This window comes from Molothrus aeneus, chromosome 6 (assembly GCF_037042795.1).
Source record: "Molothrus aeneus isolate 106 chromosome 6, BPBGC_Maene_1.0, whole genome shotgun sequence".
In the NCBI taxonomy this organism is placed as follows: Eukaryota; Metazoa; Chordata; class Aves; order Passeriformes; family Icteridae; genus Molothrus; species Molothrus aeneus.
The window spans coordinates 40733150-40805238 of record NC_089651.1 but is presented as its reverse complement, the minus strand read 5'-3'; the positions used below and the strand labels follow the sequence as shown (position 1 = coordinate 40805238).

Genomic DNA, 72089 nt, shown 5'->3' with positions numbered 1-72089 from the left:
GGAGAACAAAGGTAATTACATTCAGAGGACAAGGATAGTATATTCAATGGGAATAATAATAGAAATTACTATTGCCAGTGTTTAAGAATATAGAAAGTTTAGACTTCTTACCTGAGAAAATAGGAAACCTGTATTATGTGCCAGAAAGAACTGGCACTTGAAATTGCAACTCCACTAGCAAGGATTTTTAATTAATCTTTCAGTTCTAGGGTGGTACAATGGGATTGGCATATATCAAAATCTGTTTGTTTTTAAAAAGAGAGGAAAAAGCTACAGGATTGTTGTTTTAACCTTCATGGTGTGCAAGGTCTTAGAAAATGTTTTAAAGGAAGGAGCAATCAAGATCATGGAAGTAGAGGTAAATAGAGAATGGGATAAAATATGAGGTGGTTTTAGCAAAAGTAGATCATGTCAGACAAACCTCATCTTTCTCTGACAGGATAAGAGTTTTCTTCAAAAACTGCAGTGTAGTAAAGCCCAATATATTTGGCTTTAAGCAAAACATTTGAAACTGTGTTAATGGAAATCTTTATTTAAGCAGAAGAGGACACAATTTGGAATAAAAAAAACTATCTGAATATTTACAGTGAAGTTTTTTGAAAGAGAGGTTGCAAAAATACAGAGGACTGATTTATCGTATTTTTCAAAATTCATCTTGTTGCTGATTCTCTTTACTAATTTCACATTAATTAATGACCCTAATTTAAAACCCAGTTTGTGCTCATGAAATTTGCAGATAATGGGAAGTTAGAAGGTGTTAATAATATTGAGGAGGATCTGCCTATGAGATAGGAAAAATGACATGACAGTCAGCAGGAATCATCACAATGAGAAAAAAAAATTAATACTGCAAAGTCATGCATTTTGGACCTTCTGCTGTGAGCTGGAGGCTCATTGGTCAGCAGGCATGTAAGAAGTTAAACCTCTGTGTTTAATAAGATAAATGCTGGTAGCATTCTTCAGCCATGAAGAAGACCTTGTAAATGTCAAGCCTAGATTTCTCCTTGGATATTGGAAAATAGTGATACAATTAAGACAAAATACTGTTACATCTCATATGGATTACTGGTATCAGACTGATTTTCTGTACTGGAAAAAAAAGTGAATTTTAACTGGAACGAACCCAGGAAAGGTCTTTCAGGACCTTTAATGGAATGGTAAAAAAAGTCTGTTGAGAGGAGATTACAAGAACATGGCTTGGTTTGGCTGACCAAGAGGAAGATTCAAAGAAGATATGATTGCTTTCTAGAAATACATTTGGGGGTAAATAGCAAGTAGGGAGAAGAACAATTAAAGTTAAAATATAATATCAGATGGATATGGATTAATCAATAATGCATTTAGATAGGAAGTTGAAAGAAGTTCTCAAGCCATCAGAAAAATGAACTTCTGGAACTGTCTCCCAGACACAGTAATGGGTGCAAGGAGTCTTAATGGCTTACAAGGTGAAGCTTTTGTAAATTTAGAGCAGTCTAGAGATGGTCATGAAGTTCAAAAGCAAAGCTTATGAAATGAGGCTTTGTGCATTTGGTTTTCTGTCATTCTTTTGAGAGCACTAAAGGGAGGTTTGCTCTCCGTGTACAGCTGTGTCAGGAAGTGTTTAGTGCCACAAGCTTTGCTGTAAAATTATTAAGTAAAAGAGAATAAAGCCAGAAAAGCTGGCAATGAGATACAAAGGCAGAGGCAAAAGGAAAAGCTAAGTACTGGCATGGTTTCTGTCCTGTGGATATCAGGCACATCCAGGAAAGCAGAGCAACTGTCTGTTCAAGCCCAGGTTTCAATATGGGCTCCAAGGGCTTCTATGGCTCATATGTGCAAGGACAGAGGATTGAGCCCACCCATACCCACTTATTAGATAAGGTTCTTCATCTCTTGCTGGATCATGAGCTTTCAGTAGTAATTGTATTTAATTGTTGTATTTAATTAGTGTGTCATATGCTTCTGAGTTTCCACTCATTGCCTGAGGAAGAGGAGAAAAATGTATTGTTTTCTTCACTTCTTTCTGGTAGTGTAATTTCATTTTTGAAATACTTTTCACTCTCCCAACTTTCTCTGATGAGATTGGCCATGAAATGAGCTTTGATGGGATTCTAGTTTTGCTGCACTGATTTCAAGTCAGAATAAAACTTGTTCTAGTGGTCAAGCTGGCAAGGATCTTCTTGAGGGAGCAGAATGGGGTGGAGGGTGCCTTTCCTTGTATGAAGAGTGTTTCACTTTAGTGTCATTTGAGTTCAACCTAACAAAACTCCTGTCATTATAGGGGCCTCAGAAGTGACTTCTGGAAGATGGAGACTGTGCACGTTCTTGTGCCTGTAGTGTACTTCTCCATTCGGTGTTCCAGGATTGAACTGACACCTGATATTGATATGATTCAGAAATACTGTTTTATTGATGAAGTATAAAACCAAGTTCTTGTTTGATTTTATTACAGTTTGGTAGAATCTTTCTCAAGAATTGAATTTCTAACTACAGCTTTTTGATGAGTTACCAGCTGACTGACTGCATTCCCTCTAAAGTTTGAACTAGGCATGATATACTTCATCACTCCCTGAACTGCTGTTTAGTACTGCTGGATGCTTTTCTGCATTTGAGAGTTTGGATGCATTTAAATTATGGGACAGATAAATTTATAATCCTTATCATGCTGTCTTGCTGAGAGCAGTTTCTAAGACACATTGTGCTGAGACATTAACATTTATCATCTTAGATTTTTATTAAATTATTATGACTTTGCTATTAAATATGATATCAAGTATAAAAACATATCCTGCCTTAGAAGGGATTGTAATGATTAAAATCCAAACCAGACAAATAGTAAAGAAAAACATTAAGGGAAGTAGTTCACGTGGTAATTTAAGACAGATGAGTATTTTTATCTCCAGAAAAGAAAAATGCAGCCCAAGTACCAGGTGTAAGGATGACTTTAAAGGATAGATGAGCAATTCTAATGGGACAAAAATATTACCTTCTACCACTTTCTAGCTTTTACAGAGTTCTTGAAGTAACTGAGCTACTAATAAGATATTCAGTCTATTTTTAAAAGTCTGAAATAAGTTACCACAATATTCCAAACATTTGCATAGAGGTAAGTATTGTACCTATTTATAAATGCTGCTGTGAAGGATACAGAATTTACAATCTAGATGCAATTAAACCAATTTATTTATCAGAGACTTTATTTTCAGATAGCCAAACTAGACATTGGTATTCAGAAGAAACCTTTCTTATGGAAGAAAGAAATTTGTGAAATTAAAAGTTATTTTAAAAAAATTCTTGAGGGTAGGTTCCTGACATTCTGACCTTTCTCAGGTGGCAGATGCATTCCTGGTGTTTGTTGTTCCAGGACACAGATATTGCCTTCATGCCATTAAAAACTGTTAATTGGATATGGTGTTGAAAACCTTTCCCTAAGGGATCCAGAATATGTTGTATTCAGGGATACAGTTCTTAGCTTAAGAACTTTGTCTTTCAAGCCTCTCCACTTAAACCTAAAAAGATAGGATTCTAAAAAAGATAGGATGTAGGTTTGTCCGATACAGTGTTTTTCATGGGATCTTTCAAAGGAGGAATTCTCTTATAAAGTAAGACTAGAACAAGCCATAGGGAGGCCATGGCCACCTCCTTGGCTTATAGGTTTCATTTTTAGTTTCTTGCTCCCTTCCCTGAGAGGAATGTACTCCTTCTGCCCTCTACCCCTGATTTGCTATTTTATAGACTCTCCTACTAAGAAGAGAAAGAGCTCTTCCTTCTAGTAGTCTAACAAGTCACAGCTGTTAGTTCAAGCAGCATGAAGGAGCTACTTTCCTGTTCTCACACAGTGGGGGAAATTAAATGCAAAGTGAACGAGGAAGGGGTTTATGTGTGTTATCCCTGACACTGAACTGTTAAGGGGTTTCCAGTGGCAGAAGTTTTGACTTTGTCAGAAGAAATGAAGGAAAGTAACTCCTGTAATAGGAGCAAAGAAAGGAAGAGAAGGTGCTCCAACAGTCTATTGGATCTGTTGATCTGTTTAGTCAACAATCTCAGGGACAAAAGCTTCTTGCATCTAGACTGACTGGATCATTCATCTATAGCAATGTGCCACTTAACCTGGCCTGGCCAAGATACCATCAGCTGGTGTCTCTTGAGGTACTTATGAAGGAAAAGCCAAATAATCAGTTACTGCTACCTTATCACCTCTAGGAAGCATTTTCTTTGGACTAAATGAGAGTCCAGGAAAATTATTGCTTTGAGTAAGGGAAGTCAAAGTTCAAAGACAACTTTAGGTCACCAAGTTTCTGAAATGGATAGATCCCATCTTGCTGTCATAAACCCCTCAGAGTTGAGGACCAAGAGGAAACCTTTGAAGCCATTGTGGATCGTTCAGGTAGCTCTGGAGTTCACCTTCTGACTTCAATTTTCTTCCAGGCATTCTGTAGCATGGGCTATTTGTGCTAAGATTCTACTCATCTATCACCCATTCCTCTGGCAGGAAACCTTGTCAGTACCTACCTGTCAGTGCATAGAAATCCTTGCAAGTATATTTATAGTCAGGTATACGTCACAGCAAGTGATCAATTAAAACCTTTTCATTTTTCCTTAGATACAGAAAATGGGGGAAAGAGTTTTGACATGGGGAAAAAAAGAACCAAAGCAAGGTCTTTATGTTGTCCACCAGGTGTGTACTGTTAAGTTTAATCATTCTGTTTGAAGCTTTAAAAGTGGTATTAAGTTTGCGCTCTAGAAAACAAAAAAGTGGACAAGTAGAAAGAATTATATAGGTGGAATTGATGTGCTGGCATCAGATGCCTTGTTTTGGTTTGTTCATTGGTTTACTTTATCAATTAAAAAAATGTGGATCCGTGGGAAAAAAATAACATGGAGGGTGAGTGTGACTTTCATTTGTGTCACAGCACACAGAGTAATTTTTGGGAAATGGCAGGTTCAGCATTCTTCTTAGACAGACTTTTCCTAGTTTTGATTTGTTTAAGGCACCACTTTCTGGTCACGGGTTCATGGAGCATTGTGCAAATTAAGGATTGTTGTGGCTGCCTGCATCAAACCTTCTTTAGACAGAAAGCAAAACATAAGGAAGATAGGAAAGACCAGAAAAGAATTTGTGAGAGAGCAAGGCACACTACTTTGGGGAAGAAAATATTAACAGGAATCTTAGTTCATATTCTAAACAAAGAATCATTGAAAATCTCGTTCATTAAAGATTCATCTAAATGTGGTGGCACAGATATCCAGTACTGTCTCTTCACTCAACCATTTGTGTAGCTTTTTCAAAGACAAATTTTAAAAAGCTTTAAAGGAGAGATAATAGATATTAAACTGGGTGGGAGGAGATGGGCAGGAATGCATAGCAATTCCAATGATGAAATTTGTTCCTTTCCCTGTCTCCTGAGTTGTTCAGTCTAACAACCTTCCGGTCCACAAACCTAAAAATGTTACCAAATAGCTGCAGAAAAATGATTTCCAGAGAAGGGTGGCATCTGATTTATTTCCTGAATCCTATCCTGTCTTGTTGTGGTTTTGGTAAGATTGCAAGTCTAAAACTGAGTGAAGTGTCATCAGCCCCTAGAGACAGTGTCCAAACAATTGAACATGTTTGGAGGAATGGTTTATTCTTTGGCTCTCTCATACTTGTAGCTGCCAATTATTGAGTAGTTATGGTCAGACAGACTCACTATGGTTCATGGCTGGCTCTCGGGTTCAGAAGTATCTGGAATTTTTCAATGAAATCCAGGGAAGTGTCCAAACATTTCCTCAATGTTCCTTTGATATTTTGTGCTGCTGATGGCCTTTAGACATGATGGTTTCTTTCAGAAGACATTTCTGACTCATATCTCAGAGACTGGGCTAGTATAAGAACTTAAATAGAGAAATGAGAATTTCTTTTCTGTTCATGTGAGAGACTGGATTCACTGAGATCTCTTCAGCCCAAGGCAGGCAACTTTTAGGAAGAGCTGAAAGCCATTGAGTTCACAGCCTGTTTTCAGGGCTTGAATGAGACTTGGCTGTTGCAGGAAATCTTTCCAGTTGTGGGATTAACAGTAGTTAGCAGTCCTCTTTTAGAAACTGGCTACTTTCAAAAACAGCAAGAATCTGTCAGACCAAATCAAGAGAGAATGCAAAATACAAACCCCTCTTGCCATTCTCTCTCTTCTTGCCCCTTCTAAAATAAATCAAAATTGCTCCTGATATCCAAAGTTAAAGAAAAAGTTGAATTTAGATATATTTGTATTTATGATTATGAGTGAGAGATCTAAAGCCAGAGAGGAGATGGTTTTATTTCTCTCCTGATGATTCCTTTTCTTGCCTTTTCTTTAAGTCATTTGTTTTGAAAGGTTCAAAAGAGTAAGGGTTCTGACTAGAAACAGAACCAAAGTCTTGTCCCCTTCTGCTTCTGGTATCTTTTTCATGAAACCCTTGAGATTAGCTCAGTTCATTAGAACATGGTACTAATAATGCCAGGGTAGTGGGTTTGATCCCTGTATGGGCCTTTCATGTAAAAGTTGCATTCAATTATCCTCATCCTATCCAATTCAGAATATTCTGTGATGATGCCTTAATCTGTGAAAAAAACCCATGAAGAGTTATACATGACCATTGTGAAAATGCCAATTGTAGAAGACATTGCCAGGAGAAGGAGTTTCAATAATTCCTGTATTCGTGCACACACACTATAAATACAGTGTGTATACATATATATATATATATATATATATATATGTATACACGCTGGATTTAAATTTCTGCAATTAGGACAAATACCTCAGTAGAGGGAAATTCTGCATGTTTTACTAGAGAACAGTAATGCATTCTTTCAGTACTGAGGATGAATTTGGGTCTCTAGGCTTCTGAATCATCTCCACCTATTTCTCAGTAAGATGAGAAAGTACATCATGTTCTCAGTGGGCTGTGACCATTGCCTTTGAGTTGCAATCCTTCAGGTCTTCATTAGTCCTTAGACTATCATTAAATGCTTGGCAATGGTTCTATCTTATCTTTGTTGTTAATGTCTGCAGGTAGAAATCTAGAGGACTTGCTTATTAGAAATCATTTTTACAGTAGGGCAGTTCATGCCTTCTGGGAAACATTACTTTCAGAATCTCTGTCAAAAAAAGGCTTTCTTTTGCCCCCTTTCAGATTCTTTCTTTGAGAGAGGCCACTTGGAGTCTCAAAAGGGCTCTAGTTTACATGTGCTTAGACAGCTTCTAAAATTTAGTGTAGACAGAAGATCAAGCTATGTCCACAACAGAATACACAGGTTACATTATTTTGTTAATTTTATACTGAAGAGTCATATGCACTTTGGATATGATCTATATGAGAGAAAGAGAGTTTGAAGTACAGAATAAGCAATTGAAGTTTAGACTTGATGCATTTTCCATCAACACATCAAAGACTGGATCCAGTACTGACCAAATATACTTTGATGAATGTGTTCTTCTTTTAGCCTGTTCCAAAAGTCATGATTGGTTTCCAATCAAAAAAACCCAAGCAACTCTTAAATAATAGAATCATAGAATACCAAGTTGGAAGGGCACCTTGAGGATCATCTGGCCCAACCTTTTTTGGCAAAAGGACAGTCTAGACAAAATGGCCTATAATAAAGCCTCGATCTTGGCCTTGTTATCGAGTGATGCAAGGATGGTCCAGGAGCCCCATCCCTCTGGGAGAAGAGAGCCCAAATGCCCAGGCAGCTTGCAGCCGTGGCTACCCTTAGCAAGCTCAGTGATTGTCAGCTCTTTAGCGATTATCAGCTCTCTTAGGATGTCAGCTCTTGGCTTGCTTGCTAGGGTGCCCTTGGCTGAGGCTTGAAGCAGACGCGAGAGAGGAGAAGGAGAAGTTCTGGGGGTTCCACAGCGATGGTTTATTGGGAGGTCTGTGAAGAGTCCCAGCAACAGCTCTTCTTCTGCCGAATGGGCTAAAACAGCCCCTTTTTATAGGGTAAAGGGGGATCCAAACTTGTCCAATAGTAGGGGTTAGGGAAAAGTGACCTATGGGGTTACAGAGATAAGCTTTGGGGCAGGGGGTCAGAGACAGGGACTTATTTTGCTGTCTCATCATGACTCAGCAGTTCCTACTGTTAAGCCTCAATCCTCCATGGAGCTTTCCCAAGCTCTATGGGGTTTGCTACAACAGCCCAGCACTCTGTTTAGCTAAATCTTAAACTGTCCAACACTGGCAAGTCCACAACTTCCCTGGGGAGACTATTCCAATGGTTGACTATTCAATTGTGAAAACTTTCCTCTTGTATTGTACAGAAATCTCCCCAGGATTAACTTGTACCCATTAACCCTCATCTTTTCCATGGAACCCCTTGAAAAAAAAGGAGTCTCCGTCTTCTTTGCCCTGTAAATACTGGCACATGATGATAAAGTCTCCTTTCAGCCTTCTTTTCTCGTGCTGAACAAACCCAGCTCTTTTAGAGTTTCCTCACACAGAAGGCTTCCCAGCCTTTGTTCATCTTTGTGGCCCTTCTCTGGACCCTCTCCAGCCTGTCCGCATCTTTATTTTGAATAGCAGGGTCCAAAACTAAACAGTGTTCCAGGTGTGTCCTGACAAACACTGAGTGGAGTGGGATAATGAATGACTTCTTTATCTCTGCTGCTGATGCCCTTTTTGATGCAACCCAGCATCCTGTTGGCTTTCTTTGCTGTAGCAGCACACTCTTCTTTCAGATTGAGCTTCTTTCCGCCAGGACTCCCAGACCCCTTTAACAGAGCTGCTCCCCAGCCCAGTAGATACCAGCCTGTGCTGCACTCCTGGATTATGTTTTCCAAGTGCAAGACCTTGCACTTGTCCTTGCTGAACTTTCTAAGGTTCTTGTTAACCCACTTTTCCAGCCCATCCAGATCTTCCTGCAGGGTTGGCTCTCCACTTCCCCGATCAGTTTGGTATCATTGGCAAACTTTGGCAGAGTACTCTTGATCCCATCTTTCAGATGTCTTATGGAGATATTAAACAGTGTTTGGTCTAATATCAATCCCAGGGGAACCCACTTGTGACAGATTGCTGGTTTGAAAAGGAGCTAATCACCACTAATACCCAGCCTCTGGGTATTGCCTGTTGGCCAGTTCCCCACCCACCACACAGGATCACACCAGTTTCTCTAGGAGGAGGCTGTGGGAAACCATTTCAAAAGCCTTGGAAAAATCCAAGTAGACAATGTCCACTGCTCACCCCACAACAGCCAAACAGGTTACTTTGTCATTGAAGGTGATCAGGGTTGTCAAGTATGACTTGCCCTTGGTGAATCCGTGCTGGCTTTTCCCAATCACATGTTTCATCTGACTTGTGATATCCCCCATGATAATTTCTTTCATAACTTTCCCAGGGACTGAAGTAAGACTGATGGGCCTATAACTTCCTGGATCCTCCTTTAAGCCCTTCCTGTAGATGAGGGTGACATTAGCCTTCTTCCAGTCTTCTGGGATGTCTCATGGTCTCCATGACTTCTCAAAGATTTGGAGAACAGCCTTGCAATGATATCAACCAGCTCTCTTACTCTGGGGTGATTATTGGCAGGGTCTATCAATTTGTGGGGATCAAGCACCTGTATTAGCTGACATACCAACTCTTTCTTTACTGATGGTAGGTTTGTGTTTGCATCAACCTGGATTTTTGTTCCCAAGACATGCACCCCAATGGTGCTGGTAAAGACAGATGTGAATAAAGCATTGAGGAACCTCTTCCTTTTCAGTGTTGTTGCTGACAGATTCACCTCTCCTGTTTAACAATGGGCCAATATCTTCCATCTATTTCTGCTTATTGTTTACATACCTGAAGAACACTGTCTTGTGTTTTTTGACATTTCTGGGCAATTTCAATTTGAGCTAAGGTTTTGCTTTTCTAACAGCACCTCTGCACACGCTGGAAATGCTTTTGTAGTTCTCAATGGGTGTTTTTTTTTCCATCTCTTTATATGCTTCTCTTTTGGTTTTGAGCAGACCGAGAAGCTCTCAGATAAGCCAAGGGGGGTATTGCTCTCCCTACTTCCCCTACTTTAAAGAGTAATGAGCTGTTTTTAAACTTCCATGTTTCTTAGGAGAAAAATGCCAATGTAGAGAAAACTTTGCAATCAGTACTCTATGGCTACCATTTACATTAACCAGCTCCCATTTCTGTCAGCCAGGCTACAGTGCTCCTTTGTGCACCAGAAAGATCTTACAGCATCAGTTTCATGGTAAAATGTGTTCATTCTCACAGAGTTTTTCTCTTTAAAGAAAAAAAAATTGAGGACATCCAATCCTGAGCTTTAGGAATCAAACATCATCAGAACAGGCTTATCCAGATGGTATCTCTCATTCCAGGGCTGTTCACTTACCAGATTTGTGCCCAGAAGAGCCCCTAGAAATTGTGACATCCACAGCATCTTTCCACTGCAAAGGTGGGAGGATGTTTCTGCCATAGCTCTGGTTTGCCAACAGCTCATCAAATGAGATTTATGTCTTCTGGATGTGTGGTAAACATGCACATTAATAGAGCTCTTCCACATTTATTGCTGGAAGGAAAAAAATGTCATCTTCTTTTACTTCAAGAGAATACTTGAACCCCAAGCTGCTTCTGCTTGCAAAATAGAGAAGCTAGAGCTTATTTTCCAGGTTCAAGAGACAGACACAACAGAAACAAAATGTAAATAACCAAAATCTCTCACTCCTTCTAAGATTCTGAACAAGGAAGCAAACTCAGTCTTCCATAACCAAGCTATGAGAAGAACCAGGATTTGACAACAGTGCCTTACCTCTCCCTGGTTTCATTCTCCACTCAGCTCAACAATCAGCTTTAACTTTGCTTAGTCTGAGCTTCTTTGCACAGAAGTTGCACAGGAAACTCCTGGCTGCCTGATGTTTTCAGTCTTCCCATTGGATGTCTGCTGGTTTAGAGTGGGAATGGATACTATAGAGCAAAGGAGTTATACCTTCACTAATCATGAATCTCACAGGCAAAGCTTCAGACTAAGTTATTAAGGCTATTAAAATCCCAGATATCAGGTAATACTTTTATGAATTAGATGCAGATTAAAATGCAGAACTGTTAGATTTCCCACATGACAAAAGGTTAATAGTGGGGGGCCACAAGGTATGATACTAACTACTCCTATTGCATGTATTATATTGAACAGTTACTTATAAAAGGGGGAGTGAACAATGAGATGGCAGATACTGCAGATTAAATGAAAGCATATCAGTATCTGGAATTCATACCCAGCTCTCCTAAGAAATGTCCCTGATCCATTGCATTTTTTATCACAGCAGATTCTTTTAGTCCTTTTCACTGTATTCATGAATGTAACTTGCACAATACAACATCCCAGCAACCTTATGCTTCCCATTCTGCTGAGTGGGGTTTATAGCTTTTCATTTTCATTTTCAGCCTTGGGCTGACTTGTAAGACTGAATCCATGTCCCAGCCTGCAGACTGGAAGCATTTCATTAGTATGCAGGGCAGGTACTGAGGGAGGCTGTCTCTATGTGACAGCTCTCAATCCACTCCTCTGATTATTATAGCTCATAGAAAAGAGAATGCAAGTGAAATGGAAAAAAAATGTGGAAGAAAAAAACCACTGCATTTTCAGATATTAAAAAATGGTATAAAGTATCTGGTAATATCGAGTAAGAGAATGTATCTGGTTCTATATTAGCTGCCAGTCATTCCTCTGCTTAATTTAAAAGCAAGTGTCTGTTAAAAATGGTCACAAGGGAAGAAGCCAAACTTCCAACATAAATTACCTGTTGAGTTTATTATGGACTCTTCTAAGGGAGAGCTTATGACTTTAATATGAAAAGCATTGTAACACCAAGTAAAAATCCACTCTTGATAATTTTTGTGTTTTCTTGTTGGGGAGATGGCTTCCTGTCAAGATAGCAAAGCTAAGCCCATTGTAAATGTCTGCATTTGCTCATAGGGGAAAGAACAAAGAAGTTATGGAAAGGTATTATGACTTACCTGGGTTTTTTTAGGCAGCATAGGAAACTATGGGAAAAAAATACTACCTTTGGCTGTTGTCATTCATCCTGGTGATAGAAAAATATTTCATAAATAATCAGATCTTCTCCCCTTTTTCCAGTTACCTATATCCCAGGTGGCTGCTTATTCATGACTGAAATACTGCCACTTCTGGGTAGGAATATTGCAGCTGTTTAACAATGAATTTTTATACTATACAATAGTTTCAGGACTGAAAACTACAAAAGGCATCATAATTAATTTCTTCTTCGAATGAGATTGTATGGTGTAATCACCTTTTTTATGGTAGTTATCTTACCTTGTGCTAGAGCTCTTGTCTTACCCTCTAAGCCAGTGGTTTGCTTAAGAAAGTTCAATTATGCCGTCTTCTTCCTCCCTGAGAACCTACCCTAACAGTTAACTAACTGGTTGAGGTAGGGACAGTGCTTTTCTTCCTGTTGGCCCTAAGCCTCTGTGCTGAAAGGAGCACAAGATTTATGGTTCCAGGAAAATGGCAGAAAAGAAAGGGCAGGACTCACTAACCTGGTACTCTGAGTTCTCACCTTTAAGATGCAAGCCCTGGGTTCAAGAGCATTTCACATTTCACTCCCCTTATGCATTGTTGTGCTGTTCACCACTAATCCTTTTTGAGATACTGATTGGGGCATTTAATTTTCTGCTGGCACAGTACAGAAAGCTAAGGTACTTAATCCTTAAGGGTCAGGCAAATAAAATGAGTTGTGTCAATATGTACCTCTTTATGTTGTTGGAAGACAGTGGATTATTTCAAAGAGTATTTTATTAGAAGAAGAACCCAGGTTTTGATTTTGGAAAATTTACTGTGATAATCTGAATAGCTAGTCTGTTCAATAGTAAGATGAAAACAACATCAAAGAAATTATAATCAAACTTTGGTGTGCAGTTCTGAAGGGTCAGGATACTGAACCTTCTGCAAATAAGTGTAAGATTTTTTTAGCATTGACAAAACAATATCATTGTCTGTAAGTTATTAATCAGAAAAGACAGAGATATCTATGCTGACATTGTAAAATGTATCAGCCTGAGGTGCAATGGCACAGAAAATTTAAGTTCAAATGACTAGTTTGACAGTTACAAGCAACTAAACCAAGGCCTCATAACATCAAGTGTTAGGTAACTAACACTCTGTTTAACCAGATCTTGACAAATGCAAAACTTTCCTAGTAAGATGTGAGACTGTAATAGGGAGGATGCATATGCATCAATACATGGGACTCAGAAAGCACAACTGATTAAAAGCAACCCTGACAGAGATCAGCTTTGTTTCACTGCCAGTATTCAGGGAAATCAATAAACAAACTAAGCAGACTAATTGCTGCAAAATAATATTTTAACAGGGTTTTGGATTCAGTATAATAGAATTTGTTAGCAAGGGAGTTCAAAATAGAAAAATTTATCTTGATCATCTCCTTTCAGCATTTTTAGTCACTATAAACTGTGACATTTCTGAAGACCTTTGTATGAAGCATAGTCTCATAACAAAACAATTTACTTATTTTGGTAGTTGGCTGGAAACAAACCCACATATGGCAAGTGTAAAATGGAATCATTTTATCTTGCTATTTCTATCAGTTTCTGTCTTCTGTAGTTCACTAGCATTTATGTAGTGCTGTTGATCATTAAGTGTTTTATTGTCAATTTATTCAGAGACATTAAAATAACTGAATTTTAAAAATAGATATAGTGGCAGCTCCTTTTTTATATTAAAAGCTAATTGGAATCTCTGTTGCAGTATACAGTATTATTATCCATATTAGGTGAGATTTTCAAAAGTTCTAAATTTTGAACAAAATTCTAACTTATGTTCTGTCTTAGATCAGAAGTTCTAATTTAATACAGTTACCATATATCCCCTAATTAGAAGTATAATTACTTTTCTAGCTGTATCAACACTGGACTACTACATCAGAAATGGATGATCTGCCAGTTAATGTGATAGTTGTTTGAAAAGAAGATCTGGACATTTAATGGTATTTTTGAAAAGTACTAGGCTTAACCTGGGACATTATAGTTTACCTGACCCAGGCAAGAACATAGTTTACGAGACCGTGCTAAAGTTAGAGATGCCCTATTCTATTTTGTGTGTATCTGTACACCATCAACCCCTGTTTCATGCTGACCTCATCCCTCACCCATCTTTACAAATTACAAGCTTAATTTATGCCAAGGTTTTCTACTAAAGGGGAAGCTAATAGATCTTGGGGCAGGAAAAAATTGCTTTGATTTATAGGCAAACAGTAAAATTTCAACCTGTGCTAGACATTATCAAGTTTCAGGTCTCCAGAGATATCCTGACAAGCATCCTGGCCTTGCAAGTCCAGATGATTCCTTGCAAAGCTTGGTGTCTTGCTGGTGGGCAATGAGAAGCAGGAATTGATGGGAGGAGAGGTAGCAAAATGTAAAGGTATTTCTGTCCCTTTTTGTCATGTTAATAAGTCTCTACATAACTTCCTCCCAAACCTTCTGCTATATTCTTATTAGTGTCCAAATCCTCAATTTTTTGTTTGCTGAGGATAAATAGTTTATTGCTCTCTTTGGGCTTTTTGCAGAGTAATGCGATAATTGTAAAATGAATACTGCCCTACAGTAATGTGACCTCTTATGTTTTTCAGAATTTTTAGGTGCTGTCATTTTCTTTATGGTATGTTCTCCTCATCTTCCTGGGCTTTGTGTTTGTGCCAAAATAGGCATCTTGTGTAGAGGGAGTGCCAGAGACACACTGCATTGACAGGAGAAAATATTTTCTAGCATAGTAGGAAGGAGCCCCCACCAAATGGCCATACACAGTGACTGGAAAATCACACTAATTAGCTTTTGGCTTCCTTTTAGGGGCTGGAGCCCATGGACATTCCTGGGGAATAAGACATCACTCATGAGAGGCTGAAGGGCTGGGTCATGAGAGAAATCACGGAGTGAAAATAGTGGCTACAAGAAATGGGGAAGAGAAATGACCACTGGTGGTGGCCATTTACTCACATATTTGCGCTTTCTGAGCATGCTATGAGTTCTGTTGCAAAATTAATTCTGACTTGTCTCCCCATTAGGAAGCTAGACTCACTGCCTGCTCTGGTGCTTTTAAGATGTTGCTAGGTAGGACTCTATTTGCAGCATCCATTCTGAATGGAAAGGCTCTCATGGGCCCCAGTGTAGAAGTTTTGGAGGACATGGTAACCTTGATGAGTTGATCGAAAGCTCATTTATTCTCTACCCATCAGGAGTCTGGTGCTTGATGAAATACTCATGTTTGCCTCCCTGTCTGGTAGGACAGCATGACCAGGAGAGCACAAGATAGATAGCACTGATCAAACTGTAATCAATATCCTAATGCAGAAAATACAGGAATCTCATGTTCAGTGCTTACATTGTGTCATGATGTCCTTGTATTCTTCCTTGTACTCAGCAAGGTTCTATGGGTCAGGAAGTGAAGTCTTTTCTGAATAACTTTGTGGAAGGCCCTCTGCACCAGGTACAATTAGCTAATCCCTTGGCCCCTTTCCCTCTGAGCATACTTTCTGGGTAACTGTCTTATGGTCTTGTGTTGGTTTTGCACTGCCTGGTTTTTGGTAGCGGGGGGTGGGCCACAGAGGTGGCTTCTGTGTGAAGCTGCTAGAAGCTTCCACCTTGTCTGGTAGAGCCAATCCTGATGGACATACTGCTGGCCAAGGCTGGGTCACTTAGAGATGATGGTAATGCTTTTGTGATTATATATTTAAGAAGAAATCAAAACAAAAGTAGTGTCACAGTTTTAATTCCATCCAGACAAGAGGTGGAGGTGAGAATATGTGAGGGAAACAGCATGGAGACTCCAAGGTCAGTAAAGGAGGGGGAGGAGGTGCTCCAGGCTCAGGAGCAAAGATTCCCCCTGCAGGCTGTGATGCAGACCATGGTGAAGCAGCTGTGCCCCTGCAGCCCATGAATCCACAGGGGATGCAGAGATCCACCCACAGCCCATGGGGGAGGTGCCCAGGCTGGAGCAGGTGGATGCCTGGAGGCTGTGATCCAGTGGGAGACCCAGGGGAGAGAGAGGGTCCTTGCTTCCAGGCTGGAGCAGCCTGTCCTTGGAAGACTGAACCCCATGGAGGAGTAACCCATGCCACAGCTGTTTTGGGAGGACGTCTGGCCATGGGAGGGACTCAGGTGGCAGCAGTTTTGGGAGAACAGCTGCTCATGAGATTGGGCCCATGTCTGAAAAGTTCACAGAGAACTGTCTCCCGTGGGAGGGACCCCACACTCTCACAGGAGAAGGACTTCCTGGGTGTTGGAAGCAAACCTTGGGTGACAAAGTGACCATGACCTCCACCCCCTGTGTCCCTGCACTGTCGGTGGGAAGCAGGGAGGAATTGCAGGAAGAAAAGGTGTTTTTAAGGGCTTGTTTTACTTCTCATTATCCTCCTCTGGTTTTGTTAGTAATAAATTCCCTTTGTATCTCTAGGTTTAGCCTGTTTTGCCCTTGGAGTGTTTTGTTCTGGTCCTTATCTCCACTCATGAACCCTTTGTTAAATTCTTCTCTGTCCAGCTGTGACAGGGGAGGGTGAGTGAGCAGCTTTCATGGTTGCCTGGCGTTTGGCCAGTGTCAAACCACGACAGATCTCAGGGCAGCACCATTTGGGTATGGGGGACCTGAGCACATTTGAGCTGACCAGCTGACAATTTTTCTGCCGCTGCAAAGCTGGTTGCAGGAATCAGGAATGTCCAGGCTTTGTGAACAGATCTCTGTGCTTATGGAGATGAGGATGAAGCCCATCATCGTGCTGGGCAGGCTCCAATTGTTTGCACAAAGTGACTCATCTAAAGTGGTGGAGTCAGTGTCCATCCTCTCTCTGTAGAATGTGAAGCAGTCCTCCACTGCATGCTTACCTTCTCCCATCCTCCATTTGCTGAAGAGATGTGCATTTGATAGGCTCTGCTATAGGAGTAAGCTAGATGATAAGTAGCAGAGGTGTTCTGTTCTGAACAGAACCATTTCTCTTTGTCCAGCATGAGGGAGAGTCCTGCAGCCCCAGACTCTAGTCATTGAGAACCCTTGTGTCCCATCCTACTGTGTCCAAGTTAGTTCCTCAAAGTCTGATCCCATCCAAACTGATAGCAGCAGGAGCAGAAGATGCAGCAAGAGGCACCATGTGTATATATCAAAGTTGCAAAGCAGAAGGTGATGGACAGTGCTGGCTGAAGTCCTGTTTGCATACACACAGGCTGTGTGACACAAATGAGTGAGAGTGGAGCACGTACTGCAGGGACTGGTGAAACTGGGAGGCACAGCCAGAGCACAGCTCTTGTGCTGTTGCTCTTATCTGCTTATTCAGTGTATGCTCAGAAAGTGTGGGCACGTCTTGCCTTCTCAAAAGGACCTCAGATTGGAATAGTGTGTGCAGCCCATGTCACATGCCCAGGTAAATAAAATTACATGTCTAACAAAGGTGCAATAAGAATATGCGTTTCCCAGTGTACCCATTGTTATGATAAAGGCTCATAATTGCAAGTGGTGAGAATATATTACTGCATCTATATGTCTCTGTGTGTTTGCTTGTGAGAGACAAACTGTGTGGTATTCAGGGTCTACATTATTCAAAATATTTAAAGCCATAATAAGGTATAGCAGTAGGAATTTGTGTGAATTGGGAAAAAAGAATACATGCAAAGGTTTTAGAATGTTATCTTGGCTGAATATACAGAATAGGTGACATTCATTTTTCTCCCCTGTCGTGTGCTAGAGATTTTCTGTCTGTAAAGTGAGGTCTTTTAAAGGAAGTCCTCCTTTATCATAGCCAAAACTGATCATCCTGAATGCATAACATTGAAAACCACATATGTTTGTATGGCAAAAAAATAAAAAAGCAAAAATTACAGCAAACTCTAAAGTAAAAGCACATATTTCACAAGTCTTAAATACTCTACATTTAAATAGGAAAAAGAAGGAATTGGTATAGAATGTTGTTGAAGCTATTAGAAAAATGTCACTAGTTCTTATTTTTTTAAGATATGCACATAGTTTCCCAAACCATAATTTTATGAATCTTTTCATCTTTGAATACATCTTACTTAGGCCCGTATTCAGCAAAACATTTAAATACAGACATGAAGTTATTTACGGGCAGTCTAACTGCCCATGATTCGATTGAGTCATAGAGGAGCAAAATGATCACCAAAGACACTATTTATGGAAAAGACTTGGGAAACCATAACTTCCTGCATTACATAAACTTCTTGAGTCAAAAAACTACAAATGGAGATAGGTTTGGCTCATGTTCTTCAGTATACAAGGTCTGCACAGCAATTGGCACAGAAAGGCTGACTCAAATGAAGGCACCGCAAGGGGCCATCATAGCTGTATCTCATGTAAGTGCAGGAGCTGGAGTGATGATGGAGTAGCCCTGGAAATAGGACCTGCACTGCTAAGACTCCTGGCTGGTTGCAGCACAGAGACAGCCTGGGACTGACTGGCTGTCATTATCTGAACAGCAAGTGTTGCTTTGGCTGGAAAAAGAGCTATCCATTTTCTGGAAAGTTCCCTTCCTACTGTTCTGTGAGCTCTGTGGAGTTTTGCCAGCAGGAACTGTGCTGTGCAGACTGAGAAGTTCCTCCTCTTTTTCTTTTGTTTAAATGGAGTAGGAATTAAAGCAGATTCAAAGTGGATCAAACTGCAAAACTGTCAAATCCATGTGAAACCGACAACCTGGCAGTCAACTGGCCATAGCTGTAGCTGCAGTAGATCCCATGGTGTGCTAATAGAAGTCAGGTTATTAATTCTTACTGTCTGGGACAAAATCCAACATGCTTTATTTTCTGCTTCCTTTAAGCTCTTTCCTGAACTTCCAGTAACAAGCTGAAGTAGCTTTCTTTATGTCTTGAGCACTGTTGCTTGCATGATGCCCCAGGAGATGACCAACTCATAGGAAGCCATGTGATTCAAATGTACATACCTGTGGGTAAGACCCCTCTGAGATCTTGCACAGTGCTAAAATACAACTGCTGTAGTTTTGCTCAAGAAGAGCAGAAGGAGCTGAAGAAGGTAAAAGCTGAAATTATATTAGCAAGTCTTCATAGAGTGGATAGAAAAGGATACTATGCAAGCAGAATTTTTTTCTGACTCAGCCTACAGAGTTGATCTAGCTCACAAAAAAACCATGCATTACAACATTTTAAGAAGTACAGCAAAGCCTGTTTCTACATTCTTGGGTGCTTCTGCTAAGTCCAAAGGGCAAAGTTGCTTCAGCATAGTCCATTGTTTGTTTTGGAATCTCAAAGATTAAAGATGTCTATAAGTGTTGTTAATTCTCATGGTTATTGTTAAATATTTCCTTTTATTATCTCTATCATAGCAGCTTCAACTTACCAAAAAAAAGAAAAAAAAAAGGTGAGTTCTCAAGTGCACCCTCACTGTTTCCTGTCTCTGAGCACAGGAATGTTCTGTGCGTGAGGAGACTCCAGCTCACATGTCCCAGGAGAGCAGTCTGACCACCAGATTGCAGGCTGTTTTGGAGGCAGGCAGTCTCCACCCTTCCTATTGAAACTGTGCCATGCTGCAGAAAATAATTTAAGTTCATTGGTCCAGAGAAAGAGAAGGGGGGTCACAAGGAGTAGAGAAAGCGTAAGAGAAAGCATGACTGTTCTGGTTAAGGCACCCGTCTGACAGATAAAGCCTTAGATTCTCTTCCTGGCCTGCTTCTTAAATATTTCATATAAATAGTCCCTGGCTAAAATGCAGAAACAGATGTGTTGAATACCGTACTCAGAGGTGCCTAATTTTTCCCATGCTCTATATAGGAAACCTAGACACGGAACAAGAGGTTCTGAACTCCCCTCTGGGAACCCAGTACCTTTCTCTTTGGCACTGTGGGGTTGAAGTTCTGTGTAACTAATTCCCATATTGGACCTGATCCTCAGGGTATCACCTCAGAAGTCTGCTTCAGAGATTCACAGTTTCCATGATATTTCCCTTCCCAGTGTATTTGGCACTGATGGTTCTTTTGTATCCCTTCTTACAAGTGCTCCATTATTCCTTTGGCTCTTCTGGATAGCTTTAAAATGAAAAGTGTCAAAAATCAGGTCAGACTTTATCTTTGACTAGGGTACATTTTTGTTTTGACCTGTTGCAGAATGCAGCCATTTTCCCACTACAGAAGCTTGACTATGCCCGTTTTCAGATAACAAGCAAGATTGGAGTTGTTTTTCTAATCAAAAATGTTTGTGATACAGTTTGGTTTTATGCATTTCCCCCAAACACTGCCTGGATTGGAATAAATACACACCCTTACAGATTAAATTTTGGATTATATTTGGAGAAAAACTGACTTTCAAAAATGTCTGAGGAAAATCACAGGAATCTTTTCCTGGTCCACCCATTCCCCACCCCCCTTTTTTTAACCAAAACATTCATGTAAGCAATGTGAGCAATATGATTGGCTTTTTGGGGGTTCAGTTTCTGAGCTAAACTTCTACAGTTTTGCAGTGATTTCCTTAAACCTGACTGGTTCAGCATTCTGAAAGGGAGCACTAGGAAGGGATATATGTGCAGTTCTTCATGACCAGAGGTGTCTCACTGGCATGAAGAACATTTGGAAATGAGCTATAGTGGTGACATATGACTTGCAGGACAGCAGTGAGGACAAGAAATGGCAGACTGATTTTCAAATACACTTACTTAAGAAATGAGGTTTTATTTCTGATGAATCAAGGAATGGGTGAATTTTTTAAAAAGTATTTATAATTTGTATTTTGAGTCAATAGCATTGCATTGTAGGTGTAGAGGTCAACCTCTCTCAGGTCTCTAAATACCTTAACAGTCCTGTTTTTAACAGTGGAAAAACAGTGTGGGCTAGTTCTGTGAGTTACCCAATTTGTTGGTTTCATCTGCTTTCTGGTGGACAGATGTGTGTGTCTGGCATGCTTGTAGGCAAGAAGGGTTCTAGGTGAGATTAATAAATGGGAACAGACAACAAGACCAAACTTTTCAACTTACAGGGATGTTTAATAGGAATTTCAATATAACACCAAAACTTTTGGACTTGGTTTTCTCAGGAAGCTTTGGCAAAGAGCATTCAATGCCCTTCAGAATCCCCATGCCTTGATAAAGCAGCCTGAATGTGTGCTGCCAGCCTTGAGCAGGGTTATTCTTTGCTGGCCAGTGCTGTGAGGTGCCTCATCACACTTTGAATGTTTCTAATGGTGGTGACAGATGTTTATTGAGTTGCAGAAAGTGAGCTTGGGCTGGTGCTTCAGGAAGCATTTTTGAGGTGGTGAGAAGAGCTACTAGCACAGGAAAAATTTGCTGTAGAAGAGTTTTCTGTAGTGCCAGGGCATTCTCTCTTTTGGCCAGGCCACGGCATCTCATCTGATCACTGGACTTGCCAAGACACAGAGGAAAGAATTTGACTTCAGTGGTTCACAAATTACACAGGTGCCAGTATGTCCTTTCCAGTCCCTGCTCTGGAAGCAACTCCTCCATCTCCAGTTACATATGAGCACTCTAACATGCTTTATTACTTTCTCAAGCTGCAGCATATTTCCCAGGTTCGTTTGTATCATTTTCCTGGGTTGAACCTGGTTCCAAACATAATAGTATGCTGGCTTTATCCCCATTCAGCATTCAGCTTGAGAAGAAATTATAGGAATGGGCAGTGGAGGAAGACAGGCTGGGGCCTTGTTTTGGTTACAAGATCTAGGCAAACAACTGAGCATTTTTTTTAACATTTGTACAATAAAAAGCATGATTGGGGAAAGGTAACTCACAACAGATGTGATTCCAGAGGTCTGAAATCCTGTCAGACGGAAGGACAGAAGGAGGAAAAAAAGAGAGATATATTTCCAGGTGCATTTCAAAGCCTCCATTGTCACACATGGATGGTGAAACTCTAATTGGAGATTTAAAGATACCTGAGCTCAGGAAGAAATGGCACCCAGAATATTTTTATTTTCCACTATATACAGGGATGCAAGAGAAGCACTATTTGCAGCTGTACCAGGTAGACAGAGTTTTGTGTTGTTTCATCCTAAAATATAAAAACAAATAATGATCTGATGAAACACAGCCACTCTGGAGGAGGAGACAATAGCTGTTTCACTGCACAAGACATTACCTCTATAAAACAAGACAGACACCAAAACCCTCCCCTTATCCTGCTTAAACACAAACACTCTAAGAATGTAATATAGTCAACTAGCTTTGAATTTTAGAGATATACTAAATTCAATACTTCCAGATTTGTGGGAAATGTCCTGGGAACATTAAAAAGATCACATGTCCAATTGGTAATTTTATTTCTCATTTGAAGGGTTCCTTGTCCAACAGCATGGGCACAACTTTACGATGAAGTGATGAATTTTAACAAGCCTTTCTGGATTCCAAGTTTGCCTTGGTCTTTTATCAAAGGGCTCAGCAGAGTTTATGCTGCTTAACTGGGAACTGTAATAGTAGCAAATGAGGAAGATAGTGAAGATTTATACAGCTTTATATTTAATATGGGGAGTTTCTAGAAAGAGTTTGTAAGTAGGGACTGTTGCCCAGGCTCCAAGCTTTGGCCAAGCAGTTCTTGGCAGGCTTCAGAGAGGGTGGTGAAAATGCAGCTTTAAGCCATCCTTACATCATCCCAGGGCTGTCTCCCTGCCAGCGTGGTCCCTTGTGTAAACTGTAACACCAACAGAGCTACTGAATTTTGCAGGAGCTACCACTGTACCAAATAAACTACTCTGGTAACTGGGAATCCATGAGAAATAGGCTTGGCCCAGCCATTTCTAAACTGTACGCGTTTCAAGGGACTCAGGGAAGGGAGAGCCATTGCAGTCTCTGCAGTGGCTGCAAACCAGCTGAGGCTTTGTCATTTCTGCACTGGCTGATGTGCAAGTAGCTGGCTGAGCTGCCTCAGAGACTCCATTGCAGTGATAATGTGGCAAAAAAAACCAGCTTTCAGTGTCTGGAGGATCTGGCCCTGCGTATGCCTGTGTGTGCATATGCAGATGCATGTGATGTCACTGAATGTCCCCTGCTCCCTGCAAAGGTCACTTTGTCTGAGACTTTTCATTTGCTTCAGAATAAAGCAGCCTCGAGAATGTAATGAAGGAAATTAGGTCTGAAATTTGTTGCCTAACATCCATGAATTGCAGCACCAAGCTAGGGGGAAAGCATTCAAATCCCTCTTTGCCCTCTTGGATAGAGTTCTGTTTGTAGCTCTGTAATAATCAGCAGACATCAGTGTCTGCTACAACTGAGTATTTTGGTACCTAATTGGTACTTAGATACTAATGTGATAGGAGCCTTAGAAATAGCTAAAGCAGATAAATATTGCTTCTTTCCCTGTGTGTATGTCTGTATCGTCTGTGTGAAGCTGTGTATTAATGTGAAAAATTCCCTGTTGATTTTAATGGAATGCATTTCTCTGCAGAGAATTTGCTTCTTTCAAAGCTGCAGTAACGTATAGAAGGGATAATTTTTTTGTGTGTGCTGTGAACATCTAGAACAAATTTCTGAGGTATTATTTGTGCAGAAACTGTGAATGCTCCCAGCTTGCAAATGAAGTCAAACCCTTGTTAATGTTTACAGTAAAACAGCTGTTCTCAGCATTTCTCCCTGAGCCTCAGCTACTTTATCTTTACCCTACTCAGCCTTACATCATAGCAGCTGCAATAATAAGAGGCTGAAAGAGGTCAGAAGCAGCCAGTCCTGCTAAACCACACCTTTCTTTAAAAGAGATTTTGGATTGTAAAATATCTCAATTGCTAAATTTTTCAGCCTGACTGGACTCCATGCATGGGCTGGGTTTTCAAAGACCTAGCTCACCAAAAGCACATAGGCACTGCAGAGTAAAGCAGAACACAGGCTCTTTATACATTTTCCTGGGAAACTTTCTGTAGATCCAGACTGGGAAATGTTCCAAGGCTTCACAGAACTAAAGATAACAGTAATAAAAAATTGGACTGGAGCACACTGACTTTTAAATGAAATAGCTTAGCCTAGTACACTTGCATGACAAAGCCTTCATAATTTGTGCAGCAAGACTACAAAAATAGTAGTCTTTATTTATACAAATAAAAGTAAGACAACTACAGATTACTGAATTTTAACAACTAGCAGGTATGAAAACAAACAACCTTCTAGGAAAAGAAAAAAGGCATCATCATGTAGGTTGCTTTCAAGACTTTATTTTCTTTGTAAATATTTGTGATTGCTCAAATAATAAATGCTACTGGATATGTTTCATAAAAATAATTAGGTGTTAGCAGAATGTAAAATAGACCATTGACCTGCTCAATCTTCTTTTCAGAAATAAAGAGCCACAAGTTTTGTGGTAAGTATGAAGTGTATGGTCTATTGAGTTTCTGCAGTGTCTACATTGTGGAAATACATGAATAAATAGGAATTTAAAGTGAATTTAAGAACATTTTAATATTAGATGCCCTCCATGTGATATACTGAAACCTTTTCTGCTCAGGAGCAGAGATAAGCAGTTTTTAGCATGTAAAAGAAAATATGTTCATTGCTGCTTTATCGCATTACGTAGGAATTGGATAAAATAGGTAATTTTTATTTTACTGACAATAAAAATTTGAAAATCAAAGTAAGAAGAAGATAGAATTTTTACAGTTGAAAAATTCCAAATAAATTTATAGGTACAAGGGGTTATTTTAACAGCATTTTCACAGTTAAAATCGAGTGTGAACATTGCACTCACATGACAAATACCACCTGTGACACCAGCAGCAACCTTTACTAGTCTTGTGATTCACAGACTGATGTCACAGACTGTGAGATGATGTCACTGATGTCATAGATTATGGCAATAGGTTGGGATAAAGGGGCTGTCACAGCTGGACTGCTGAGTTTAGCAGATTTTGCAGCATGTTGCCATCAAAAGGACTTAAATCCCAAATGTGCTTTACAGTACAAGAAAGAGAAGAAGGAAGCAAAGGCAGCCACACAGAAGAATTTGTATCTTTCATTGATACAGGTACTTTTAGTTGATACTAGATACTTTTAATTCAGAGGGACAGCAAATTCCATTGATACATTGTAAAGACAGTGTAAAGTGGAAATGACTGTATCAAAATTGTAATAAATTGGGCCATAGATTCAATAGTGACTAATAATGATGGTGAATTACTTGTCTTGAAATAATTCTTTGAGATTCTTAGGATTTCAGGTTGTAGTTGTATAAGGTACTGACCAGCAAAATAAAATACATACTCTTTCTTGAAGAGTGTAGAGGCTAAATGTACAAGGGCTATGAAAGGTAATAACATGAGATGTAAGGTTCAAGCAAATTATTCAGAGTAACCATAGGTACAAATGGTAGTCCATGCTTTTATCATAAAATCCTTTACTGCCTGGGGAAGAACCCCAGCCCCCAAAAAACCAATTTTATGTACCTTCATACATATATATTATGTATACATCTATAATATGTACATATATATTTTGTATACATAATTTAGTGCCAAGTGCTTTTAAAATATGCACATATCAATGACATAAACCTTTTGTAAGTACACACCTGAGCTAAATATTACTTAGCAGTGTGCATTTTTCTTTGAGTTTCACTGGTGCATTCAGAACATGATCAGTTTGTTTCTTTTGGCATAAATGGTCACCTGAACCCCTGAATAAAAATATTGCTTCTACTCTGTCGTATAGAGAGAATATATTCTGACTCTTGCTCTAGGTACAAATGTGTTTGTCACATTTGAAAAGGCAACAGTTAAATACTTGTTTCTGCTGTCAGAAATGCAGCAGTTAAACCCTAAATAATATCTATAGGATTAAGATCCAAGTACTCTACAAGAAATCTATATGCAGTAATCTTTCCACATTTCCTCCCTATCCTCTATCATAGACTATGGAAGATAATTTAAGAAGAGCTCTAGTATGTATGCTCATTATTTCCATTTTTGGGTAAGTGCAGCAAACAACTTTGCCCTAGCAGATTAGTAGCAAAATAGTACTCATTTCTGTATGCTAAATGAATGAAAAAAGCAGGACTGAGTCAGAATGGGGGCAGAGGGAGAGAGACAGGAGGATTTTTTAAAAGAGTTTTCTGAATAATCAGGAAATCCAGTGAGACAAACAGAATGTGTAGAGAACAAGCCAGAATTATCAAATTACCATGACAACCATAGGCAAGAACCCAGAGAGAATCAGGTAAAGCTATTACAGTAGAATTACAATTAACTTCACATTTATTAATTTTTTTTTAATAATAAGCCCAAGCAATCAGGAAGAAATATTTCCTTTGGCCTAGCTCATTGTGGTGAAAAGACTTGTGAAATACAGCCTTGTTTGTAATTTTGAAATTGCTTTGTAAATGTATACAAGCAACTTTTATCTTGATTTGAATGTACTGATTGTTTTAATCATCAGAATCTAATGTCAGATACAAAACTCAAAATTACATATGCTTTTATTTGCTTGAAAATATAAGCTAAAAGAGAATTCAGAAAAGGTAGAGGGGGTGTGTGGGTATGTGTGTGTACACACACTTATAGTGTGTATTTTTCTGTTATTCCTTAAAAATTCTCTCTTGTATGTTTTTCAAATTACTACTTTCTTCATTCAAATCTTTGATTAACACACAACCAAAAAGCTTTAAAACTGAATACAGTAAAAAAATAAGTAAAACCAAAGTGGAGTGAAAGTCAAATAAGTAAGAGTGGTGATGTTTATTTAAAAATGCTACAGGTTAACCAGCAGGTAGTTAACCGGGTTATCTGTTATATATGGCTTGGCATTCTGTTTTAATATTTCATTTCATGTAACACTGTTCACATATATTGGAAAGATAGAAGTATGCAGTTCTGAAAGGCAGAAATCCATGTTTAGAGACAGAAGGGAGGATTTGTTCACATGGGGGTGGTTGACTTTTTTCCCCAGGTTTGAACAAAGCTCTCAGACTGTTAACACTTGAGTATACAAACAAAATTCCCCAAGTGCTTTTTCTTTCCTAGTGTTTTGTGCCACTAACTGAATGCACATTGCATTTTACATGTGCCTGTGAACATAGATGCATGCCCATATTGATCTTTTTAAATGCTGCCCTGAAGTTTGCTGCGTGGTCAGGGGGAGCAGTGATGCACTCCATTGTTCCCTGCTATGATGTCATGCTCAGACTTCGCCTTGGTTAAACAGAATTCAGTTTACTGCTCTGCAGCAAAATGTCTTTAGGGAAGACAGATCTATTGCTGTAGCAGAGATGGAAAGAAACAATGTGAAAAACAACAAAAAAAAGACAACATAGGGGAATGAGTATAAATTCTGACTAAAATATTTGCTGCCTATATTTTTCTCTACACCTTTACAGAAGTAGATATGCACACTCATCTATACGCACACTCATACTGTGCATAGCTCAAAGATGTGTTTATTTTAATCTTGGAAACTAGGACAAGCTGAGATTCACTCTTAGGACTTGCATCATCACTAAGATTGCTCTTAAACATGCAGTCTTATATCATACTGCTCATTCTTTTTATTCACACTAACCACACGTGGAGTGCACATAATGGGTCTAATCCTGCTAGCTGTCCACTGATGTTAATGAGAGCTATAGACATCGGGCATGCTACAACATCCAGTGGTAAATTAATTCTTTTCCACAGCATCTGAAAACTCTGTGTGGGGATAGTGAGGGGAAGAAAGAGGATGGCTTTTTAATTATGTTGGGAGATCCTGAGCTAGAAGAGAAATCTAAAGGGACTGAGTGGGGAGAAGGAGGTTTTTCCTTCTCAATTCCTCCCTCCCACCCTCCCGGCCTTCAAAAAAAAACCGCAAAAAAAAGCAAAAAAAAACCCTCAAAAAACCCAGGGGTCAATCCTTCCCGAATAAGGACAGTTGGCAGGTATGTGTTAATCTTGTTCCCAGCACTTCGGAGGAGCCACGCACAGAGGCTCACCCTGTCCTTTCAAATCAGTGCTTCCTGTCCTTCAAGAGTTAACCTTCTCTAGAACATTTATTTCACGATCTCAGAGAGAAGAAAAAAAAAAACCAAAAAAAACCAAAAAAACGCACACACAAGAAAAAAAGAAACCAACCCAACAGAAAAAGCCCCAAAACCCAAAAAACCCCCAAACCCAAACCTGCAGAGCTGAGAGGCTGCAGATCACAAGGCCATTCTGATAGCCTCCTGTCCCCATGGCAACAGCAACGGCATTTATCAGTTCCTTATGAGAGCAGGCACAGCAAATCTGCATTGCACATGGCAGCCTTCCAGCCTTTCAAATGAAAGAGCACTTTGAACTGCTGCCAAGTGTGGAAGGAGCAGAGCTGTCAGGACTGCTTAATGCTGGCAGTTTGTACTTGGGAGCCTTTCAGTTCCCAGAATCCTTCAGCATGGCAGCCTGCCAGGTACTTAGCGGAAGCTAAAAACTAACCCCCAGACCATTCACTGCAGTGCACTCAAAATTTTCCACATGTACCATGTCACAAGTGCAGACTGTACAATGAAAGCAAACGCCTTCTGCTTGGGATTCTAATTTTATTAATAATCTAGGAAAAAGCAATCAGAGATTAACTGCCTGACAGCACTATGGTATAGCCACTGTTTATAATTCGGGGGGTGTCTGTCAAATGTGTATTTCATCCCTTAGAAATAGAATGAGCTCAGACACCAGGGGCTGCACATCCCTAAATCTCCATGCACTACCTGAATATGGGAAGATTGGTGTTAGCAGAAAGGAGAGGGTGGTTATTTACAGTGGAGTGATTTTTAGTAGTCATTATCAAATGCATAGCAGTGAAATGTGAAACAGTAAAATAAGACACTATTGCTGGCTGGTAACTATTTTTTGCCCTTACCTTCTGCATTTTGATGACATTGTGAGAATCTCAGAAATCGGCTGATGAGTGTAGCAGAGATACATGCCTTTTGGTGGGTTTCCTTTCAGTGGAGAGTTTTCATGTGAACTTTTTATTGTTTTGCATTACCCAAAGCACAAGGGCTTCTACTGGCAGAGGAAACAAATTGGCACAGTTCTGCTTTTTTTTTTTTTGCTTTTTTTTTTTTTTTTAATCTGCACTGAGATCAAGGGCAAGGGCTTCATTTTCCAGCACTAGTCATAAGCCTTTAGCACAAATAGAATGAAAATTGTCTGTCGCTCAGGCAGTTGGACAGGGTTCAGGAAAACTATGTCTGGCACTAATTCCAAAGGGAGGAAGGTTTGGTTCAATCCAGCATCATTAATTTCAGTAAACTGTTTTCACTAGTCTCTATCCCACTGTTCAAGAGCTGTTTATTATCTTTTACTAAATAATGTTTTTTGGAGAACAGAGTAATGAAAAATACCTGATATTACTTACATACATATTACTTACATACACATGTATACTCTCACATGTATGTATACACATAAATAGATATGGTATATAAGGCTGTATTCTCTCTTTTTTTTTTACTTGTCTTTTTTTCTAAACAATTGCTTGTTTCTTACCTTGCCTTCCCATTACAAAACACATTTATAATGCCAAATATAAAATAGTAAAAATAGCCCAGAAGGCAAAAGAGAGAGAGAGAGAGAGAGAGAGATATGAAAAACCTCGGAGCAAAGACAATCTCCACAAATTTGTGAGTTTCACCAAAAAACCCAAGGAAATGTAGAGCCTCTTTTTCACCTTGCAGCTATCTTTGGCTGCTGCTTGAAGATTTGACTTAATTCACCCAGGCAGTAGTGTCTAAAAGTAATACACCAAGACAGTTAATTTTGGCACTTAGTCTCCCTTAGGAATTTTACCAACAGTCTTTGTAAAGAAAGTAAATGATCTTTTTTTTCCTCTTGGTTTCTCCCCATGGCTCATCTTGATATGTGCTAATAAAAGAAACTGCCCTCAACCCCCCTTTCTGTTCTCACCATTATCCTCTGTCCATATCATCCTTCTTTCAATAACAATATTAATCAGCATTTGTAACATGGTCTTGGAGAAAAAGTGGGTTTGGTCTTTTCAGATGGCCTAGTTAGAGAGGAAAAGGAGGTTATGCCAAGTGAAATAACTTTAAAAAGTGTCAGAGTTTTTCTTTTCTTTTCTTTTCTTTTCTTTTCTTTTCTTTTCTTTTCTTTTCTTTTCTTTTCTTTTCTTTTCTTTTCTTTTCTTTTCTTTTCTTTTCTTTTCTTTTCTTTTCTTTTCTTTTCTTTTCTTTTCTTTTCTTTTTCTTTTCTTCCCCCCTTTCCCACCTCCCTCATTTTTTGGAAAACACAGTAAAGTTCTGTTCAGTTCTCAAGTGTTATTAATCACTGGTGGAGGCCAAAAGCAGGGATATTTTTCTTGGCAGCACGTTTTGATAAACAATCTGTGTATGGGGTGAAGGGAGGGAGGAGCCTGTCTTGCTGGTAACTAAGTTAATGTTTGGCAGATTCTTAACTGTCACGAAAGTGCAAGTGGCTCTCAGTGGGAATAGCCTTAAAAATGTACTGATTCAGTTGATTCATTGTTGTTGATTGTTTACTACGTCCACAGGATGTAAGATGAAAACAGTCCAGGAAAAAGTAAAAATAACAACAGCAGAGGCCCCAGCTCTGCATATCCCAGCCTAAAACACACTGCCCGATCGCTAGTCCCTTGCAGAGTGAGCAGAATTAATTATAGGTGTCTTATTTTGCACTGTAAGATTTGGCAAAGGTTAATGTGTGGAAATCTAGGCTCCCAGGCAGGTTTTCAAACCTTAAAGACAGCTGTAGGAAAATCGGTGTAGGGTGGGTCTCAAAGAGGGGACCCTCTTGCTCCCCCCCAGTGCTTCCCGGGGCAGAAGCGAGAGGCTGTGTCGGGGGACTGCGGCTGCACGGGGGGCTGCGGCCCGGCTGCGGGCAGGGCAGCCCCCGCCCCGCTGTGCCCTCGGCTCCCTGCTCCAGCACCGAAGTGGAAATGGCACCGGGAAAAGCAGAGGAAACAAGAGGCAACCTCCGTTAAGAAATATGTCTTAAGAGTTCCTAGGTGGGAACGCAATAAACTCTGTATGTCACTACCTGAAAAATGGTAGGAAAAAACCAGAATTATAATGAGATGAGAACTGAAATGATAAACAGAAACATGTAACTACTCCTATTCTTTGTAACTGAGTGTTTTGACACTTCCTGGCAGCTTCTAGTAGAAGACAATGTTGTTTAACTTTTAATTTGACAAAATTATGCAACTTCTTCCTGAAGTGTTTGTGTTTTGATTTGCTGAACACACTCTCTTTACCACCAAGTGCTCTGTTCACTGCTAATCTCTGCATTGTTTTGAAGCCAGTCATTTGATTGTGACGGATTTTATTTGCTATTCTGAGGTAAATCCATGTAAATTACACTTTCTGGAGTGCACTACCCTTCTCGTTCTTGTATTTTTTTCCAGCTGTAGCTGCTGTTTGGATCAGTAAAGAAAGAGCCATTTCTATGAGTGCCTGCAGAAGAGCCAGCTGCTCTGACGGCTGCAGTGATCAGTGCCAAAACTTTGTAAAGCGAACAGGAAAGAGTTAAACATATTCCCAGGCTGAGAGCATTTAGAGCCAGACCAGACTGTTCATTCCCAAACTGCTGAGATCATGGGCTCCTAATTATTGTCGCTTGCAAACTTTGGGGCTGTCCTATATTCTGCATAATTAACAGTGCACAGCTGATCGATAATCCACAGTACTCCTCTCTCATCCAGATCCACAGTAACCGCCGTGTTTTGGGAGCTCATGTCTGGGAGTGGCACAGCGTAGTGCCTGGGGTGCAGCCAGGCCACCTGGGTTTTGTCACTTTGTCCTTCATGGTGTGTTGCACCCTCTGCTTTCCATACCTGCTGGCGGATCTAGGAAAGGTAGTGGCCAGCTCCTGCCCACTGTATTTTGTATGATCATTTTGATTCCTTCATTTAAATCAATGCTTCATGTGCTGTTTTATTGTTACACAGACCCATATGTGCATGTGTGTACTTTCAAATAAAGATGGTAATAGGAATAAAGGAAAAGGGATTATCAGATGGCAGTATTTATCTAGGACTGAAAGGAAGGAATTAGTAGATTTCACTTCTGATTGTGAAAATTATAGTCCTTGTCCCTTGGGACTACTGGCAGGTCATAAACTTTGGGCGATCTCTGCAGAATCCCTAATGCTACATCCACAGTGCTGACTTGTGTTCCTGCACAGACAACAGTAGCTGGGTAGCAATTGTTCTCAGCCACAGGTCCATTCCTCCTTGCACTCCCCTTCATCTCCCTAAACAATCTACTGTTTGGGGTTCTTACGCTATTTTTTGTTTGCTCACTTCTTTATTTCAGTTAGCCAGATTAGACACCTGAATGGATTAATTGTTTGGGCTTCCTCTTCGCTTCCTCCAAAAGTAATATTAATTCCTGGATTATTTCAGAGCTAAATAAACACCAGGCATATTTAGTATAAATCCAGAAAGACCAATCTGGATTGCTCCTGTCCCGTCACTCGCATGGCAAAGAGAAAAGGCAGGAGGTGAGGGGGAAAGCTTGCTGCTACCCTTGCAAGGACAGTGCTGCCATAGATGGGAAGCTTGTTACATTGCTACCGTTCAATCTATTTTTCCCTACCCAGATTAGATTGATACTGACAAGTCGTTCCCTGTGAAGGTGCCACAGCGTGGCATTTATTTGCATTTACATTGCAGTTCTCTTCATCAATCAGCTTTGCAGAGATCACTGCTGCTGCTGGCCATATTGTTGCTATGCTGACACTTCATCCTTAAGTGCTGCTTGCGTAATGGTACAGTGCGTGCCCATGACCAAAGTTTAAATCAAAGTTTAATCATTATGGAAAGACAAACATATTTCTGCAACTGTGTATCCTGCAAGTAAGAGTAAAGGCAGTTTGGTCGGGTCACAGATGCTAATCTCTCTCTTTTTCTATTCACAAACTATAAAGGGAGTTGACAGCACCTGTTTTCTAAGGCTAGATCATATCTAAGGTGATTATTATTAACACCCACTATAAAGACTGCTCTTGTGAGCCAAGAAGTCTGTTCCTGTGAGGTGAGTTTACCAAAAAAGGGGTTTCTTGCAGGAGGATTCAGTGGATCGAGGATCCAGGGTGAGGGGTAGTTCAAGCACATGGAGTGCCTTGTCATGGTTGGATTTGTGTAACCCAGGGACTGAAATACAGTCAGGATATGTTGCAGTTCTGCATTCTTAGACATGCGGGATGAAGGGAAAGCTTTTAAAGCAGAGGCTGACCTTTTATCACAGCCCAGTTCTGGTCCTCTTATGAAGATCAACGTGAGGCAGTAAAAGGATAGGAAAGGAACTGACATTCCAGTATGAATCAGAGGGAACACATGCTTATTTAGTGAAGTAAAGACATATTAATGTAGAAATCCTGTAGCCATCACTAAATCACTGTGGCTGGAAGCAAAGACTTTTACTTTGACCAGCTTTCATCTGCCATACTTCTTCGAAGCTTTTGTAATGTCCACAGTTTAGGTGTGAAATTTTTAAGTGTGAAATCTACTCCCCTTTAGCGCATCTTCTTCAGCCAATTTGCATACATGAGACTCACATAATTCAAAGACTTTTCTATCTCTACTTACTACTTCTACAAGCTTCCCCTGAAAAAGAGTCACTTTGTCACAATTGATTTTCTAACTGTATTTTATCTGGTCCTACCATTTCTGTAACTTCAATGTGTGCATTTCATTAAGCCTTCCCTATAAAATAATTGCACAGACATATAATCAAATTCATTTGCCAGCTTTATAGACTAGAACCGGACATATATAAAAGGATTTAGACCACTAAAAATGAAAATTACACATATTGGTGATATGAAATGAAATATTTAAAGGAACGGTTTTTTGTCATGTGAGTTCCAAAACGTTATTAATCAAATAGAAGGTATCTTTCCCCGTCGGTGCTGCGTGGCTGCTGAGCGTGCCGGTGTAAGGGAGCCGTGGCACCCCGCCATAGAAACACTAAGTTCTTTTAAAACACAGAGAGAAACCCGCAATGGACGGGAATTTCGGCGTTTGTAGCAACAAAGGAATCAGGAAGAGGTACTGAAAGAAAGAAATCCACCCAACACAGCCCAGCTGGGAGAGGTTCCGCGTTCGCCGAGCGTGCGACCGCTTCCCCCCCGCCCTCCGCCCTCCCCCGCTGCGCGCTGTCTCCGCGGGCACCGTGCGCCCGGCTGCGCGCCAGTGACGCGATGCCGGTGGCCGCCCGCGCCGGGTCCCGGCCGAACCGCGTCCCCGCAGTGACAGTTTATTATTCTTTGGACGCAGGCAGCGATGTCGATGTTTGCAAAAACAGCCGCCGACTGCAACGAGAGCAAAAGCCGGTTCTGCAGAGCCCCTCCTGGCCAGCACGGGCACCGGCGTGGCCGCGGGGCCGGGCGGGGAGCGGGCAACTTTGGGGATCGCGGGCGGGAGAAGGAAAGCTTCGGGGGGGTTTATTTTGTTTTCCTCCCAGCGAAATGAATTCTTGGCTTATTTGCATGAACCGAGGTTGTTTTAAGTAATTTGCCTGTTAACAGTGTTATGCAAATGTTAGCTAGCTATTTAAAGGGGGAAATAGAAGAAAAAAAAAAAAAGCTGTGTGTTCTCACAACACCGGGGAAATCCTATGTCCCTTTGCATTAGCGAGATGAGATCATAGCGATTACTCACCTGCCTGGCCTCTCCTACACCCTTGAGCAATGCACAGCACTATCTTTCCCAGCCCAACCTTAAACACTTGGCAAACATGGCTGTTTTAAACAAATCAAAAGTGGAAGAGCTTCTGATGCAGTCACAGGCTTACAAAAACTGTGTCATTCTGTCACTGGGATCACTGAAAGAGAAACACGAAATCGGATATTAAGGCGGGATCCCCCATTTGCCTCAGCAGCCGGAGCGCACGGGAATCCCACCGACAGTCGCGGCGGCGGAAAGCCGCGCAGCCGTCACGAAAGCAAAGCGGGGCGAACCGCGGGTTTACAAAATCCCGAAAGCGAGACATCTGAACTTAGAAAGCGCAGTCAGGGAAAAAAACCAACCAAGCAAACAAAAAAAAAAGCCCCGCCACCCACCACCACGACGACCACGACGACGACGACTGTGCATGCGCGCCCTGGCCGCGGTGCCGCGGCGGGGGGCCGGCAGCGCGGCCGGGAGGAGGGTGAGGGCGCGATCTGGCGTTCAAGTTTCCAAACATAGCCGGCAGTGCAGGCTGCCCGCGCCCCGCCGCGCTCCAGCTGCGGCCGCGCCGGGGAGGGCGCGGGCAGCGCGCCGGGCATGCGCGCCCCGCGCAACAAGTGGGCTCCGCGCCGGCGGCCGGGGGGAGGGGAGCGGGGCGCGGGCGCTCGGCGGTGACGCGGTGCCCCGCCCGGGTGCAGCCGAGCCGGGAGCACGGCGCGGAGAAGGGGAGGGGCGTCGCGGCGCGGGGGGAGCGCGGCGCGGCGGAGGGGGCGCGCAGCCACACGCGGCGGCGCGCAGCACCCCGCGCTCGGACTGCGAGTAGCGGCGAGGATGTGAGTGAGGAGCAGGCGGCGCCGCTCGCCACGCTGCTGCCGCCGCCGCTGCTGCTCCCGGACTGCCACAGCTCCGCCAGCGCTCAGGGAAGCTGCCGCTACCGGGACCAAACAGCTCCGTGCGGGTGCCCCTGTCTTGCTCACGGCGGTGGATCAGCACGTACCGAACTGCAAGCTCACGAGGCAGCCGTGGCGGGTGGAAGGTGACCCCCCCCCCCCCCATCTTCCTCCGTGCACCTCCGCCTCCTCCCGGAGGAGGAGCAGCAGCCAGCGGAGAGCTAGAGAGCGCAGGGAAACAGAAGCGGCTAGAAAGCGACCCCCACCCAGCCAGCCCCCCGGAGGAGCAGTGGAATCGTTTCCCACCCCACCGGGGCAGCAGCGGCAGGACCAGGTAGAAGAAGCCATCTCCGGCAGCAGGAGCGAACTAAAAGCAGACGATCCCCCTTGCTGAAACGGGCAACAGGATCAGGTACGGAGAGCCACCCCCCGCCCCTGCAGCCCGGGGGGGAAGACTGAGCCAGCCCCTACCCCGGTGGCAGCGGCAGCAGCTCCCTAGCCAGCAGCACCATGTCCGCCGCGCAGGTGTCCTCGTCGCGGAGGCAGTCATGCTATCTATGCGATCTGCCCCGCATGCCCTGGGCCATGATCTGGGACTTCACGGAGCCCGTCTGCCGGGGCTGCGTTAATTATGAGGGCGCCGACCGCATCGAGTTCGTGATCGAGACGGCCCGGCAGTTGAAGCGGGCGCACGGCTGCTTCCAGGACGGTCGCTCCCCGGGCCCCCCGCCGCCGGTCGGCGTAAAGGCAGTGACGCTCTCCGCCAAAGAAGCGGCGGCGGCGGCGGCCCAGCAGCAGCTCAACCATGTGGATGCCACTTCCAAGGCGGCCTCAGCGGGGCTGACCCAGTCCAGCCTGGACCGCTACGGGCTCAGCGCCGCCGCGGCGGAGCAGCGCAGCCGCTTCGAGTACCCGCCGCCGCCGGGCAGCCTGGGCAGCAGCCATGGCGCCCGCCTGCCCAACGGACTGGGGGGGCCCAATGGCTTCCCCAAGCAGCCTGAGGACGGGCCACCGGAGCTGAACCGGCAAAGCCCCAACTCCTCCTCCTCCTCTTCCTCCTCCCGTCGCGGGGCGCACGGGGGGCTCGTGTCTGGCCTGCCCCCGGGGGCTGCCGGCGCTCAGATGAATGTGCCCCCCAACCTCCTGCCGCAGACGCTGCTGAACGGCCCCGCTGCCTCCGGCGTGGCGCTGCCTCCGCCGCACGGGGGCCTGAGCGGCCGCGGCGGCGGGGGTCCCCCCGCTCCCTCCGCCTCTTCCCAAGGGGGCACCTGCGGCGGTGGTGCCGGGGGAGGCGGCGGCTCGTCCTCCGAGGCCTGCGGCAAGCGGCCGGGCTCGGTTTCCAGCAGTGACCAAGAGCGGGAGCTGAAGGAGAAGCAGCGCAACGCGGAGGCGCTGGCCGAGCTCAGCGAGAGTTTGCGGAATCGGGCCGAGGAGTGGGCCAGCAAGCCCAAGATCGTGAGGGACACGCTGCTCACTCTGGCCGGCTGCACCCCCTACGAGGTGCGCTTCAAGAAGGATCACGCCCTGCTGGGCCGCGTCTTTGCCTTCGACGCCGTCTCCAAGCCGGGCATGGACTATGAGCTGAAGCTCTTCATCGAGTACCCTAGCGGCTCCGGCACCGTCTTCTCCAGCGCCTCCGGCGTGGCCAAGCAGATGTACCAGGACTGTATGAAGGACTTCGGTCGCGGCCTCTCCTCGGGTTTCAAATACCTGGAATACGAGAAGAAGCACGGCTCTGGCGACTGGCGGCTCCTGGGAGACCTGCTGCCCGAGTCTGTGCGCTTCTTCAAGGAGCTGGTGGGCGCCGACATGCTGCCGCAGCCCTACCTGGACGCCAGCTGCCCCATGCTGCCCACGGCGCTGGTGAGTCTCCCGCGGCCGGGGGCCGGGGCCGGCGGGGCGCAGGGCACGGCCGCCGCCTCTAGGGGACCTGGCGGTGGCGGCGGCGGTGGCGGCGGCGGGGCGATGCGCAAGAGGAAAGCTTCTCCTGAACCCTCGGATTCGGCCGAGGGGGCTCTGAAGCTCAGCGACGAGCAGCAGCGGCAGCAGTGGATGGCCAGCCAGAGCGAAGCGCTCAAGCTCACCATGTCGGCCGGGGGCTTCGGGGCGGTGCACGGCGGTGGCCCCCCGCCGCCGCCGCCCCTCGGCCCTCACTCCAACCGGACCACGCCACCCGAGTCCGCCCCCCAGAACGGACAGTCCCCCATGGCCGCGCTCATGTCGGTGGCCGACACGCTGGGCAATGCCCACTCGCCCAAGGACGGCAGCTCGGTGCACTCCACCACGTCCACCCGCAGGAACAGCAGCAGCCCCGTGTCGCCGGCCTCGGTGCCGGGCCAGCGCCGTCTGGCCTCCCGCAACGGGGACATGAACCTGCAAGTGGCCCCTCCTCCCCCCAGCACCCACCCCGCCATGGACCAAGTGCACCCCCAAAACATTCCGGACTCCCCCATGGCCAACAGTGGGCCCCTGTGCTGCACCATTTGCCACGAACGCTTGGAGGACACCCACTTTGTTCAGTGCCCCTCTGTGCCCAGCCACAAGTTCTGCTTCCCTTGTTCCAGAGAGAGCATCAAGGCCCAAGGGGCGACTGGTGAAGTCTACTGCCCCAGTGGAGAGAAATGCCCCCTAGTCGGTTCCAATGTGCCTTGGGCATTTATGCAGGGCGAGATCGCGACCATTTTAGCTGGGGACGTTAAAGTGAAAAAGGAGAGAGACCCTTAAGTAAGAAATCCAATCCCTTCAGACTCCTGAAGATGTAGAATTGTGAATATAACAAACTGCAAAAGTTAGTCTTATGTATAGACATTATTTTCGTCGTATGTTTCTATATTTTGAAACAAAGGTATGTACTCTTCTTCATTTGAAGGATAGAGCTGGTTTTTGTTAAACAGAATATAATATTGTTTGGTTACTACATAATACCTGTTTTCATTTCTTTGGCAGTGTGTTGGCTAGGTACAAAGTTAATAGCCCTTAGCGATTACCTGCTGCTGGTGTGTATTTTTGTAAATGTATGCACTTCTCTGAAAGAAGAAGAAAAACACAAAAGACAAAAAAAAAATTTTTTGCCAAGGCCAGTGTTGATGCCTAAAAAATTGCTACAAAAATGGTGACAGCTTATGTTTTACAAGCCCTGAGTGTTAGTCTTTCACCTTTTTTTTTCGTTTTTGTTTTTTTTGTTGCAAAACGGTGGGGTGGCTGTGGGGGGAGGGTGTTTTTTTGTTGCAAGTTTGTAAGGAAAATGTTTCAGTTTGTTTCTATTGATCTGAACGTTTTTTAATCTTCATGTGTTTTTTGTTTTTGCTTTTATTGATGCACGGATGCTTTTGAACAGTAGAGCAAAATGCTGTACATGAGAAACATGCTCTGTTTGTCCTTTATACATTTCTGTAGTTAACAGAACACTGTAATGTGCCTTGGAGCTTAGTAAATTGTAATAAATTCAATTGATATTAATACTTCTTGAGTAGCAAGTTTTATTTTTCTCTAAGCTTAGGCAGTATGTGCAAGCCGTGTTGGCTTTTTAAAGGTCTCCATTATACCAAGAGTCTGCAGTTCGTTGTGATAATCGTGGCACTTGTATGCACATTTTCACTTATATGTAGTAAGATGATGATGTTGATGGTGTTATCAAACTTACTTAAATCTTGGCACTGTGCCTATTTACATTTCACCTTTAATGTTGCAGTAACGGTTGCTGACTAAGCATTTTCTATTTACTGTTCCTGCATCTCATTTCCTCCTCCCTTCTCCTCCCCCCCACTAGCTCTCCAGCTGCAAGCTGTTTGCAATACAGGATGCATACATTGCCTGTGCAATTTAGTAAGGCTTGAGATTTAAAATGAAGCCTTATTTTCACCAAAAAAAAAAAAAAAACAAACAAAAATCCAGCATCCCATAGTTAATAATTTTAGTTGATTTTAAGAGTGGTTGTCAAAGTTTGACATTAGGCACAAACTCATGGTAAGGCAGGACTGTAGTGGAACAGAATACAGAAAGGGTAGCATGAAATAACAGCTTCTACAGTTGGTGTTGCAGCTGGTGGCTTGCTACCCCATGTAGGCATTGGCTTTTCATAACTTGAATTGATGAGCAGTTCAGGGCCTTTATTGTGTTTTCAGGCAAGGAAGCTTCCTTTAAGCACTGAAGTGAACGCTTTCTTTTTGGCAATGATTATATGTGATTCTTTGCATAATTAACAATTCTGTGTGACACTGGCATTTTCTGGAGATAGAGGAGCAGTGTAATACCTGTTAAGTGGTCAACAGGCTAAGTAAATACACAGGCCTCATGGTAGCTAGAAAATGCAAACAAACCTAATGTGAACTTTGTCCTTTCCAGTGCGGCAAATGGAGGAAAGAGGGGGAAACTGGAAAAAAACCCAGCAGCACTGCAGAAATCCTTTGCAGTTTGACCAGCAGAATATAGAGCTGTTCCAAATGCAACAGTATCATAGGTTGTGAGCTCTTAGTTTATTGAATAGTAAGGATCCCCACCTGCCAAAGCCCCATAGTTGTATAAAGGAAAGTCTGGATGGCATTTGGTATCTGCTTGGTCTTAATACATGATTTGTATTCCTGGTGGGAAGGATGGTAGAAACCTTGAGACTATATTCTTAGTGTGCCTACAGATCTTTGCAGTCTTGTATAGATACACTCTGGCTGTTTCATGTGTGTGGGGAGGGGGTGGGGTTTGTTGTGCTCTGAGATTTAGTATTTTGGCATCACTATATCTGTGATTTCATACAATGACTTTGTCTGTGTATATATATTTTTTTTTTTCTGCCAAGTGATATATCAGTGCTTAAAAATCTCCAGACATATTGTTCTTATGTAATGGATCAAAGAAGTAATGCAGAAAAAGAATGTTTTGAGTTAATTGCTGGATACAACTTACATGTTTTTTAGAGTATAGATTTGTACTGATCCTATTTTCAGTTATTTCTAAGCATGCAATTCTCACACAGCAGTTTATTTTTAAATCATGAGATAGGGAGACTAACATTGTAAGCTCATGACTGGCAGAGAAAAAAATTGTACACATGGTTGAAATTCAAGTTTAAACTTAAGGAGAAGTAATATTCATATGTGAATTGCAATTGCTATTAAAAGATAACTACTACTGGCTATTCAACATTTAATTGTATCACAGAAGTGTGAATACCCTGATTTATATAAACAGAACTACTCCTGTAATCTTGAAATCATTCATAAGTAGTTATAGCTAGAAAGAGACCCATTTGGTGGATTTTTAAAATTTCAGATCATTTTTGAAAAGCTCTTATTTTTTTCAAACATAAGCCCACTTATGAGACTAATCAGTTTGATTTTTTGATCAGCAGGCAAAGGAAAGGTAAGGTGCAGTAAACATTGGTGGAAAATAAGCTTGAAGTGAATTGTTATACTGCAGTTAATTAAAGTTAACCATAGCTACGGGGTGTTTGTTGTATTGAGGTTTTTTGTAACCATGTGACCTTTTCTTTTACTCTGGCTCATTAAGCAGCCAGTCTGGGCATATTAGCCAGCATTTCTTTGAACCCACTCCATAGGTTTTTATCTTTCTGAAGATGTCCACAGCTGACAAAGAAGTTGTAACCTTTTTTCGAGGAGGAAAGGGGAGCTGTCGAGTGAGTCTCATGTACAGAGATTCAGCTTATTTCTGTATTTTACAGTAATGCTCCCATCCCCCATACTTGCCAGTTATTTAAGGTACAGCCCAATGTTTGCTTGAATAAATGGTGTAAGTTAATTTATTTGTCCAGATGGTCATTTATTGTGCTTTCATTCCTTCTTGTAATGGGGAAGTATTTAAATGGTTTATTTTCCCAGGGAGGGTTGTTGTGTTTTGCCTTTTTGGTTGGTTTTTTTTTTTTTTTTTTCCAGTTAGGTTATTCTTGACATTTCTTTTAATAGCCTTGTAGCCTATTTTCTTAGAAATGGGTTAGAACATGTGTGTCACTGGATGTTTGTTTTTTAAGCATTGGCAGCTGTGTGTGAGTTGGAGATAGATGTGTTTATGCAGTGAAGAGCTGCTATGTCCATTTGGGGGAAATACTACACAGTTCCAACAGGAACTTGAGTTTACCAATGGTAACTGGTATAATTTAATACAAACCTTGTTATCTTTTTTATTTGCTTAGCAATGTTGTGCATATGAGCATGCTCACCTCCCTGAACTAGTCAGGACTAACATCGTTTTGAAACTGCAATCTCGTTAAATAGGCTGGCTGCCAGCACAGCTTTGCAGGGTTGCAGCAGTCACTGGAAAAAGGGTTGTCTGCTTCTTTATGTGTCTTGTGAGCTGAGATTTTCTTCCCCTCAAGGGAAAGGGCTTTGTCTTCAGAGCTCTCAGGTTCCCAGCTTACTATGCAGTAGTTGCCTTGCAGCTTCCCTTTTTCCTAAGTCTTGCCATTTTCTTTTTTTTTTCTTTTTCTTTCTTTTTTTTTTTTGTATGCAGTCATTCTCCATTCATTGTAGGATGGATTGTGTTGTGCATTAGCAACTTCTTTCTCTGCCAAAGTGACACATCCTGTAGATCTGCAGCAGAGTACTGAACTGTCACTGTGTAGTGCTGACTCTTGTAAGGCTATTCTTGAAGCAGAACAGCTTCCCCCTTGGCGTTCAGCCATCAGAATCCATTACAGCACACATTTTCTACCCAAAACATATCTGTACCTACAGAGTTGTCTTTACAACCATCCCCCAGAAGATGCAGAGGGCATGGTTATACCTTCCTGTATAGAAACATGCACTGCTGGGTTTATCTTCAAGGTGTCTGAAAACCATGTAACCAAGCTTCTGCTGTTTCAGCTCCTGCCTTAAAACCTCTACTGCAGTTTGGTAAGGGAAATGCCTCTGCTGATGGGTGATGTGAAAAGAATTGAATACGAGGTCTTTTCCCAGATGGATGTCTTAAAAGAATTAGGCATGTGTGCACTGACTGAGGCTACCACAGGGCTCCTCTGATGAGCCAGACAAACATCTCTGTCTCCACGTGTTTGCCACAGGGCAGCCCAGCCCCACGCTGCCACCCCTGACTGGGAGGCTCTGCAGGAATCCAGTTCTTCTCCCTGGGAATTGACTTGCCTAACTCCATGAGAAGAAACATGGGAGAGTACGTGTCATTTCAAGTTTTTGACAGCAAACCCACTCTCTTTCAGCCATTCAGGGAACTGTAGGGTGAGCAGCAGAAGGGAGCAGTTAGACATGTGAATGGGAGGGGGAGGATGCTCACCAAAAGTCTGTCTGGCCGGAACAGTCTGTGACTGGTTAGACTGGCTGAGCTACTTGGGCTAGGTAGGTTCAAGATTCCAAGGTCTGACTGCTTGGCTGGATGCAATGAACCATGCTGGTATAAGTCTGAATTGGTGAGAGGGGATACAGCTACCCTGAAGTGTCCTCTCTCCCCCTTCACTGACACAGCCGCACAGCCCTGCCTGTTGCTGGGTTGAGCCTGCATTCTCCTCGCTGCTGTGTGCTTTGCCTTCCCGAAGCGCCCTTGCAAGGTTTTTTGGAGGCGGTGGGAGCAGGGGTGGAGGTGAGGAAGGTCAAGCTTCTTAGGTTTCAGCTGATTTGTCATCCGCTCGCAGCCCTCCCCGCCCCACTCCCCTCCCCCGTAGCCCTGCTCGGCCATATGCACTCTCTGCTGCTTTTATGACCCTTTGCAAAGAAACCTTTAAAATGTGAACTGCTGCAAGTTGCAAATTATTTTCAGGGAATTTCCCTTTCCCCTTTCCTGCACCATCATCGTTAACAGTGAGAAGACTGTTTTTTTGTCGTCCCCGAAGACCCTACAATGGAGAGCTGTGCTTTTCTCTCTGGCTGGCACTGCTCTCTCGGCAGTACTGGGAGTGCCAGGCCACCCGTTCGCTCAAGTCTCTTCACTGGGGTATCTTTCTATTTCTTTTTTGGCCAGCGCAAAGGCCTTTTACTTTGTTTAGGGAGTGGAGGCTGAGCCTGGCAACTGCACCGCAGCGCGGAGCGGCTTGGCACTGCTGCGGCATGGCAGCTTAGGCAGGGACTGAACCGAACTGAATCAAACCGGGCTGGGCTGGGGAGGGTCGCCAGGGCATGCAGTTACCGCTGGGTTGGGCCGACCTAGACAGCCATGTGATTGCCTGCCTGCCCTCCTGCCTGCCCGCCTCTGCGCAGGGGATGGGAACGGGGACATGAAACATGTCTGTGCAGCTTCAAGGAGCCGTGCAGAATTCCCCACTGTCATCATCCTCCTCCCCTCCCTCCCTGCAGGCTGCCAGTGAGGAGGGCTGATTACAGCTCCGCTATTGTTCAAGTAACCTACAAATGGATTTGCATGGAGGCAGGTTGGGAGGGGCAGAGGGTGGGATTTATTAGCAGCAGCTAAATTCGTCGGGATTACTATTAGACTGAGAGCTTCTCAATGGGAATGATCCCTGGGTGAGCGATGGGGTGGAGGGGAGGGACTGGAAAGCTCCTTTTCTGCAAATAGGTGAAGGGGTGGCTGGCTCCAGCCGAGCAGGAGAGGCAGGCAGGGTGCAGCTGGCTGGGGACGGCGCTTCACCTCGGTTTAAACTGTAACCCTCTATTCCAAGCACGCAGCTCCTGGCAGCGCCGCTCATACCAAAGCCTTGACTCAGGGTTATCTGCATGCTGGGTAATAAGCAGCGTCACCAGAGGAATGTGCAGAGAAAGCAGCCATGCTGCTGCAAGCCTCCGCTCGCTCCTCAGGCAAACCACTGATTTAGCAGCCTGCTTCTGCTTCTGGGCTGCCAAACTGGCGAGGTGTAAGGGGCTTCTCCAGGGGGGACAGCCCCGAGTAGGGTCGAAGCCAAACCAGTGTTTTACCTTTCCTTAAGCGAGTGTTTTTTATGCAAAGCTGCCTGGGACTTTGCTAACCATATTTGAGAACTGTGCCTAGGAAAGGGTGAAGCTACTCCTCAAGTTACCACATTAGTTTATCCATTTTGCAGATGGGTAATCTCAAGTGTTTGAGCCAGGGTCACACAGCAAACTCCTATGAGAACAAGGGAGACCACAGCCATTGGTTACTGCCCCAAATGCCAATCTCCCTTCCTCTGGAATAAAAACATGTTGTTACAACAACTGCACAGCTGAACTGAAAAGCACTTGTGTGACACAGGTGTTCGGGAACAACAATGCTCAGTGCCAGGCCAGTTGCCTGTAGCGTACTTGCGCCCTTCACTCTGATAGCTCCAAGGCTGGAGGCTGTTGCTGTTCCTGCTGATGCAACATCCAGAGGGCTGGGGTGAAGAAGAGTGCATACCTGTGTGTCAGAGGTAGGAGCTCCCCTTTGGCTATGATGGAAAGCACACCACGTCCAAATCAAAGACAGGACGGGGTTGCTTTGAATTGCTATATTCCGGATTATCTGAGGCAATCTTCCTCTTCACTGCACACATCATGGCAACAAGAGACAAGATCATAGTGGAGCTCAGGTTTTCATTCGAACGTGTCCAGACTGGCACACTGTTGGAGTAAGGGCAATACACTTTTGTAGGTTTGATGTATGTAAGAGCTAGGGGCAAAATTAGGGAGGGAGTGGGAAGCCTGAATATCTGGTCTGCTACTGGAAAATATAGGCCACTGACTTGTAGATGTTGAAAGTTTATTTGATCTAGACAAATATGCTAGACATTTTGTCTTGGAACTCACTCAATGTCTATAACTGATTTCTGTAAAATAAAAAGACAAGGTATAAAACACCTGAGATTAAAACAGCTGAAAAGAGCTCTTGTCTTCCTGCAGTAGTAAATTTTGGAGTATTTTTTATTACTTGCTCAAGTATTGTTGATGTTCTTGACTCCCTGTGACATGTAAAGATAATTCCTCCCTGAAGAATTCAGACTGCATTGATAAGAAAGGCCAGTTGGCACATTTATTGTATCCCATCTCCTGCAATTAAAGATTATACTGTGTATCTTATCAAAAAGATGCAGCCTTTCAAGAGCTGTACCTTGCTAAGTGTATATACTCATTTTTGGCAAACATTTGCTGTGGTTTTGAGTGGTTCTCTGACTCCAACAGGCAGCTCATCACCCTCCCATCCAGCAGTCAGCTTTTCCGTTAATCCAACTGAACTCATTCAGCTGTGCTCACTGCACCATTTCTGCTGGAGGGGAGGCAGCAAGAGGTGTGGGCATCAAGGACAGTATCAGTTGTGTGATCTGTGGATATCTAGTCACATTCTGCTAACAATTAGCAGCCTTGATAGAATGTCTAGTGGCTTGTGTGACAGTTAAATACCAGGAAGCAATGCAGAAATTCTCGTGCTCTTTTGTACCTGTCTTTCCTCATGCTAGAACTGATGACAGCATTTCTTGAGAACCGCACTGCACATGCTTAATACAAAGAGCAGCTCCTTTCAGGTTTTTGCGTGATTAGTTGCAGGTCTCTGCGTAGATCTTCTGTGTTCTGATAGCTGGATTTTTACAGTACATATTTTGCAAGTTACAGCTTGAAGCTTCCTCCTTGCAGAAGGTTCTGTCATTTGAAGGAACCCCACCCTGCTCTCCCTTGAAGATGTGCAATCCTAGGCTGTGTTTGAGCATGCCTGGGAAGGCAGGTGCAGCCTGGCTGGATCCTCAACATTGCCTGCAAATAAACACTGCTTAAACAAATTGGACTAAAAAGAACATTCAAGATTCAGGTAATATTCGGGACAGGTTTTGCTCTGTAGTCTCTATTTTGTGCTTTTCCCATCCCCTCTCCCTCTGAGTTATAGCCCAGAATATATGACACAATCGGGTTGCTATGGAAATAGTTTACAACATGAACTATATAACAATGAAAGTTCTTAATAGCTCCTCTATTGAAAACAACAACATCAGGTTAAAGTCACTTTAAAACCTCCCAGAATTCCCTTCTGTTGTTGTAAATGAGGACTGAGGTAAAATAAAATATTTATTTTCTAATATTTGAAGGAAAATAATCCTTCCAGCATAGAACATGTAAATACAGTTGTATTCTTCCTCACTTGACCAGCACATATGTAGCTGTCAGATATGTCCTTCAGCTCAGAAAAAATGAAAGATGCTTAAAGCCAGTAAAATTCTTCAAACCTTAGAAGCAAGGGATCAGATTAGAGCAAGGTTATTTCCCTGCTTGAAGCAGGCCCTTCGTGCTCTTATCTTGGTCTGAGTCTGTGGGAACTGTAGGCTGTCACCTGCTCCAAACCATTTCCTCCTCCTCAGATGAGCTTTGTAGAGTTGCCTGATTCCTTCCCAGCACTCTGAGAGTCACCATATTTATATTACTTACTGCAGGCATTTAAGGCACCAGTCCTTGGCAGCACACACATCCTTACTGAGGCTCTTGTCCAAACTAAATTGTACAGTTTGATGGGGACCCGTCCCATTACCACACAGACTTCTCAATGATGTTCTATTTCAGGGCTGTAATATCTGTGCACTGATACGCCAACTTTCTTTGATGCCTAAAGATGTCTGGGTCCTGATAGCTCTTTTACTAATCTTCTTAAGCCTTTTTGGCTATTGTTCCCTAAGGAATCCTGGCAATGTAGTTACCAGACTTCTCTTGGTTTTTCATTTGGTTCACAGTGGAGCTCCCACACAATTTAAGACCATTTGGTCTCAAGTCAACGTTATAGCACTCACCACACAGGAGTTTCTCTAACTGCTCTGTTGAACAGCTCCATGTCTCAAATGGCACACTTATCTGTATATGATGGGCGCATGCCTGTATATGCTCCAGTGAACAATCCCTTCCCTTGTGCAGGTTTGCATGTCAGCTGTGTATCATTGGAGTATCCCTGCTCTCAGAAGAACCTTCTGTAAGCTGGTGTAGGACTAATAATTCTTCTTTGCCTCTTGTAGCAAAATGCTATAGTCTAACATGAATTCATTTCCTCCACACCACTTCCTCCGTCATGTTACTGACAGAGGAATTCTCAGGGTGGCAATCCATTTAAGCTCTAGCAGCACACCCTGTGGAAGTAATTCCAAGGCCATTTTCATCTCTTTCTTCAGCAGGTAGTGTTGTTCCCTGGGTGTAAATGAGCACATTCCCCATTAATATAAAGCACCCCAGAAGCCATGAGAGTATGCTTCTGGAGCCAGTCTCAGGCTGGCCAGAACAAGAGCCAAATAGCTCAACACTTCCTATGCTGTGTGGCCTTCCTTTGTTGAGGGGAGGTTTTCTGTAGCTACTCAGTTTTAACCCTCTGCAGCAGCAGCATTAGGCATCCAGAGATACAGGTGTGCATGTGTATTTGAACTCCATCAGCCCTGAGCTAAGTTGGCCCAAACCACCTTCTGCCAGTCCTGCAGTACTCCCCAGGCCCCAGGTCAGTGTACATTGCAACAGTCTCTCCTGCTGAAGTGCAAGCTGCAGTTCCTGTTGCTTTTGTTGACTCTGCAGGAGGAGTGCCTGGTCTGCTATTGGTTTTTCACCAGCACATAAATGACATTGCTGTCTTTCCCCCTCACAGCACAAGAGTTCATTGAGATAAATCTACCTATTGGTTTTGCCAATATCTTTTATGTAGTTGCTCTGTTTTTCTGTTAGTGATACAGTCCATTTGTCCGTCAATGTGCTTCATGGTGCACAAACTTCTGGTTTACTTTCCTCAAGGATTTCTCTGTCTCAGGGTCCCAAGTCCATTCAGTCAGCAGTTTCTCCCCCTTTGTGCATATCTGCTTGCTGCAGCAAGGCAAACCACACAAATTCATCCATTTAATTTGCTCCCACTACTAAGTCCTTTCTGTAATTCCTCTGGCTCCTTCTCTGCTGGGTTTGATGATTTTACATAATTGGTTTGCTTCAGGATCACGGGTCCTTAGCAGAGGCAGGTTACATTTACCAATTTGTTTGTAGCAATGTTATTTGTGGTATAAGCATAGCAACTCCTACAAAACATTTTTTTTCTCTTTGGGAATTAATGAGGTTAAATTAGATTTGTGTGACAAATAGGAATGATGAAAGGCCATGAGTCATTGTTCACTTGAGAGTGTGATAGATGTCAGGATTAGAATGAAGTGCACCTTACTTGGGGCCGAAGAACTACTGTTGTTTTTTACCTTCAGAGCTTGAAATATGTATCACAGAGTTTAGAAAATATTCTGAGTTGGAAGGGACTCACAAGGATCATCCAGTCCAGCTCTTAAGTGAATGGCCCATACAGGGATCAATCCCACAACCTCAGTGCTATTAGCACGGTAACCTAACCAACTGAGCTATCACTTACAGATACACTTCCATTCTTGGCCTGCAGGACTTTCCAGTGACTCTTACAAATTCCTGAGCTTACAGAGATGGTGCTGAATTGCCTTTGTATATATTCCCTTCTAGAAATGGAATTGCTGAGTGTTGAAAGAGAAGGTTGTTGTCAGGAAAGAGCAAGAAATGGAAATGTACCTCTTTGGAACATGTGTCAAGGAGATCTGGAGACCCTTAACCTGAAATAGAGGATGAAGTAAGAACAAGTGCCAGTGGCAAAGGCAAGAAAGGAAAATTATAGAAACTCTGTCCTTCTGCAGGTGGGGATGAAAAGGAAAGGGAGACATGCAGAGTTTTCTGGATTTAAATGCTTGAGAGATGCTCTGAAGCTGTTGTGATAGACAGACAAATAAAAGCCAAATGATTGCATAGTTATGAGCAGCAAAACTTTGCAGAGCAGCAGAGGCACTGGAAATTAAATTAATTATAGTTGGCCAATAGGTTGTGAGGTGAAGAGTCCCTCATTACCAATTTGTCAATGAATAACAAACAAAGAAGTTTCTGAAATGAGAAGCAATAGATAATGAGAAACATGGTTGTCGCAAGATGATGGTTCTTAAATGTGGATCTTGTCAAATACTTTGGTGGTCATTATTGTTATATTCTTGTGTTAGCCAAAGATGTGCAACAGTTTTTAGAAGACAAAGACATGGTTGTCTTAGAAATACTTGTGATTTAAATACTAAAGGAGAAGAACCAAGAGGGGAAGTTGAAATGTTTGAAAATGCTATTTGAGCATAAAAGAATCAAACCAGTAGGACTTGGCACACTGCTGATAGGTGAATGATCCAGGCAGTAGCAGGTTATGTTTATGGCTTATGCAGCCATGCATGCTGTGAGGAAATAATTTTCCTAAGTGTATTGCCTGGTTTTATTAAAGGTACCCCGGTGTTTGTGGGGAAGGTCTGATTGCCACTGGATAAGTTATTGGAAGCTGTCTGTAAAATGGGCATCTGATCAGAAAGCGAATGCCAGGATGCATGAGGAATGAAGTGCTGGATGCTGTGTGGAGCTTCATACTGCCATGACAGGAACCAAGATCTGCCCTTACCTGAAAGAGTATTGGTGACCCCATCTTAAAAATGATAATGAACTGCTTAAAGGGCTTTGGAGATGAGCCCATGAGAACAGTTAGAGACATGCAAAAATGTCTCTGCGCTACAGCAGAAGTGCAGTTATTGTTTGTTTATTCTACAGCTAAAGCCCCTTAGTATGCATAAGACTTTGCAGACAAATAGGACAGGTCTGTGCCTGAGGAGTTTGCCTTCTGAGCAAGACAGAGCACAGCAAAAGGAAGCAAACCAAAAGAAGTGTGTTGGTACATGTGCAGAGCAGGGAGGCAGTAGGAGGCAGAAAGAGCCACCAGAGAGGAGAGCTCAGGGTCAAAGGTATCACCAGAGCCCTCCCAAGGTATGCACTTACCTTCCAGTAAGGCAGGCCCCTCTAGTGTTGCTGTGGTGAGGAAAAGCTTCTTGTTTCATCTATGAGGTGTGACCTGTCTGCTTACAACTGCAGTACTGTAGGAAACACCCTCCAGACTCCACAAATGATTTACACTGACTTTTTCTGCATATTCAGATGCTTTTACAGCAGCTCCATATTTGTGCGTGTGGAAAAGCAGCTGCATTGCACAAACAGCAAAAATTTCAGTTTGAATTCAAAAGCAAATTTTAGTGGACTTGTGTTGCTATGCTTTAATATTCATGCACTCAAAATTTATTCATACAAATGAATTTTACGTTGAATTCTAAACATGAAAAAGGTAGTATTGCACATTTTGTTATAAACTTCATGCTAGGTTACCAAACATGATACAAAATCGGTATCATTTGAGATGTGTAATTAGCCAGCATATCAGTAGACCTAAAAATATTCATCAGATAATCATTTTGAGTGATGAAAATCTTGAGTATTTTCTAATCCAGTTGCAGCTAATTTCAGAAGAGAAGAAAATAATATTAATAGAATATGTTTTTTGTTGCATATTACTTGCTCAGTTCTAGCATTATGTATGCAAATCAGGTAATTTTGTACCTAATTGCCTGATTTGCATGCATAAATGTAGGTTGCACATGTGCAAATGATTTAATTCAAATTTAGTATATGCCTAATATGTAAAGTGGCTGAAAACTTGAATCTATGTATCTGAATAACTCAGAATTTTCACTTAAATAAAAACCAAAGTTTGCCACCAGCTTTGGAGGTCAGACAAAGTAGATGGCCTTCTTTGAATGATTTTGCAGGTGCAGCAACCCCGGAGTTGTAAATTTTTCTAGAGAAACGAGGAATTATGTGTATGCCCAGTGAGAGAAGTAAATAAAAATGTTCCTGTTGCTTTTAAATGCTATAAGAAAATCACAAAAAAATGTGACACTTGCCAAGTAGAAGACGACAGAATCACTCAAAAAAAATGTGGCTTTCAAAGTCTTGGATGATTTATCAGACAATTAAACCTAAGATGAAAAGTGTGAAAATACAATACTAAAACCTGAGTGCATTAAAACTCTTTCAGGTAGTGTTATGGCTATGAAAGGAATTGAGCTGACAGTTCTTGTGAATGAAGTTCTGTGACTTTAGGAGAAGGAAGGAGGTCCATGGGCAAAGGATAGAAAAGCCTCATTTGTTCTGCCATGCCATGCATTTCACCTCTGATCTGGAAGATAAAGAAGATCCAGACTTGGAAGATTTGCAGAAAAAAAACCTCCAGGCTCAAGAGCCTGTTTTGTTATGAGTCCTTCTGAGGAGCTCCCAGTACTGGGATCAGATTCGTTGTCACCAGCAGTTTTCATAATGATGTGGAAGAGCAGGAAGTGTCCCTGAGGAGGGAAACTAAAATTACCAACAGCATTTTTTACTGTGGCATCAGCTGTAGTCTAATACAGTGGTAGGCTGTTTTCTCCCTATTACTCAGAGCTCCTCTGCAAGCTCAATTTGCATACACATGGGTGACAGCTATTGCTAAAATAAGCATGTAGAAAAATTGGAAGCAATTTAAAGGCACATATGGACTCACAGTTCCAAATTCTCATTCACACTAGTAAGAAGTGCAAGCAGGGTCAAAACAGGTATGATATATGCTTCTTCCAATGCTCCTTTGTGCTGGCAAGAACTCTCAAAAATTATGGGTGTAGATTAGAATTTGGCACAAAATTCTTTTCTGTCCTTCTAAGGGCTGGTCTATCCTAGCCCTGCTGACATGAGTATGGTTCAGATTATTTCTGACCAGTGTAGCTTTGGTAATAAATTTCTAGTGTCAATGTGTTTAGAATGACAAAGACATATCTTTCTTGGAAGAGGTTATTTTACTTGAGACAAGGAGACAAGATGGAGTACATCTTACTTTCTGTAGGAATACACAGCAGCAAGCATGGAGGGGAAGGTAAGGAAGGTTGCCAAGCACTTTAGCATGGTGTGTCTGGAAGCTTGTGCTCTGGGTGGGAAGCCATGTGAGAGCTGGGCCACAGCTCTTTTAGTCTCCTTACCTAGTGAGCCTGTTCCATGCACAAAAGCATGGCTCACCTGTAGAAGCATATTTGTGGTGCTTTCACAGGTCACCTACCCCAGAAAAGTGCTCCTTAATGCAGACTTGACTTTGAGTTCATTTTTTTTTTTTGCTCCTGGGCATACAAAATGGTTTTGATTTAAATGAGAATCAAACTCGCCTTTTTCCTCCTGTTCTATCAGTGGGAGAGAAAACACTGCTTGACTAGTTGTCTTACCTCTTTGTTTGTATGATAACCTCATCAGTTATCATACAAACATGCAGAGATCTGTACAAAAAAAATAAACCCAAACCCTGGGCTGTATTCCCAGTTCACTCTCTGAGTGTTTAGCTAAAGCAGAACTTCTGTTGGAGATGTGCTCTGTTGTTTAACTAAAGACTGTTCTTTCTACTTATTATCATTTCATCATAGAGTAAAAAGACACTATCTATTTTCCAGTTTTTCAGTATGAGTGAAAAGCACTGCCTGATAGCCTTGGAGATTGAAGGTTTCTTGTTTTTTCACAGAATGGATATACCTTGGGTAGTATTAACTTCCTTCTCTCAACAGCTTCTTGTTCCTCCTCAGTTTAGTGTTCAGGTCTGATTCCATTCTTGATCTCTATTCTGAGTCTCACTTTGTGTGCTTTCTGCAATTGAGGCAATTGCTGCCTGTTGCAATGCAGGATTTTGGGGTGGGCATCAGTCCTGTGAAACTGAGCTGAAACTGCAACCCTGTCTCAGCAGCAGAGCGTACAGAACAGGCACCACATTGCAATGGCCACCAGCCCGGGAAGGGAAGGGAAGGGAAGGGAAGGGAAGGGAAGGGAAGGGAAGGGAAGGGAAGGGAAGGGAAGGGAAGGGAAGGGAAGGGAAGGGAAGGGAAGGGAAGGGAAGGGAAGGGAAGGGAAGTCAGCACATAACATACCTGGTTGCCTGAACCATTTTTTTTTTCACAAAACAGGGGCCCCCATGAAGGGCATGACACTGTAAATACACTAGGACAGGACAAACTCATACCAGAATCCCAGAAGGAGAAGAGCATTTGCACTTGCACTGTTCACCTTGTTGTTGCCTGGGAGATTACTGTAGTGTCTTGACTCAGATCTTATGTTGCTTCGTAATAAATTTTTTCAAAGAGATATAGCTTTTTCCTGGTTGCCTTTTAGCCCTCTTTTTTTGTAATCCCTGCTTGGCAGCTGAAGTGGTCTAACATTTTATGTAACTGGTAGCAGAAATTATTGCCAAGGAGTGAATTGTTTTTAGAGAACATCCCTCCCCTTGGGTTAAATATAGGTTGCAGCATTCCAGTATAATGAAAAGATTGGAAAACATTTACACACTGGAGTATTTTCTGCTTTGTAGTAACAGAGTAAGACATTCACAGTTGTGAATATCATACCTGAAAAGACAAGTTTAGTCAGCCTCCATCTTTACTGTATTTCATCCATACATTAAAATGTTTCCCATTTGAACCAAATTCTCTTGCCCTTGTGTTTTATTACCTTGTGGCATGCTGTTGGCTACAGCATACTGGTTTATTATCTTACCATGTGCATTGTGGCACTTGCATTAGTCCTGTACTGCAAAATTGCATAGGATGCTGGACCAAGTATGTCCAATCCTTTTGATTACAAAATATGAAAGCAAATCTGGAGAGGTCTTACTGGCACAAAAATTAGATCTGTATTGTGTTGTTGTCGTCAAAGATAACTGATTTCAAACACATTTACAGTTGCCATAAACTCTGCTTTGTAAGCTGAAATCATCTGTACCACTATGATTAAAATCTTCAAATTCAGAAAATGGTTAAAATTCAAACTGGAAAATAAAGCCTGAGAAATGTTCAGCCTTGCTAATTCAAATACTATCTCCATATCTTTTCTACATGCACACATGTATGCACATGCATTCCTAATCTTGCATATACATTTACAAGCTCGCACATTCACTGGCTCAGACACACATTTACAGGCACTCTCACACAGAGAATGTATTCTGCAGTATAGCTAGTACACAGGGTATTTTTGAAGACAGAACAAGATGACTGTAAATTGACACTTCCACCCACTAATGAAAAAAAGCCAAGAAAACCTCAGCAGAGAATGAGTTTTATAATTAATGCTGAACAATTTTCATTGACAAAGCAAAAAGAAGCAAGTGGATGGCTGATTTAAATGTTGAATGATTAATGCACAGAGAGGCGGCTGAGGAAAAAGACAAATTCAGGAGCAACTATGGAAATTTATGTATGAGAGAGTCAACACCATATTCTGATCTCAGTTACATAGTTGTAAATCTGTTATCTTAATGGAAGTATTCAGCTTTTATATTTGCATAGCATAAGTGAAAATAGAATTTAACCCAGAATGCGTTTTCGATTGTGTATTTGCATGACTGAAAGGGGAGAGATGTGTATGTTTGCATGCGATAAACTGCAAATACATGAGACTTTTTGTATCTCTTGGTAAGAAATGTAGAGAATGAATATGTGTGTGATTGTGTACGTGTGTGCCAGTTGTGGGGCTGTCTGACAGTGCGGGGGAGGGTGAGAACGTGTTTGTTCCTAGACTCCGTGGTTGAGTGAAAATGGCTCCTGGAAATGCCGTTTCAGATTAGAGAGCGACGGCTGGAGAGGTGGATATTTCATTATCTTCTTTGTGTGGTGTTTTGGAGTTGGTAATGTGAAAGCAGAGCTATATATAATCAGGTCACACATGTGGCGTCCTCAAGATTTATAGTGCCTGCTAATGCCAGAATCTTTGGGGTGTTTCACTGTGCTAAGCAAAATGCCTCAAAGACCAAGGCAATGCAGACCCTACCTGATTTTTCTTATGTACCAAGAAAGAAGAAATTCGTCTTCCTTCAAGATGCCCAGTTTTATTCCTGAATTTGTGTGTAATGCCCATCACAATGTAGAGTGAGTGCTGTCTTTTGTCCTTGCCTTGTGGACTGGGGCCAATCCCCACCTGCCTCGGGTGTGTGTGTGCTGGGAGAGGAGGGTGTGGAGGTCACAGGCAGTAGTTTGCTGTGTGCAAGCATCTGAGATGCAGAGGCTATATTTTTAGCTGCTCCAGATTCTCTCCTGGCTGGGATATGATGCTGAGGAGTTTATTGCTGTAAGGATGTGCCTAGAATACCAGGCAGCCTCAGAAATTTACTGTGCCGCAGAGCCCTGACTCAGTGCCGCTCTGTGACTTTCCTGTGTTGCTTCTGCACTGGAAAGAGAAGAAATGGTTCCTTGTGTTCCCGGCTACTGCTGGCACTAGAGGGACAGCTGCTGTGATTTTCTGAGAAGCCCTGTCACAGGGAATGACAGCAGCTCTGGGTCTGGCTAAACTGTGGTTTGCTTGGTGAAGCTGCTCTCAGATTTCTTCACAAATATTACTCTACATTTTTGTCTGAAGAGTAAGAGTAATCACATTCTGCCTTTGATTTTTGATTTTCCCAAACATGTCTATAATGCCTCTGCAAGTAGTTTTTTTGCAGCTGTGCACACTAAATGCTTCCAAAATATTAGGGACATTTCACAGGTAGTTTCTGTACAGGGCATTTCAGGGGAGAATGTGGAGACATGGCCATGGGTGGATTTCTGCACACCTGGCTATGAGGGAGGTGGACAGCCAGCCAGAGGAGTGAGAATCTGCTAGGGATACTCCCCGTGGTGAATCCTGTAGGAAATGAAATTACATGCTCCTTCTGCCCCACTGGTGAAGATTCACCTGCAGGTTTGAAATGGTGGTTTCAACCTCAAAACCCTCTTTAATTGTGAGATCCAGTACATTTACCAAGTTAAATTATATATATGAAACATCAGCAACTGACTTCTTGAAAATCTAAATTTTGAGAAACCCAGCTTGTCCCTTACAAGTCCAGTGAAACAGCATAAACGCTTGATGAAGAAAATTAATTTGTACCATCAGATTTTTTAGAAACAAGTAGGAGATACCCCAAAGAGCCTGGGCAAGATACCCCGGAGTCTGTCTCTTTGAGAAACACGGTAAGACCCCGTGTATTCGCTTGGAGTTTGGCTGTATTATACTCTGCAAGAAGTGGGCTTTCCTCCATTTTCCAACCTAAACGATTCTATGAATCTATGATCGCTGCCCGAAGGAGACTGGAAATCAGGAGCTGACACCCGTCTGCTCTTGCTGGATCCCGAGCTCTGCTGGAGGCTCCCTGCTGCCCTCTTGTTGCTGGAAATGACACTGGAAATACGCGCACTGTTTTCGCGTTGTGATGGGAGCTTGACTAATATCCTCACATTTGGGGGAAAATCTCAGACCTCACATAGGAATGTCTGTCTCATTGCTGTGGCATCCGGAATAACAAATACGGCAATCGCAGCTATAGCGCCTAGCGCTTCTCTGAACTGCCGCAAACTCGGAAGCACAAACACGACTGAGGGGCAAGCTCAAGAGAGGATTGTAGGCAGAGGCAATATATCTTTTCAATTTCTTAGTCTTGCAAAATGAGCTTTCAGCCATACAAGCTTTCCCATCATGCTTGCTTTTCCCACATGCTTACTTTTCTGATGTGCTTAGGGCATCGTGACTACTGCTTTAGTAAATAATAGAGACTGAGACTAAAGTCACTGAGTGGTTTTGAAGCAGCCCCACTAAATGCCACACACACAAAGCTTGAAGCAGATCTCTATGGCCATGGGAGATTCTTTATTTTAATTTTGTATTATTAATTCTTTACTTTCCTTAGATCACTAGCACTCTGACGTTGTCATTCACATTGCATTCATAAAATTTATTTGAAATCATTTTTGTGGCTTGCAGCTCAGTTCCTGCTTGGTTTGCTGGTTGATTTCTCTTCTGAAAAAAAAAAAAATCAAATTTGATTCTAAATTGCTCCTTGTTTGCAAAGACCAGTGGCTATGAATGGAATACAGAGAACGAACTCTACTCTGTCCAGGCATGAATGGTAGCCAGGTCAGGGCTGAGCCACATTGGTGGGAGGCAGTGATGTGGGAAGGTTGCCCTGCCATTATCTATTCTGTAGACAAGCAGTGGATTTAATTCTCAGAGGATCTCAAGCCTATAATAAAATCTCAATGGGAACAAAAAACCCTGACCCAGAAGACAGTGGCATGTTCTACTTGTCCTCCATAGTCGTGGGTGTAAGTGTGGCTGTGGATCAAGGGAGCTGTGGATCAAGGGAAGGGAAGGGAAGGGAAGGGATTTTGTGGAGCCTGTGTATCAGAAGAAACCCATCCCCCAGTGTTCTGCTGGAATCACTGTGAGGTATATATTTATACTGCTAGTGAAAAACAGAAGGAAAAATGAGAGTGTCTCTAACACGTGTAATCTGCAGAAAAATACACATTTGCATGTTGATTTTAAGCAAGTAATCTTTGCTGCTAAGAGAATAGCAGGGTGCATGCTTTTTTCCTCTTGTGTGCTGTTTTCCATGTTCCATGAACATGTACTGAAAAGCTGGCATTTTTCTTGAGTTGGCACTGCTGGATGACCTCATACACCTATTTGTCATCTCAGCAGTTTCAGCTTCACTGTTCTTCCTTAGATTCATTAAGAAAATATTTAGCATCAGAAGAAAGGAAGCACCCTGTGGCCTGCTGTGCTCCCTACAGCAAGGCCAATAAAAACAGAGCCCCGGAGCACTTTCTGAGGGTGCAAGGGTGACTCCAGGGCACTTCTGTTCCCTTGAAACAGGAGAAATGGGTCACATCTACAAAAAGTGACCCAGCCCTAGTCATGATGACCTTCTGCATTTGAGGATGTTTAATAGGGTCTTTGCAAGGTGATTGACTTTAGAAAAATCTTGTTTTGTAATAAATAATGGGTTTTAGATTGGGAGACTGAGATGAAAATCTGCTTTCCCTTTAATTTGGGTTTCCCCCTACAAGTCTCTTTTTAGTCACATATGCACTGTGTTGTCAGAAAAGCTGCTGGGGATGGCTGAACCTTTTTGTTCTAATGTACTATGTGCCTGATTTTTCACTGAAGAAAACAAAATGGAAGCTATTATCTGAAGGCAGCTTTCATCATAGCAGTGAGGCAAGGAGCAGCTCAAGTATAATAAGACAAAATGTGAGACAAATGTTGCCTCCTCCGAGCCAGCATCTGACCTCGACAGTGCGCGCCTTCCACTAAGCTGGCTGTTTACAGCCCCTGCTCCGGCATCCATCTTGAGGTTTGTGGGATGTTGTTTTTGTTCCCACCCCTCCATCTGATCGGGCACAAGCAACATATATTCCTCTGCCTTCACCCCGACCCTGAGGTATGCTGACATCTTGATTTCATCCCCTCCTCCACCTCTCGCAGCCCAGCGAGTAAGCTGGGAGAACAATTTACTGAGAACCAGCAGGCCTGGAGCCAGGGAGTCACCCTGCTGCTGTGGGGGGAAGGCTACATTTGGGAAGTGAGATTTTTCCTATATTGCCGAGGCCTGGGTGTGCAGCACCATCTCCAATTGGCCCTGCAAAACAGAATAACTCAGTAGCATGAGCTCGCCTTCTTTTCCTCTCCTCTGCTTCCCCTCCCAGGGAAAAAGCCACCAAGCGCAACAGCATGAGCTGATTCAGGCAACGGGTGTTCTGTCCCTTCAGCAAATGGGGCTGGGAGGAGTGATGAAGGAGGGGTTGCAGACCATGCTGCTGACCTGCTGAATTATGACTTTAATGCAGTCACTTTAATAACTTGCTGTAGCTCCAACCACCAGATGCAATTTATGGCAAAGCAGGCACCCAGGCATTTTTCTTTCTATGAAGACTAAGCAGATCTCTGATTACCACCCCCTCCCCCCAAACCATTACCTTCCCCCGCTTGCTCTGCTAATGGAAAAATGTTATGTGTCTATGTGCTTTTTTTCCCCAAGCCCTGTTTTCAGGAAATGGTGGAGAATGAGAAACTAACACAAGCGTGCACACATGCTTTTGCAGGAAATATTGCTTTAACTCCATTCTTTAACCACGCAAAATTCCTCCTGCTAGCAGAATTGCCAGTTCTTTTTCTAAAACCTTACAACCTCAGCCAGATGCAAAGCAAATTCCAGGGTTGATTTGTAGGGAAAAAGAAAGATCCCTCCCTCCATCTGACCAAAATCATCTGAAGTCTGAGTGATTTCACTGCACAATACAAAGCCTGCAGCCCTTTAGATCTCCCTTCTGTAAAGAAAGCTTAAATACAAGCCACAAACAAACAAAAAAGATGAACCTGGGTATGATGAATAGGCAAACTGAACTCAAGATTTAATTGTGTATTTAATGTTTGTATACAATAGATGGGTACATTGAGAAAGCAATGTACAGTTAGGCAGCAGATTCCCCGCCAGTTCTCCTGTTTTAAAGACCCATTCATTTTCCATCTAAGGGATGAATTCTTCCTCCCACTCTCTTCTACTCTCTCTTTTTCTGTGATTTGCATGATCGTTTGCTGCATATATTATGAATTACTGTTTATCTTAGTCCAGCCTGCAAAGCAATTTCCCAAATAAATTTCAATGGATCGATAAATTCAGATTCTGTTTTCTCTTCCAAATTGAGGGAAAGAAAAATAGTAAGACTAAGGAAATGTTTTCTTTTTAGCTAAATGGAACAAAAATCTGAATTAAATGCATATGCCTATTTCTGATTCTTAGGGCTCACTCAGAAGCCCTATGATTCAACTGTTTTGTATCTTACTTTTGATTTTCCTTTCCATTCCTGAAAAAAAAGTGTACTTGGAACTGCAACCCTGAAAAATTGTGTGTACTGCTTTGAACCCACTGAAAGAGTGTCCATACAAGGACTAGCAGATAAGTCCTTTGTGACTGTGAAATATTTATCAGCAAGGCAAATTCCTCCTAGGTTACAGCAAGTACAGTTTGGAATGACCTGTCTCTATGCTTTCAGAAACGAGCAGCAGATTCCTGCAAAACATCCATCTCCTCATTCAGCTAGGATAATGTTTTCCTCTCAAGCTTTGAGATAGCTTGATTAATATGTAGCATATATGGCAAATTTCTTAGGAAAAAAGTAGTAACATATGGGAGCATTCAAGTTCCAGAAAGAAGAGTATAAATTGGACGTTTCCATATGGGTTCGGTCTGATGTGTCTGTCTATCTGTGTTTACAGTGACCTGCCCTGATTGTACCAAGATTGCATTACTGTCTCCAGTACTGCAAGATGTACCTGCAAGCACACACTCAGCCACACAGGTATTTCTTCTAGGTGTGATGAGTTGTCTTTGAGCAACTGAATCTATCTCTGCTTACTACAGAGGCAGCCAAAAGCAGATTCCATACTTTCTGAAGGTTAGAGTTAGGTGGAATGAATCTTTGCTCAAGCATTCAACCACAGTGCCTTGGCTTGTGCCGTTAGCTTCCTGAATTCCCAGATGACTTCCCACCACAGCTTAGCCAGGCCTGGAACTGCTTATTTTCTCAGAAGGGATGAGGTGAAATGCAGTTAGTTCAACAAAGCCAGTGGCATTTCCAAATTATATATAAAAGTATGTACTTGTAGTCTTGTTTTTCAAATGTTGTCTTAAATATGCTTAATTCTTAACAGGCTTAAAATACTCTCTCCAGTTGTGATGATTTTTTAAAATCCTGTTCAAATGTTTATCATGCCATAAGGAAAACTGCCCACGCAGTGGTCAGTAAGTCAGTAGTACGTGCACAGAATGAAAGCAGATGCCTTCTTGCGCTCTTGCTGCCGCCGGGGCAGTGCCCAGCCCAGGTCCTGCTCCAGCGGGAGCACGGCGCCTTCGAGGCCCCGGAGATCCCGCTCTGGCTCCGGCCGAGGATGCCGTGCCCCGGCCGTGCCGGCTGCGTGCTGCCGATCGGCCCAGGGTGGCTGTGCAAGGGCTCGGAGAGCAGCCATGAAGTTGTGAGGAGGTTATTAATGGCGCGCGTGTGGCTGCAGGTATTGGTGACACTGGAGCTCATTCTGGAGACTCCTCTGATTCGGCTATGTTTTTCTTTTTTGAACCTGGCCTTTGATTAAAAATGCCTCGCTTCCAGCTCACATTGCCTTTTAAATGGCTCTGTAAAGCCCTCTCGCGGTTCCCAGCTCACATCAGAAGCAGGGCTGGAAGTGTTTCTCTGCAGAATAAACATACGGGCTGTAAATCCTGTGATTCAGAAGATCGCCTGCAGTATTCCTCTCCGCTGTTGCCATAGGTAACCGGGCTCTGCAAAACACCATTTACCCTGGAATGCAAGAAGACTCGGAGCTCAGCAAGGGCACTCCGGTTAACCCTTTCCTAGCAGGAAAAAAAAAAAAAATCCCTGTAGTGATCCCAGCCGAAACTCCTTTCTCATGTTTGTAAATTCCCACACAATAAACCCGCACCATGTACATTGAGGCAAATTACCTGCCCAGCGCGGCCCCAAGCATGTGCACACGCACTGTGCGGGAATGGCGGGTTTCTTCTCTTCTCGTAGGCAGAGCCAGGCAGCCCTGGCAGGGTGCTCCGGGACTGCTGACTCACCGGGGCTGTGCGGGCACAGCCTCGGCCGGGAGCCCGCGGGACGGGTTAAACTGGCACCACATGAAGCAACTGAAAGGCAACTGAATAAGGCTGGCAGTCCAAATCCAAGGTTTGTGGAGTGGTACTTGTCAACTTTTTAAGACAGGAGCTTAGAAAGGAAGACTTGGAGCTCATACTCACCACAGAATTTTGTGGGGTTTTTTTGGTAGCTAGCAGGGGATCCTTAATGTTTACAAGGTTTTGCCATTGTCATCTAATGGAGACTTATCAAGTCAGACGATGAGTGCAAGTTTAACACTTCCTTTCTGCCTCACACTTCTTTGCAGTCCAGGAACTTTAAACATCTCCTTATGGTCTTCTACTCCATTGCCTCAGGCAGTGAATGTGGACAATCAATAGTTATCTGCAGTTTAGGAAAACAGGGGCAGAAAGTGGCCCTCACTTTTTTCCTCCTCTAATTCTGACCTCCCTGTGGGCTAATGTGGATTCCAGCAGAAGAGGAGCTGAAGTGATGTACTATGTCTGAACGGGTTTTTTTTTTGCCACAGCCACAGCAGCAATGCTGCCCAGAGAGCAGGTAGCAGCATATGCTCTGCCTTTGCCTTTTTTTCCCACATGAAGCTGAGGATTATGTGTGTGTGAAAAGTAAATTCCTAGCCCTGTGTTCAAGCAGGGGTTAATTTATACTGCAGAGAAGCTGCAGGTGAGACTGAAGACTTGTCTCATTTTTCAGTTTCACAAACCCTGATACAAGAGCCTAAATATGTTTTGTTCCAAACCACTGCTGTCTTCTTTCTCATACTCCCCTCTGCAGTTCAATGCATGCACAGATACACATCACCAAATTGGGTTTTTTTTATGACACAGTATTGCTGCAGGGTCATTTACATACAGGTAAAAATGCAAAATTCCTGCTCTGAAGTGTTAACAATGTTAACTTTTTACATCAAAAGTCTGATGGGAATACAAAGAAGTCAGGTAATGTGGATAAGGCTGAAATTACATTCATAAAAGATCATGAAGTGGTTGGAAATCACAGCCCATGCATGGACAAGCCTGTATTGAGACTGCTGTAATCCCTGGGCAGAGCAGGGGGGAGCGAAGGAGAGGTCAGTGTGCTTTGTGGGATTCTGTGGCATTACTGGGGCAAGGGGAGTTAGTCCTTCTCTGTTATTTGAACAGTGAGTCAGTATTTTTTTAAGAATTTTTTTTTTAATGTTGCTAGAATAAAAAGGAACAGGCAAGAGAAAATGACCCCAAATCATAAGGGGATTGCTGTCTGTGGAAAAGTGCAAACACAGAATGAAATTGTTTTCCTGCAAAATTCTTTTTTTCATGGCTTGTTTCCATGCCACCACGGAGAAGAATGGTGAAGAAAATGATATACAAGGAAAGGTACTTTTAAAGATTCCCAAGAGCTACTGATTGGGTGTTGCTGTTTCACATTCTCCAAATTGCTGTTACATCAGTCTGGATGGTGGAGATAAAACTGAAAGAGAGCTTAAAAGCTATGGAGCAATGTGTGGAAGCATAGTGATAGATATGTGTGCGCTCTTTTTTGATTTATAGGATTTCTTTGCATACTCCTTTGGCATTGCCAGAGCCTCTCTGCAGACCTAACACTTGATCCCCTGTTATGCTGAGTCCCCTGGGAGCTGTTGACATTGTGGGGTACCTGCTGAGGCGTCAGGGACAGGTTGTGTGGGTGGAGAAATGGGAGCATGAGATCAGAAACAGGAGTGTCTGTGGGGCACAGCAAAGTGATAACTGGACTAGCTGAGCCTCAGCCATCTCCTAAAGGTCTGAAAACCACTGGAAGCACTGAAGAAGCAGAGGTTGGAGCTTGTTCCTTTTCCAGATTTTATATGATTGCCTGAAGTCAAGGGTATTTAAATGTCAAGTTTTTATGTAGTTCCTAAATTTACTTAGGTTCGGGTGTTTACAGCAGAAGGTTTGTGTCCTTGTGCACTCCTATCTGTGTACTTGTATGATGATAAATGCCAAGGCTTTCTTTGGGGGCTTGTGTTTTTCCACAGACAAGGTGACACATTCCCATTAAGTTTAACCTTCTCCCCCAAGAGTTGATACAATTTATTTCTTTTGGAAGGGAAATATCAGAGCTGTAGCAGGCCCAAAGCAATTTTCTTTGAAGGCTGCCTTGGCTGCGACTGCGGATACAGTGACAAAGAGGAGATTGTGGCAGAACTGCGAGCTGGGCGCTCGGGCAGGAAAGGGTTACTGTCTGCACAGCTCTCTGTGTCTGGAGCTCCAGGCAAAACCCAGAGAGAGACAATGATGTCAGCACTACCTCCAGGCCCAGGGCCCCTTGCCTGACAATGTGGGCAATCCAACACATTCCCATCTGCCACAACAAGAGCATTCATGCTCCTATTTCCTGACCTCTTTGGATTAAAGCATGTGGAGTTAAATATACATCCAGCCCCGTGCTCCTGCACTTGCGTTGCACCAGAAATAGACTTATGGGAAACTGGCTGCAGCTTTTGCCACCCGACACTCGGGATCTGTCTCAACTGTTGTCATCGAGAAAAGCACATGCTGGTCCGGTCGGGAGATTGTACAGTCATGTACACATAGCTAAAACACAGTTCGCTTTTGTGCCTGGAAATGCTGCATGTAATCAGCACGCAGTCAGAAAGAGGTGGGGCGGGGGAAGGGCAGCTTAGATAGAAAATGAAGATTAGTCAGAGGCGGTGATTTCAGCGTTTTAGCCATCTGAAACTTGCTGAGTTTTTTAGTACCACATAAAAAGTTCTGACAGCAGAGAGAGACCTTGGCTGAGCTGGGTGTCTGCACTCTAGGCTGGTGGAAGAGGGAGAGCATGCGGCAGGATTTGCATGCTGCCATGCTGGGCTGGCAGACACACGGAGTGCAGCTCTAACAAGAGAGCTTTTTGTTTGCTTAATGGTGAAGCCATTCTGGTAGTGCAAAATTCTAGTAATTACAAGCATTTTATTGCTTTTATTCAGGATGTGTGTGCATGTGGGGTCTGTTGCATGCACATGGTATCATGTTGTTTCTTTCTCATGTCTGCGGGTGCTGTGTATCTGTGGCTCTCTGCCCATATGTATCTGTGCATCTCCATATTTATCTGTCATTCTGTGTCTGCATTGCTCAGTCTTTTTCCTTTTAAGTGTTGGAGTTGCATTTATTTTCTGTGCACAGATGAGTTTTCCTGTGCTATACACTAAGGGGAAAAGAAATGTAGGGTGAGCTTGCATTTTGTTTATGTCTTTGTCAAGAAAATGCTTCACAATTGAGAAATATGAATGAAAAAGAAAATAAATGGGACTATTTCTTTTCCTTTCTTTCTCTTTTGTCTACAGTCTTCTGCCTTATCTTCCCAGTCATGTATTTTCTTTTCTCTCCCTTTTCCCCCATCACACTGCAAAGTCCTGTTCCCATAACAAATGTTTTAAATGTTATCTATCCTGCCTGTACAGTCAGCCTCTTTTCCCCTTTTTCATAGCATGTTTCTTGTACAGTAATCATTTTTTTTTTTTAAACAGCTCATAGCAGTCCTTAACACAGCGAATTCCTGTATGCAATTTGGTTTGGTATCTCTCCCCTTTATATGGCCTCTGCTTATGGCACTCAGAATCTAAGAGAGCACAACACAGGGAAGCAGAACAAAAATAAACTCTCCAAAATCTGTAGTTCCCCAATGGCTCAAAGAGGTCTTGGAAGAAGGTTTAGCTGATAAAATCCTTAGAGGGTGGTTGGAGGGGTGAGGCCAAATGGTTAATGTAGGATAAAAACTGCAAACCCCTTAATTCTCTTAGTGTTTGGCTTAACTTTGCCTTGACACTGAAGAGATGGTGGTAAGTAAGGATGAGCTTGTATTAGAAATAGGATTCTCTCTTTCTGCCTGTGCCAGTTCCAGTATCACAGGGCATCTGTGCTACAAAATTCTCTATCAGTTTCTGCTGGTAGAGGTTTGGAACTGCCTCACTTCTCAATTAGTGTAATCAAAGCCAAGACCCTGGCGTCTTTCCCAAGAGCTTTCTTCTCCCTGTGAAACAGAGAATACTGAAAACCAGTCAGAAAAAGTGGAGCCAGACTGTAGCAAGCATTGGATTTCACCAGTGGTATAATAAGGAAGCTGCCTGTAGTGTCAGCCACTCTAAAGGAGACATACAGACAAGTTAAAGTGGTAATATGCATAATGTCTGTCATCCAGATATTTCAGAGCATATAATAAGCTGTGATTAAATCATTAAACTAAAAACTTCAAAGGGGTCTGGCTGTGTAGACTGAGGATCTGAACGCAAGAAATCTCCAGTCTTCTTTCTGCCTTGGTACCTGGTTTGCCACTGCTCTAAGCTAGTCATTTCACACGGATCTTTAATTTTCCTATCAGTACCACCAGGAGTTAATAATACTTAAGCAGAGCAGTGCCTCTTATAGAGTTGTTTTGAAGGAAATGGAGACTTACTGAAGGAGTCTTTGTGTGAATTTGCGTGCCAGTCTGAAGTTCTTCAGGAGCAAAGTGGAGGAAGCATGTTCAGCATGAGATCATCATAGAAATCATGAAGGTCTACAAGTACCAGGGGAAAGACAATGTTAAAAACAGGAGCTCTGCAGTTTTCAGGGACCTTAAATTAGGCTGTGGAACCCAGGAAGAGTTAGGTTTGCAGTTTGAACTGAGACACATGCAGTGCTTATGATCCAGCCATGGTGCCTGATGGACCTCTGTTTTTATTACTTGTCTTAACTTCACAAAACTAAGAAAATAGATGAGAATAGAATGTCTATGTCCTGACACCCCATCTCTTGCCATGAGTACTTAGACCAGTCACCAAAAGTGTGAAGAATATGTCCTAAAGTTTCCCTGCTTTGATTAAGACCATTATTTTGTTCATGAGCTTTAATTTTTCCCTAGAAATCAAACAGTTTCTCTGTTTATGGCTACACATACATTTTATGTGTAGAATAAGCCAGATATAAGCTACCTTGCGAGAAGTGCTCAGGAGCTGGTTTGGAGCAGGGTAGAGGAAAAGAGGAAGCCTGCAAGTCACATCCTCCTAACTGCCTTCCTCTTCATTGATGTGTGCAGTCACACTGCCCAAAAGAGCCATTTGAGGGGTTTGAGAATGTATGGAGCAAGTGCTCCATTTCACTTATGATCAAGATAAACAAGGGCGTCAGCTGAAGCAGAGCTTCTGAGGTGTTCTGTGTAATTCAGTGGCAGGCAGTAGTGACTGCTGCTTAGGAGATGGATTTATTAAGATTATTAGTAAGTGTTATTTGGAGGTGACTGAAATAGCTGGGTGGACTCCAGAGGATTAGCTTTCCAAAGATAGCAAATGCAAAACAAAAGAAAAAAAGCAACCCCAATCAAACAAGTCACCAGTACCAGTTGTGTTTATTTAATAAAGTCTCTGCACAGGATTAGCTCACAAGCATTTGCTTGTTTTTGTGGCTGGAGATATGGGGGATGGTAAGGAGGAACCATCTTAGCATGTAATTCCCCAAGTAAAAGCAAAGCTGCAGCAGAGCATCTGGCCTGGTTCACAGAGTAGGTGACACCACACTGTGAGCAGGACAGGCAGAGGAGGAATCACCTCTTCCTGGATTGCACTGGATTTAGGCAGCCTAGTGTGCAGCAACTCTGATACAGAAATAACCTGTGTGAAAGAGGCTCTGCTCAGGAGCTGTCATGTCCCTGTATAAAGGGCACGAGAGCTTTAAGCAGGGCATCATGCTGATCTGAGCCCAAGAAGTGGCCTGTGGGAGAGACAGCAGCAATCAAAAATAGTCATTTTCTGTAGTGAGACTGTAAGAGGCCTCAAAGTGCTTGCAGACATGAATTCACCAAACATCACCCCCATAAGCCTATCTCTCTGGAACAGAGGTTGGTGTTGCTCATCCCAGATGTCAAACTGGAGGCAGAGAGAGCTATCCAAGCTCCCACAGAGATCAGGCCAGATGGGAACACAGGGAGGGCAGCAAGAGAGGAAGATGAAATTAGGATAAAAATTCCATCCCTCAGAAAATACGGATGGGGGAAGGGGCTTAGGGACCAATTTAGCCCATCTTTTTATGTTGCTAATGTTGCTAGACAAGTCCCTCCAAAATGCTGATAGTTGGTGTGGAACAAATGAGTCAGTTCTGCAGTGAAGCCTGGCTGTCCTGCTTCAGTACTGTCACCCAGAAGTGACACATGGGAGCTCCCTGCTGTCCCTTCAGCCTTCCCCAGCATTGCACTACCCAAGCATGATCACCCTAAGGAGAAATATGCTGTTGCTTTTTTGTAATTCATCTAGGCCCCATTGGGATGTGGCAAGAGAGACTGAGGGATTCTTCGTTCAAGCCAAGGTATTGGAAAGGTGACCAGTGCCTTGCAATTTCCAGGGAAATTGCTTGTGTCCTTTCATGAGAAGCTGCTTACTTGTTTCCTAAATCCACAGAGGTTGCACTGGTTCCTCTTCCCTCCTTCAGAGAAGTCCCTTATACAAAGGTAGGCCTGATTTGCTATTGCCTGTGCTTCTCAAGACTTTCCCAGATACCACGGCAACAGCAGCAGAACTGGATTTTGTAAACCTTTAATTTATACAGAGTAGAATGGGACCTATGAATACAATTCAGCAATTTCATTCCTCAAGGGTGGGGGTTGGGGCTGGGAGGATGGGGATGGGGAGGGTGCAATGCACTACTTAATGTTCTTGGCATAAGCTATCACAAGTGGAAATAAGAGGAGGGAAATGCTGCAGCTCACTGAAGTGGAAGAAAAAGGGTGGGAACCCAGTGATGCAGTTTTATACTGAGGGGACAAAATTGTCTGGTAACCTGTGTGCTTAATCCCATGCTGTGATTGAAGGATATGTCAGCAGTAACTAAAATAGAAGCACAGGGCAAGGTATAGAGCCCTGGCTCCAAACTATCCAGCTTTTACAGATGTCCTCAGTGCTAAAACTTGTGTTACTGAAATCATTCATTCCTGCTTCAGAGAAGGTAGAGAGTATTGGACTAGCAGGCAGAGGAAAAAGGAAGAAAAAGGAAGAAAAAGGAAGAAAAAGGAAGAAAAAGGAAGAAAAAGGAAGAAAAAGGAAGAAAAAGGGAAAAGGGGAAACAGAAACAGACTGTAGCATTTCAGGATCATGTTTTCATCTCTTTCTATTTGGCTTCACATTTTTTAATAGAAATCACAATTTTCACTTGAGAAGCTGATGGGTGAAGAAACTATATTCTCTCATAGATAAAATAAAAGTACCCCCATTAAAATAAAAAGGGCAGGATTTTCCTTTTCTATGAGTTTTTCATACATTGGAGAAACGTCCCCATTCTCAGGAAAGGAAAGAAAAGCTAACATTTATTTGGAAAACACTTTGCAGCAAGAATAAAAGATAGTACAGGCCTAGTCCACTCTAACTCTTGATTTACAAAGAAGTCCAAAGAGCTTTTTGCTTTCACACTGTGAAGCTGGTCAAGAGGTGCAGATTGCAGTGTGGTGCTGGTGAATAAATGGGGCTCTAGTATAGGTCCTAGACTGCTAGAGGGTCTCGCTTCTCCAGACAGAGAGAAGTACTGAGGCACATTTTACTGCCAGGCTTTGTGAACCCATCCACGGCAAAGGGTCTTTGTGCCCGTGACTGATTTCCAATATCTAAAAAAAAAAAAAAAAAAAAAAATCAAACCCCTTTAGTAAGACTCATTTGCTTGCTCTAATTTACATCAGAGAACCCGGCACATTATGACTGGTGACACCAAGGATGGTTTAAGATCACCTCTTAAATAGAGTTAAAGATCACCTCACCTTGAACTTAATACATACATAAAGTACAGCCAAGAATAAGGATCTGTCTCTTTCTGTGATAAATACCCACTTCTATGGGACTGTGGCCATGAGTCCAATTTAACATTATGAAGTAATTTTCTGTGACAATTCAGGTCCCAACTTCATCACTCTCATCACTCTCATCTTTCTCTCTACTTGATATATTTTAGTATTTGGTATTATGCCTAATATGGAGAGATTCCAGTGAATTAGATGAGGCATTTAATAAAGGTGATGTCTGGACAGTGAGAAGTTTTTTATCTATGAAAAGTCTTCCAGTGATTGTTGGAATATTCTATTTTAAAATCGTTTTGGCTTAGAAGGGCCACATTTGTATGATTTGTCCTCAATAGAAATTAGAGCCTCTCAGTATTTCTACATTGTGAAATGATTTTTTTTTTTGAGTTATTCATTATAGTCTTCTGAACCTCCCAGGAGTCCATGAGCTCTTTATGAGCCATATAAAAGGATGCAGACTCACTAGCATAGCAGAGAAATTCCCAGGAGGAGAGAGATTTGTAACTAAACTGAGATGGACAGAAAGAGATGGGAAAAGTAAAATTCAGAAAGCCTGGAATAAAAGCAAATTCTTTAACAGCCTAACAAGACTCCTGAAACTCAGGAACAGAGCAGGCTATACTGAGGATGTTTAGGAAAAAACCCACAGGACTAACCTGCAAAGATTTGTTTCATATCTGGTTTGGCAGCCAGAGAAAGATAGAAGAAGGTTTGTTTTCTAAGGCTTTCTCAAAACAGTGACCCTGAAAAAAACATGCCTGTTACCCTCAGAGGACCTACTCATCTTACTGACATGCAGAATACTCTCCAAAAGAAGAATAATTTATTTAAAATACAATAAACAGGGCATACAGGTCAAAGTGAAAAACAGCAAATCTGGTATTTCTAAGAATTCACAAACAAAAGAATTTAAAGAAAATGCAGACAGAAGTTGCACATACTATAAATGCCTAAGTCTCTTAATAAACACTTTTGGGATTCCCAGACTGCTAAAGGAAATCTTGCATAGCAAAGCCCTTTCTCACAAAGAGACAATTAGATAAATGCCACCTGCTGATTGCAAAACTGGCTGAAACTTACTGGGATCCACACATCTTACACACTCCAGCTTATTTTCCTACCTGGAAACAAAGTCTGGTAGAGCTGCATATGAAATGGAATGTAACAGAGCCAAAGCTAGCTAAATAATGGAAACATATTTGTCAATATTTTTTCAGTGAAAATATTGCCAAAATTCTCAATATTATTGATAATGAATTATTTAATCACCTCCAGACGAAACTCCAACAGAATCCCTGTCTGTACTGTTCTGCCAACAAGTCTTATGCATTCACAGCACTCCCTCGCAGTGTCTGCAGAAATGCCAGTCTCCAGGAGAGGATTTGACTCTGCTGCTGTCAGCTGAGTCAAAGTTTCACAGTACTGACAGAACTACTCAGTCAGGGATGGACTGGATGGACAGTCATGCCTATGGGCAGAGCTGGGCTTGCAGGTATGCTCAGGACAGGGGTACACCAGGGCTGTGTCCGAACAGGAGCCTCACGTACAAATACAAGGCGCATACGAGACACCTGTTTAGCATGTGGTAGTGTTTCTCCCTCACATAGGTTAGTGTGCTTTAAAAGCTGTGGGACAAATACATGTTCATGGCCACTGTGTGTTGGGGTAGATGTGCCTATGGGCTGTCCTACCTGTGCCCCTTGGGGCACTGATCTCCATGAACAGTCTGGGGTAAAGGGAATTCCATAGGACTTTGTTTTCTGTCTCCTCCTCTACTTGGTCTCTCACTTTCCAGTAAGCTTTTCTGCAAACAGTTCCTTACACAGCCAGGATACGGGATGGCCCTCATGCACGGCTGTTCAGAACTGCATACTGCTGCATGGAGTGGCTGCATGTGTCTGTCCTGCCTGCAGCATCACCCCAAGGATGCCTCTGCCTCTTCTTGTGTCATCTGCAGTTCACCAGCAGCAGTTTCTCCCTTTGGCCTGAGGACTTTTGCCTGGGCTTATGCCCAGACCTGTTGTTCAAACAGGGCAGAGGAAACACTCATTGAGGAAGTCTCGCATATTTCAGGCTGTTTTAGACATGTTTGTTCCAGACGGCCCAGTTCGTTGATCTCACTTGTTTTTAACTCATGCAAGGCACAGAATTCAGGTCAGCTCTTTCCTCACTCTCCTCTCTGTCCTGCCCTGCTGGAGTACATGCTATTTCCAGATGAGGTCACATTCCCCCCTTTCCTTGTCCTACCACTCTCGAGCCTGTTCTTTCCATTAGGGTTTAATGAGAGGCCCACTAGCCGTGGCAATCCCAGCCCTCCAGTCACTGCTGCAGCCAAGGTCAAGCCCGGGGCAAGAATTGTCCACAAATACAGACACCAGAGTGAAGGGAAGGAAAGAACAATAAGAGCCATTTACTTCCCAATGCACTTAAGCGCTTGAGAGAAACTGCCCCCCCAGATTGCTGAGTCAGCAGCGGCTGACAAATTAGTCAACAGGATGACTGGGCCTCAGCTCCTGGCAATTAGCATGGACAAAGCTTTGTGTGTGCCTGTGTGTTTTCCTATTAGCTGCGGCTTGCACGCCTGTGAAGGGAGGAGGGACTGGGGAAGGAAATGGCTCCCCTTGACTTCACAAACACATGGAATTTGCGTTCCCAAGGCTGCACAGCATTCATTTGGCTT

The 72089-nt window shown here is 42.9% G+C and overlaps 1 protein-coding gene and 1 long non-coding RNA gene across 2 annotated transcripts; one reads left to right on the top strand and one right to left on the bottom strand.

The window, feature by feature from the left end:
- Window positions 1–33607: 33607 nt before the first annotated feature.
- LOC136558143 (uncharacterized) lies at window positions 33608–35051 on the bottom strand. The gene is made up of 2 exons (XR_010783838.1): window positions 34939–35051; window positions 33608–34700 (listed from the first exon to the last, which is right to left on the bottom strand). It is a non-coding gene; the product is annotated as an uncharacterized lncRNA (long non-coding RNA).
- Window positions 35052–35305: 254 nt separating this feature from the next.
- IRF2BPL (interferon regulatory factor 2 binding protein like) lies at window positions 35306–38897 on the top strand. The gene has a single exon (XM_066552016.1). The coding sequence runs from the start codon at window positions 35947–35949 to the stop codon at window positions 38158–38160; it is 2214 nt and encodes a 737-aa protein (XP_066408113.1). The 5' UTR covers window positions 35306–35946; the 3' UTR covers window positions 38161–38897.
- Window positions 38898–72089: the final 33192 nt, after the last annotated feature.

Coding starts and splice junctions, on each gene's coding strand:
- IRF2BPL (XM_066552016.1), top strand. CDS start 35,947: ATGTCCGCCGCGCAGGTGTCCTCGTCGCGGAGGCAGTCATGCTATCTA.